This window comes from Neolamprologus brichardi, chromosome 19 (genome assembly GCF_056152115.1).
Source record: "Neolamprologus brichardi isolate AB-2024 chromosome 19, ASM5615211v1, whole genome shotgun sequence".
NCBI lineage: Eukaryota > Metazoa > Chordata > Actinopteri > Cichliformes > Cichlidae > Neolamprologus > Neolamprologus brichardi.
This window is the reverse complement of record NC_142122.1, coordinates 12,351,346-12,423,434: the sequence shown is the minus strand read 5'-3', so window position 1 is coordinate 12,423,434 and position 72,089 is coordinate 12,351,346. Positions and strand designations below refer to the sequence as shown.

General features: G+C 39.8%; 2 protein-coding genes across 5 annotated transcripts in view; both read left to right on the top strand.

Moving 5' to 3' along the window:
- Positions 1-7,919, top strand: part of LOC148097194 (uncharacterized) — an 11,632-nt gene extending 3,713 nt beyond the window's left edge. For both annotated transcript variants that reach the window (XM_087832939.1, XM_087832940.1), the window contains 4 exons: positions 4,775-5,410; positions 6,408-6,738; positions 6,821-6,996; positions 7,093-7,919. In XM_087832939.1, coding sequence (XP_087689065.1) covers positions 4,806-5,410; positions 6,408-6,738; positions 6,821-6,996; positions 7,093-7,324 — 1,344 coding nt within the window. In that variant the 5' untranslated portion in view covers positions 4,775-4,805 and the 3' untranslated portion in view covers positions 7,325-7,919. The remainder of the gene's footprint in view (positions 1-4,774; positions 5,411-6,407; positions 6,739-6,820; positions 6,997-7,092) is intronic.
- A 25,246-nt stretch (positions 7,920-33,165) lies between these two features.
- LOC102798648 (uncharacterized) lies at positions 33,166-49,227 on the top strand. Of its 3 annotated transcripts, none has more exons than XM_006798372.2 (5): positions 33,166-33,336; positions 46,288-46,920; positions 47,551-47,881; positions 47,994-48,169; positions 48,836-49,227. In XM_006798372.2, the coding sequence occupies exons 2-5, from the start codon at positions 46,319-46,321 to the stop codon at positions 49,056-49,058; spliced, it is 1,332 nt and encodes a 443-aa protein (XP_006798435.2). In that variant the 5' UTR covers positions 33,166-33,336; positions 46,288-46,318; the 3' UTR covers positions 49,059-49,227. The 3 variants fall into 3 exon arrangements, with proteins under 3 accessions (XP_006798435.2, XP_035766890.2, XP_006798436.2); XM_035910997.2 differs by having other exon boundaries at positions 33,204-33,355; XM_006798373.2 differs by lacking the exon at positions 33,166-33,336 and adding an exon at positions 35,038-35,295.
- The last annotated feature ends 22,862 nt before the right edge of the window (positions 49,228-72,089 follow it).

Below are 72,089 nucleotides of genomic sequence, written 5' to 3'. Positions count from 1 at the left end.
AAGGTGGAAGTGCGGGCTTACCCTACGGGGGCCCAATCTTCACTTCCCCCCTCACCCCCGAAGCAACCAAAACGTGGGTGAGACTTCCCTAATGTGCTTCCTCCTTGGTGTCGGGGCTTCCCGGGACCTCAACCTTTTTGCAGTGGCTCTGATGTATCCAGGAGGGTCTCTCTGCAATTTTACAGGCTGTGGGTGTAGTCAATAACACTTGATAGGGACCCTCCCAGCGAGGCAAGCTCCAATTTCTCCTCTGGAGCACCCGTATTAGGACCCAATCGCCTGGTTTCAACCTGCAAGAGACTGGAGAAGCGTCGTACGGCAGTTTATTGTTCAAAACAATATCCTTATTTTCTAGTAGTTTTGCCATCCATTCTGCCAGAGTTGTTTCTCTGACAGATTTGTCTAGAGGTTCACTTGTCACTGGTAGTGGAAAAGGCCTACCATGAACAACCTCAAATGGTGTAAGTTTTTGAGAGCCTTGTGTTAATCTCATCCACATTTTTACTAGGCCTATGCATTCAGGCCATGGTCTTCCTGTTTCTTCCATGCATTTTCTGAGTCTCTGTTTTATGGTGCTGTTAGTTCTCTCCACCAACCCTGCACTTTGTGGGTGATAAGCACAATGGTTTCTTATGCTGAATCCTAGTGCTTCAGAGACTTTACTGATCACATCATTGACAAAATGTGTCCCATTATCTGATCTTATCAGAGTAGGGATGCCATGTGTTGGAATAAAAATGGTTACATAGACATTTTGCCACTGAGATTGCATCTGCTTTTTTCACTGGATAAATCTCTGGCCATTTTGAGAATACGTCTATAATCACTAGAGCGTATTTTGAGCCTTGAATTTTACTTAATTCAATGAAGTCCATATGAAAGGTGTGAAATGGATGAGGTGGTGTGGGGAAATGTCCTCTTTTTGGCCTTAGATTTCCCTGTGAGTTGTGTTTTTGACAGATCATACATGTTCTCACAAATTCCTTTACTGAAGTTTCGAAATTTAGAGTGTAAAAGTGTGTATTAATGACCTGGATCATCCCTCCTGATGACACATGGGTAACTCCATGGGTCACTAATGCTGCTGTTTTGTTTAGGGATTTAGGAAGTATTGGTCTTCCTTCACAAGTCATTAAATCATCTTTTAGTTGTGCTCCACACTTTAACCATTTCTTTTGTTCTGTGGTTGGTGCTGCTTTTTGTGTTCATCTTTAAGTACATCAAGTGATATTTGCATGGTGGATGTAGACATTAATGTGTCGACAGTTTAGTGTGCAGCTAACTCAGATGCTTGATCTGCAAAGTTATTGCCTTTAGTTATTTCTGATTTATCTTTCTGATGTGCAGCACATTTGCATAATGCTAACTGTTTTGGCAATATTATTACTTCCAATAGTGTCTTCAGAAGATGTTATTATAGGTTTGCTCTATATCTCAGCAATGTCTCATCTAGGATGACAGGTTTTCAAGCGGGTCAAGTGCCTCTATGCACTTCATTAGTTTAGTTATTTTCTTCGTTATCTTCATCTCATATGTCGTTCTACTGAGTTTGAGCAACCTTAAGCTTGATGCAGATTACTTCTTAACAATTATCCACCTCACATCATAACTGACCAAGGCGCCTCTCCATATTAACATTATGTCATTATTAATGTTATTATCTTTTTTTTATTTTTATATAACAGCAATAGTATATTACAATATTTATTCGTGTATACTACTAATATACAACAACTTAATATAATAATATTTCATTTATATTTTATTATGTATCCATCAAGGGCTGCGGGTGATCTGCAGTTTCACCCTTTCCCAAGCTGGAGACACTTCACTTTTCACACACTTTTCTTGGCTGAACAATGACACAGCCTTAATGTACCTTATGCATCTCTCTATTTTATTTAATATGTTTTTCGTGTGAATTATCGGCTTTCATTCCTGCCTTCCAGGAACAAAAGGTGGAAATGTAGTTTCACTTCCCGTATTTATAGCTTCCTGGTTAATCTGAGGTCACAGGAAGAGACCAGGTGAACAAGGGGGAGAATCCTTGTAATTTACCAAAATAGATTTTAGAGTGTTTATAAAGAAATGAATGTATCGTTGTAATATGTATTGATTACACAGCATAGCTTTTATTGCTTAGAAGGAGTAGCAGTATAGAATTGAGTAGGGAAATATTTACCTTACCTACCTAATGGAATAGTCCAGGGGTGAGATTGTTTGGTTAAGTGGACTACTTAAGCAGAAGAATGCAGGTGTTTGAGGAGAAAGGAGCAGGTCAGTGTAGCTGAATGCATGTGATCTTAATTGCTGTTGATTTAAGTTCAGTTATGTTTATTTGAACTGAGTTAACTATGGAGTTGAGTTTCTTATTTATTTTTGTCAATATTGTTTGGTCACAAAAATGGTAAATAAATCACTCACTACACTGGACAGGATCTGTCTCCTGCCCTTCTTTAGCCACTTAGGTCAAGTTCTACCACAGGGTCTCTTGATTTTGTAAAGGAGCGTCTAGTATGGGTTGTCTACAGAAAACTGAAGGGGGATTCAAAATGGAAGTTAAAGTGAATCTTATTGATATTTGGTGCTGCAAAAGAACTCAATAAGTCAAACAATATCAGGTCATATTCCATTTTCTTAAACTAACTTGTTTAATAGGATTTAAGTTTTTTCTTTCTTTCTTCGAGGACACTATAGCTCTATAATGTTGTGGTTTACATGTTTTGTAAAAAAAAAAAAAAAGTTAACTTTTGTGTAAAAATCTGCCAAATCAATTATGTGATGAACTTGCAAATAAAGAAATGGGTATCTTGATGCATGCTCAATCATCCAGGTAAGTATATCCCAAAAGGTTGATTCTGTTGATCTGGACGTAGTGCTTTCAGTGGGAGAATCGTCACTCATCCAAGTGACTTCTTTAGTCTCAGCTGACTGCAGGTTTCCCCAACCTTATAAACAGTACATTTGCACAATGACTGAAACTAGTCCACTGAATGAACAATAAGCTGTGAGGTCAGTTCCTTGATCATTAATATGCAAATTGTCATGACCATTGATCAACTACCATCAGGGGGTCCTTTTGTCCCTCTGTGGGGGAATACTCCCACTAGGTTTAAATCTGGGACTCCCCACCATCTGACCTTAGAACTGAAGAAGCTTTTCGGATGAGAGGTGAAACGTCTTCAAGCAACTTAAAGAAGTCCAGACGCTTTTCTTTGCAAGCTCCTTTGACGATGTAAATGGAGAGTCCTCTTCACACATTAAGGTCAATTATGGTGTTCCACAGGGTTCGGTGCTAGGACCAATTCTGTTTACATTATACATGCTTCCCCTAGGCAGCATCATTAGAAGACATAGCATGCATTAAACAAATATGTAAAACTGCTTTCTTCAATTTGCGCAACATCTCTAAAATTAGAAATATCCTGTCTCAGAGTGACGCTGAAAAACTAGTTCATGCATTTATTACTTCCAGGCTGGACTACTGCAATTCATTATTATCAGGATGTCCAACAAACTCCCTGAAAAGCCTTCAGTTAATCCAAAATGCTGCAGCAAGAGTACTGACAGGGACTAGAAAGAGAGAGCATATTTCTGCTGTTTTGGCTTCCCTTCATTGGCTTCCTGTTAAATCCAGAATTGAATTCAAAATCCTGCTCCTCACATACAAGGTCTTAAATAATCAGGCCCCATCTTATCTTAATGACCTTGTAGTACCGTATCACCCTATTAGAGCACTTCGCTCTCGCACTGCAGGCCTACTTGTTGTTCCCAGAGTATTTAAAAGTAGAATGGGAGGGAGAGCCTTCAGTTTTCAGGCCCCTCTTCTGTGAAACCAGCTTCCAGTTTGGATTCGGGAGACAGACACTATCTCTACTTTCAAGATTAGGCTTAAAACTTCCTTTTTGCTGAGGCATATAGTTAGGGCTGGACCAGGTGACCCTGAATCCTCCCTTAGTTATGCTGCAATAGACGTAGGCTTCCGGGGATTCCCATGATGCATTGAGTTTTTCCTTTCCAGTCACCTTTCTCACTCACTATGTATTAATAGACTTCTCTGCATTGAATCATATCTGTTATTAATCTCTGTCTCTCTTCCACAGCATGTCTTTTATCCTGTTTTCCTTCTCTCACCCCAACCCGTCGCAGCAGATGGCCGCCCCTCCCTGAGCCTGGTTCTGCCAGAGGTTTCTTCCTGTTAAAAGGGAGTTTTTCCTTCCCACTGTCGCCAAAGTGCTTGCTCATAGGGGGTCATATGATTGTTGGGCTTTTCTCTGCATCTACTGTACAATATAAAGCGCCTTGAGGCGACTTTTGTTGTGGTTTGGCGCTATATAAATAAAATTGAATTGAATTGAATTAACAGGGGTGACGCGATGTCACTGGTATGCATGAATTAATTAAACAGTCCAATAACTCCAGCAGTACTTATCTTGTCCTTTTGGTCTTTATTCCAACATTATTTTAACATAACAGCGCAGCGGTCACAAACTGTGTGCCTTCTTACGGTTAACAACACACCTGATGCTGATTATGTGCATCTACCTTGAATACCTTTACATGAACCAACCATACGAAAACAAAAAAAGGTGACCTTTAGCGGCAATATAAGGTATTAACCCAAAAATGGCTCCTGCAACATCAAAGTGGCTACTTAAATGAAATATAAAGTTTGAAAACAGGTTTGTTGATGTTCCACAAACATCGCAACAAGCAAATTTCTAAGAAATTTTTACATTTCTCTTGTAATTGTGATTCTACACCTTCTCCTCAGGTTGGAAATTAGCTTCATCTGCGCTGGCTGGATGGATGCAGCAAAATCTCTCAAAAAGAAGCTGGCTCTCCCCTTAATTGTTGCATTAATCTTCATTCTTCTATTCAATGTGAATATTTCAAACAACAACAACAAATCCATCCCAAAACCACATGGGCCTCCGGGTGTTTGCTCCTTGGGAGTATCTGAGCAGACCATCACCCCGCTCAAAAATACCAAGCACTTACTGGTGTCAGCATACGTGGACCAGAGAGTGAAGGATTTGGATATACGCATCATCGGCATATTTAAGAGAGACTCCATACAGCCCCTTCACTGTGTTTTTTGCTGCGCAAATGTTTTAAGTAAAACCACTCCAGCAACAATTTTACAACATTCTGATCACTTTGGTTTTCCCTTCACCACTACGGATGTCATGTGTCAGATTCCTCAGAACTGCAACGCTACACGTGTCACTCTCTTGACTACACCAGACAAAGAAAGTGCATCCGACTCTACCTGGCTTCCAATAAGAAACCAAAAGAGCGACAGGCAAAAGGAAGAAAACATGAAGTTTGACTTCACAGTCTGCATCTCAAGTCTGTTTGGCGACTACAACAATGTGCTTCAGTTTGCAGAGACTCTGGAAATGTACAGGTGAGTACAGTAACAGCACTACAAGCTACAGAGTGAAAACTATGCAGCAAAACTTCTGTGTAACGGTTGCTGTTAATTGTAAAGCTCCTGGATTTCTTCAGTGGTGTTTCTACTTCTGTATTCAAGAGCGGAGAATAAGGTTGGCTCGCTGATTTTCAGAGTCTTTGACATTCTCACCAAAGTGAATATTTCCAGTATTAGAAGTTTTGAAATGTGGCAGGTGCTGATAGATATTTAAATGTGCATCTGTACATGTAAGACTGTATAAAAATGATGGAGTTTTCCCCACCCATTTTTTTTTAATTTAATTTTTGTTTTGTTTCTTTTTGTGCTGCCAGCGTTAATCTCGTTAAAATGACGTTAACGCCATACCCACATTAATGGGGCAAATCTCCATTAGCCAGTTAACGCAGCTCACCCCGTGCGTGGGGCTGCACGGTGTCAACGTGTTAGCGTGGTTAGCTTGTTAACACGTTAGCGCTGTCCAGGCTCTCCTGACTAATGGAGAATTGCCCCATTAATGTGGGTATGGCGTTAACGTCATTTTAACGAGATTAACGCTGACAGCACAACTTTCTTTATTTTTGTTTTGGGTTTTTTTTGTTTGTCTTTTTTTTTTATCTAAATGTGGCCACATTTGACTGAGGCCACACAAAACATCCTAACCCCTAAAGTTACCAGTATCTAAACCATCCATAAAGGATGGTTTAGATACTGTATCATGCATCAGGATATAGACTTCCTTATAATGTTGTGTAAATGTTTTCTTTTAGAAGCTGGCCCCTAAACCTAACTGGCCTTTCTGTGGCTTTAAAGTCAAATGTCGTCTCAAACAAAAAATTTCTGCATTTCCAGTTATTTTTTATATGTATACTTCTTAACTCCTCTGTGTGATATGAATGCATTTTTGTAAGCTAAATGCAATAAATAACAAAGGCATGAGTAAACTAATGAAATATAATAAATGTAAGCCTTTAAACCTGTTACTTTGCCCCAGGTTGCTGGGTGTGAACAGAGTGGTGATCTATAACACCAGCTGTGGTCCAGAGCTCGACCGCCTGTTGCAGGATTATAGCCAGGAGGGCTTTGTGGAAATGGTTCCTTGGCCCATTGACAAGCATGTGAATCCATCTCGTGGCTGGCTTCACTCAGAGCACGGAGGAGACGTGCACTACTTTGGCCAGCTGACCACACTTAATGAGTGTATTTACAGATCAATGGAGCATTCCCGCTACGTCCTGTTGAATGACATTGATGAGATTATAATGCCATACAAGCACAAAGATCTGATGTCTTTGATGAACACGCTCCAAAAACAGCATCCAAATGTAACATTTTTTTCTAAGCATTTCTAAATTTATTTTCAAATGTCCTTTCTGCACCTGTCAAACCTAAACTGTTTTTCTACAGACAGGAGTATTTCTCATTGAGAACCACACCTATCCCAAGAAGCCTTTTAATCAAAGTAAATGGGGACCCCTGCCTCAATGGAATGGGGTGCCAGGCTTTGATATTATGGTGCATATCTACAGAGAGGAGCCTAACAGAAATATTTACCATCCACACAAGTTAATAGTTCAGCCAAGGTGGGTTATAATGGGAAAAATGATTGAGTTTTCGGCACTAGCATTCATTTAACCCTGAGGCATTGTGTGATTGTCCATGTATTTATGCACCTACAGAGCAGTGCAGCAGACCTCAGTGCATGATGTGCTTATGATGTCTGCAACAAAGTTCAAGGTTCCACCAGACGTCTGTCGGATCATTCACTCGCCAATCAGTACTCCCACCGATCCACCACTTGATCAGCTTCATGTGGACACCCGATTGTGGGACTTTAAAGACAAACTGCTCCCCAATGTGATCAAGGTGCTGCGGAGAGCAGAACTGCTGAGATCAGAGACGCAAAACTGATAGATAATGGACAGAAACACAAATATTGAAGTTTTAGGAGAAAAAAGCTGGTCTACAAAACACGGACTGACCTACAGGGGTGGCATGTTCCAACCTAAAAGAATGTCTTTCCATCCCAAGTCCACTCTATTTTTGCTTATCACAATGCTGCATATTAAAATTAGCCAGCATTAAAAGTCTGAGTCTGGCTACAGGTAACATTAAATATAAATTCTAAAACTGAATATATTGCATAGCATTACCTCCCTGCACCACTAAAAAATGTTTCAGCCCATAAAGCAAACGGTTTTATTTCTTACTGTCAGTAGCAACCAATGCTTATGATTGTGCCAGAGTACACAATCATAAGCATTTTGAATCAACACAATGGCTATTCTCCGATTTCAACACAGGTGGTTGATTGTTCCACTCTAGAACTGGAATGAAGGCGAGTGTTATTAACCCTCTGGGTTGACCGACAGCCACACCTTCAAATCACATGACCAATTTAAGCTGACATAGCTACAAGCTGCAGTCACGCATCTTCTAGCATCAGGGTCTCTATTTCGGCTTGTTTTGAAAGTCCAGACTTCAAACTATATGCCAGTTTTTACGTTTTATTGATAAGCCACTATCACCGGAGTTATGATAAGAAAAAAAATTAATTAAATTTAAAAAAAGAATAACGTGTTTTGTGTGAAAAGAAACGGTAAAAATGGCATTTGGACAGCGCAAAAAAGGAGAAAAAAAATGCCACCCTTTCCTATTGGTGGAATAGTAGACCATGTCCACTGATAAAAATGATATGACACACGTGGGATTTGGTGATTTAGGAACAGGGAAAATTTGGGGGAGTGGCGGTGGCAAAAGAGAGAGCGATATCGACTAGTTTTAGTTTTTAGCTTTAGTTTTTAGTATTCGTAAATGGTTGTACAAAAAATGGCAGATGCAGCGGTTGCAATTTTAGGTAAATGGTTGTATATAACTTAATTGTTTACAAAGTTTGTACACAGGTTTTCAAAATTTACAATTTATATTTGCATTTCAGGTTATGAAAATAATTCACTAAACGTGTTTGTGGTTTTTACCGTAAACTTTTTCCGTACTCGGTTTTTATCAGGGTTTTGTGTGTGCGTGTGATTTCAGATTTCAGATATTTTATAGATGTATGTTTTATGTCTATTTTAACCACATATAATGCATATTACAGGATGTAAGAACTGGATATGTGTAGGGTGGCCACCCTAAGAAAATTTCTCTAGATCTGCCCCACAACAAAATAGTCATTATGATGTGAGAGCAGTGAGAGTTACTGCTGTAGATGAAACATGAGGCCAGGTGCACCTCCTTTGAACATGAACACTTTAAATAATTTACATAAGTTGTGATAGAAGAGGCCCTGGGGAGCCAAAGGAAGCTACCTTGTTTAATTAAGAACATCTGTTGTCAAACTCATGGTAAACTTCCTCATTATACTAGTCACAGATTGGTTTCTTACGACATTCTTTTCATTCTTATATCACTGTTCTTTGCTTCATGCACTGTACTGACTTATATACATGTTACAGGAATGCTTTCAAACATTGTGAGCTAATCTTATTAGCGTTCTTGCAGAGAGTTACATGAGAAGATTGACCCTAGTCTTAAACATGGTGATATATATATAAAACTAAGCTTAGTATGAAAACTGTGAACTTGTTAAATTAAACACTGGTCTTTTTACTGTGTCAGGAAAAAGGCATGTTATTTTACTGCTGTTTAGACTCTATGACCAAACAAAGCAACACTCCCCACCACAGAAAGTCCACACTGATTGCAGAGTGGAGGTGATTGTGATGCGTTATTTTTGCGTGTCCAGATTAGGCAGGCAGAAGGTGTGTCATTACTTTCACAGATCAGGATAAATAAGATTTTGTCGCCACAATGCAAAAAGTTGAATAACATTTTGTAATCATTTCCTTGTTAGTCGACAGAGAGGGATACTCAAAAACAGAGCAAAAGCATCTAGGGAATTTTGTGGCCACAGTAGTGTGTGTGAGATTGCTGAGAGATGGAGATGCCTTCCAGAGAAAAGCGAGCTTGCTTGTCAAGCATCAGAAACTACAAAGACATAATGAAAACAAATGCATGCAGAGGATAAGCACACACCAGGGAGCACAAGAAAAACAATGGGAACAAGAACATCATGACAGGCACAAGCTTGACTAATGCAGATGCGATAAAAAGGGAGTTGAATGCCACTTCCTGACTGGTTTCATAGCCCCAGACTTTCAAATTGCATTCTTCTTGTACAAACAACAAACTGGGTTAAAATGTTAACATCTTGACATCTTGTTTTTTGTTTTTTGTTTTTTGTTTTTTTGCCTGTCTCGTTTGGATCTTTAGCCATCAGAATTGTTGTCTGAAGGCCAAGAAAGATGCCAAGTGGATCATCATGGCCTTGCCATATTGGTCCATTTGATTGACCTTTATTATAATTATGTATTTATTTTATTTTCGTTTTTTAAAGACGGGACAGACATGACTGGGAGATAGGACAGGGAGAAAGAATGAAAGAAAGAGAGGGAGAGAAAGAAAAATAGAGGGGAGAAGAGATGGTAAGAAAGGGGGAAAGAAAAAAAAGAAAAAGAAACAAAACACCTGGATCACCTGTATGGAGATAAAAAAAAAAAAAAAAACCAGAAGAGAAAACAAACAACAAAGAGCAACATAATAAAAACAACACCATCACAATAAACTAGCTAACAGTAGATAACAGTAGATACTAAATATTACATGTTATTGGGGGGTTTTTTTTGGGTTTTTTTTTTATTTCACCTGTTGAGAATGAAAAAAGAAAACAAGCAGAAGAAAACGAGAGCAATAGAATAAACAACATCACGATGATATATGGGAATATAACAGTAAATACTAAATATTAAACATTATTGTGCAGCACGTAAGATCGACAGCGCACAGTGTGCTTTGAGGTAGGAGCCAAAAAGGGTGCCGTTTGTGTGTGTGAGCACCCGTGTGTACACCTGTGAGCATGAACGCACTTGTTTTTAAAAGGTTCCTTCATGTAATGATCTGATAGAGGGTGTGGGGAGCCACAGCCCCGTCCTCCAGGGCATGAAGCAGGTATGGAGGAGATCAAGACTCCAGACATCCAGAGGCCCTCAGAACACAAGAGACCAAGGAAGACCAACAGAGGGGCAGCCGTGCCACTGTCCCAGAAGGAGCTGAGGAGAGTCCCAGATGAGGGGTCACTCAGCAGCCGCGGAGCAGAAGCCAGGGGGGGTTGCAGTGATGTGCCCGTGAGCTCCGCCGGCAGCCAGCTGTGCCAGAGTGACCGAGCCCCAGGCCGAGAGGCCGAGGGCACCCCACCCCCAAAGTGGCCCGAGCGAGCCCCAGGCTCCAGGCCCCGATAAGCAGCCACCAAGGAGTGAGCCGGTGTGTACCTGGACGCCCATCCCCGGACACAAAGAACCACCAACGCACCAATGTCTGAGGGCGTCTGCCACCGGTAGGGGAAGTGGTGGGGGAAGATAGGCCTCCATACCTTGGAGGACCTGGGATGTCCCCAGAGAGGTGGCATCTGATACCCGACCTGACATATGGACACAGACAAACAGGCACACACAGATACAGACATCCATTCCCACCCTCATGCTCTCATATGCAATTACTCAACACTCACCCAACGTGGAGACAGACATAGAGAGAAACTGTTAGGTTTTGTAATGTTGATTGTCATTTATGCTTAGAAATATCTACTTATATATGCTTAGAGTTTTATAATTAGTTTTAGATTGGTAGAGGTGTTTAATTAATTGTGTAGTGATAGGATGTGTGATCTTTAGCAGGCTGCAAAGGCTTGGTGTGCATTCAGAGTGTTGTGGAATCCACACCTACATCCTGGGAGCATGGGAAGAGGTCGTACCTTGTTTTACTGTTTTATGGTAGGATAAACGTGGCTATATCTGTTTTAGTCTAAGTGCCTTTTGTTTAGATAGACTGCTGGACTTTCCAGACCAGTAGGTTTAGGGAAGTCATTTATGGGGTCATACTCTGACCCCACACACACACACACCACACACAAACACACACACACACACAGTATTCTTTGTTCACATGTATACCTATGTAAGATGTTATATGTTAATGACCTGTCGGATTATAATATTATTTTATGCCATGTTAGACCCCTAATTAAAGATTGTGAATTATTATGTAGTTTTAGTTTGCATTATGCTCCTGAATTAGAAGAAGGTGATAACTATTACATTTGGTAAATTGATTTGCATTACATTAGACTGCTGATTTATTGTGAATGAATGATATTGTTTTATGATGCATTATACTGCTGAGTTATAAGAAATACTGTTCACAGAAAGTCATCGCCTTATTTGTATGATTAGAAGAGAACAGAGCATACTGCCCCATCTCAGCAGGAGCAGATAAACAGGGAGCCAAGGTCGTAGCTTAGGCGCTGTGTGAGAAAGAATGTGAATGTTTAGGCTTTTATGATTAGGTGGGGGCCACTAGAGGCTATAAGAGTTTGATCAAGGCTCCACCATTTTGAGATCTGATGCTGTCTGCTGTATGGTGTCCATCTCCCACGCGTGTGTTCATTAAATCATCGTTTGACTTGACCCGGCCGGACCAGTGTGGTTATTTTGGTTTTCCTCTTGTATCCATCCCCAATATTTGAATCCGTAACAGTTTTGGGGGCTCGTCCTGTGGTATTGGGATGGAAGTTTTGGAGGCTTGGACGGTCCGAGGTGGTCAGACGGGCAGACATTATCCGGCAATCGAACTGAGTGGACAGGCGCCTTTATAAAAGAGGTAGGCACAGGCCTGTTGATTTTATCCGAAGTGTGCTGAATTGGACGATGAAATTAAATGTCTATTCAGTAAAAGTTGCCGGTGAGTGTCTGTTTTGATTTTGATGAAAAATCTCATGAGTTTTGAAACTTGAAATAAGCTTAAAAGTAATAATACTGGGTTAGAGGCCCAAGGTAAAGGAAAATAATACTGAGTTAGAGGCTCAGGTAGTTTGATAGGGAATTGGTCATTTTGTGAGTTAGAGGCTCCATTGGTTTAAAGGATTGCATCTGTGTTGGCCATGTTGAGAGTTAGAGGCTCCATTGTTCATAACGTTGCATCTGCGTCAGTCATACTCTTGTTTTAGAGAGTTGACGGCGGTTTAAAAGTATTATAAATTTTGTGAGAACGGTGGTTAGAGGCCACTAGGAGGCGCAGTGCTCAGAGGTAACGCTTGCCAAGGCCAGGGACGCCTAGGCCTTGTCCTCTTTGAGGGATAGTCAGTTGGTCACTGTGGAGCTTGGGGCACTCCAGAATAACTAGTGGTTGCACCACTTACCGTGTTGAACGGTATCTGCGCTTTTTTGGACACTCTAAATTGAGTTAGGGATTTTAGAGATGAGGCCAGATACAGTTAGAGGCTGATACTGGTTAATTGATTACAAAAAAGTTGGACTTTCTTCGGTTGGACCCGTTATCTTAAATTTGTCAAAATTGTGTAGGCGCTAAAACTTTCAGGCCTGAGAGTGATTGTAAATATAAGACGTCTTTGTAAACATAACATAGAGAGTTGAGTGTGAAACGAGGCTGTGTGTGTGACGACAGCGCGCTGCAGCGCTGCGAGCTATTTTTAGATAGTGTGTGAACATGCAAATGAGGTGGCTGCTGTGAAGCCCACAGAGGACTTCCTGTTTAGCGTGTTATTGAGTTTTATAAGTATGATTTGCAAACAGTGATACATGCCTGTAATTAAAACGCTGATTTTGCTGATTATAATATTACAAATAAAGTTTTAAATCACTACGGTGAATGTTTGATGTTTGGCTGAGTTTTGATATGGGAGAGACGGCTTCGCAGCTGCTGGGGGTAAGTGACCGGAAACTTGCATGCCCATAAAAGGCAACTGCCTGACTGTGTGAACTATGCACCAAGAGAGAGAGAGAGTAAAATCTAGGTAGATGAACTAAATGGATGTTGTAAGAAAAATAGTAAATGAATGTTTTAGTCTCTTAATACAGGTGGATTTCTCTCAACCTGGAGACCTGAGTACAGCAGCAAAAGGATAGATTAATAAAATTGGGACGACAGACAGGCCAAGCTCTGGCTCAAAAATTTTACAGTTTGACCTCTCACTTTGTCCCCACCCGAAAAAGAAGCTTAAAGGACATCTTCTCCTCCAGTTATCGGTTACCATCACTGGAAATTTTCAGGCAAGTTTTTCACTGAATTGTTTTTGGCACCATGTGTCCCTGAATCTCACAAGCAAGCTCTAATTCCTGGCTGAAGACATGGAATGCTGTTATTTAAGGTGGGAAATCAAAATTTGGGAAACAAAATTAAAAACACACACAATTAGAGAAATGCCTTGTTTGAGAAAAAAAGTTAAAATAACCCACCCACAAACGCACATACACGCAATGAAGAAACAGCTTACATTCATGAACACGTGAAGATTTTCCAGCAAGCTTAAAGCAGAAAAACTTAACATAAACCTGTTGTTAAATGATAAAGTTTATCCACTACTAACAAATAAACTCTCTGGGTTGCAGGACAACAACTTGACTTCAAAAAGACAGACACTGGTAAATCACAAACCAGTGATGAAACAACAAATTTAGTGGTTAAAAGAGTCAAATTGTGACATGTTTTCCTGTGATTGATTAATACAAGAGATTATTGAATGAAATAAAAATTCCTTTTTTGAATTATTAAACATGATCTTAAGAATTTTAACGTGTACCTGTGTTGTCCTGTCAACTTGGTGGGTTAGGAGTTGATTATATAGTGAGAAAAAACAAAAAAAGGGGGGAGAAGGCTGACACAGGGCCTGGCCCCTCTCTGAATAACACAGCCAAAACAACATCATTTTCCTGTTCGTCTGTTTTTGTTTTTGTTTTTTCTCTTTATGCTTAATTACAGGCTGCTTTGTCGGCCCGGAAAGCCGAGGCTGACCTGGACTCCTGCTCTCCCCTCTATCATCTTTGCTCTCCCTTCTACCATCTTTGATGTGACCCTGACCAAATGCTACAGCAGCTGGACCCACAACAACAGCCTGAGAATGTCAACAGTGCTGCAGGAAAGAGATCTCATGCAGCGGAGACGGAGAACGTTAAATCCAAGGCCCGTTTCACTACACGGGGGAGATTTCCAGACAGCTTCAGCTGACAGAGCTGTGACGAGACGCCTATTAAGCCCGGATGAAAAGTGAGGCCGAGCAAAAGAATGCTGACCTTAACAACTCTGCATTAAAACTGTGCAGGACAGTGACAGACCAACACGGATAATCGGGCAGCATAAAGGGCGTGCCAGAGACACGAGGAGTAACTGAGGTCAGAAGGCACCTCAGATTGGACAAAAGCAGCAGAAGAACATAAGCTGAAGGCACAGGTGTCGGGGCTCAGCCAGGAGCTGACCTCTGAGAAGAGCCGGACAGCAGGGCTGCAGAAGGCCGTGGAACAAAGCAAGGAAAACATCAATAAACTTCAATCTGACGTGTACGGAAAAGACTCTGAGGTTTCTGTCCTCAGTAAGAGCTCAAGGCATCAGAGCAGAAACTGAGCATGGCTCAGGAGGAGCTGTCTGCTAATCGAACCCATCAGTCAGGCTTAGAGTCCCAGATACAGGACTTTAAATCAGGCCAGAGCTTGCTGGAGCAGGAGGTTGTCAAACCTGACGAGAAGCTCCAACACAAGGAGCAAACCCTGAAGGAGCTACAGAAGCAAAAAGGGTCAAGTTAAGGAGGAGCTGGACAAGGAGAAGATGTAGGACACTGGAGAAAAGGACTGCCTCAATTGGGGCCAGAACCAGTATGGAGAGAACTTTGGGCAGCAGCACCAATGGACCCAAACGGACTGAAAAGGAGGAGAGCAGGACCCCAGAGCACGCTTCAGGCCATGGTTTACCCAGAACACCAGAACAGGAAAGTGATGAACACAAACACACACACAAACACACACATTTACATACACTGACTCAGAAGCAAGAGAAACACACATATGAACACATATGCACTCGTTGATTGACTGAGAAATGACACACACACACGCACACAAATCGAAATGCTGATTCAATTCACTGAGAAGTGATCCACACACACACACATACACACATACATATACATGTTTGTATAATGAAGAGTGATACACACACGCTGATGCAATGAAGAATGCTTTACTAACAAATGCTATGCTGATACGCAAAATGCTGCACACAAACGTCCAAATACAGAATTTGTTACAACAACAAGAAGCCATTGATTGTTAATTGGTTAAATGCATTTCATGTCACCCAGAGGGCATTTGTGTAGATTTAGGGGACAGGGTCTAAAGCAGTTTGGTTATGAAAACAATGTCTGTGAGTGATGTCTGTTTATGGCTCAAGGCCTCGACTGAATTGTTTACTGTGCTTCACACAGCCTGATAAGGAGCAGTGGTACAGAGTGAAAATGATGAATTAACGGTGTGAGCCTTATTTCGGAGCACCACATTTTTGTGATTGAGATTTAATTGAAGGAGGAACACACTAAAAATAAATAAATAAATAAATAAATAAATAATAAAATATAAAAGAAAAAAAAAGAAAAAGGGGGCCAGCCCTTGGATTTACGTAAGCATCCCACGTGTATTTAACACAATTGCCTCAGGCTTTAAAGATTTGTACAAAATTCAACAGGAAATCATAGCTGCCCTGTATTTCCTACATTGTTGGCATGCTGGTGAGTGCTGTTGCTCCACAGTAAGAAGGTCCTGGGTGCAAGTCCACAGTCTGGCTAGTTTGCAGTGGTTTCTCTCTGGGTGTTCTGGTTTCCTGCCACAGTGAAAAGTCATGCAGCTCTTAGACCTAGGTTAATTGATGACTCTAAATTATCTGTGAATGTAAGTGTAAATGGTTGTTTGTTTCTAGGTGATAGACTGGTGACCTGTTCGGGGTGCACCCTGCCTCGTAACCTATCACTTTAGAGTTATTTCCCAGCCCTCGTGCAATTAGGATAAAGATAGGAGGATGGTAGTTGTTGTAGACCCATTCAATTTTTATGGTAACCAGAATTTAGACTTTGTTGAACCGTAGGCAATATGAAGACAACATGTAGTATTTAAGGGACCAAGTAGAATTTGGATAAAAGTTATTGAATAGTGTTGAAATAAAATGACAGAATTGTGAAGAATTAAAATATTCCAGGAGCTCAACTTACTCCATCTGAACATGTTTTAATCGTGTTATATGAACACAAAATGCACAGGTTAACTGAAAATGAAAAGGTTGTGTTGATTTAACTCAGTTGTTTAAGTTTCTACCAAAGCAAAACATTTGTGTGCAACTGGTGTCCACTATTGAATCAAATAAGTCCAACACGTTTTTGTCAGTGCAAAAGAAGTTACGGTACCTGTATGCTTACACAATATTGTCCCTGGACAGAGAAAAACTTTCTGGTGAAGTTTTGGTTGATTTTGGGTTTTGCTTAACACTAGGTTGATTTTATCAGTGAGGTTTGGATTGTTTTCTTTCTCTAAGAGAGAGAAAGATGGTTTTATGTTCGGACATGTTTCCAACGGGCCCCAGTATTTGTTATTATATGAGTATTTTATTGGTTACGTTTGTCTTTGCTTTTGTTACAGTGCACTGAAATAAGAACATCTGAGAGGAGTGATCCACCAGTGGTGATATTTTGGTATTTTGTGAGTTCCTGATTTAACAAATCAGCTCTTTAATCCAGGCCTGAGAGATTGAACTTTAAAGCGCTATAAACATTCTTACTGAAAACAGTTGCAAAGTATTTTTCTCCATGATTATAATGGGCTCTGGAGAAATTCACTTATATGGGACATTGATCACATGAGAAGTCCTGAACCTAAAAGGATTGCAGCGAGTCAATCCAGTCCAAAAAAAAAAAAACAAGGAACTGTTTTTCCTTTAAAATGATGACGTCATCTTGCTGGTGATGGAGCCTCGAATAGGTTCCGCGTGAGACTCCATTATCAGCAATATCTGGTATGAATGTGTGTGAATGTATGCATGTGACTGGACTGTGATGGACTGATGACTAAAAGTTTAAACTGACTTGATACTGAGACAAAAACAGTACCGACTTTAGGATTAGTAAATGTCCACAAACAATTCACCCAGCCTGTAAAAGAAGGGTGGATGTTTTGTCTTGCTTTGTTTTGTTTTTGCAGGAGTAGAAGGAGGACAGAGACTAAAGGGGGAGGCGGTAGCTTCACATGAGTGTGAACTGCAGACTTAACCCTTTGGTTGCTAATTTTGAGTTACTGATGTTTCCATTAAGAAAATTGTGTTTTATTAGCTGTGTTTCGATTAATGCATCACATTATATTGTTGGGAATGTTAAATGCTAAAGTGAAGAGAAGCTTTGATTTCATTCCTGACTGAACATGTTATTATTAACCATAACAGGCACCTGTAAAAAAAAAAAGCCAATTAATTTTGATAGAGAAAAAAGTAAAAAAAAAAAATAAAAAAAAAAACTCTATTGATGTCTATGAATAACAGGGGAATGATAGACTTGTCACATTTAAAATAGAGATATGTAATGACAAACCTTGGTCCACGTCATTTAGGTTCTCCATTGACATAGTCAATAATTTAGAAAAGTAAGATAGAACCGACAGGGGCATGTGCTGAGATGTGGTGCTGCACAAGAACAAGAGCAAAATAAAGAAAAATTATTGTGTTTAGCTTTGATAAATTAAAATTAAAATGTACCATTACACTCAGAGGATCAATATGAAATTGAATATATGCTAATTTTGTATGAAGTACATGACTGATAACTGTTCTGTCCCGAGCTTTTGTTTTTACAGCGCCCACTTGACCACACCAACAGTTTCTCGCCACCAAAAGGGGTACTTGCAAAGAATAGGGAGGAATATCATCAGAAGTGGGAAAGGTAAGCCCCGATGGGGGTGATAACATCATTAATTTCACGTATGGTCAAATTCTTAAAACTTGACCCCAAATATGAAAAATTCTTCAAACATTTAGAGACAGAGTGGAGTTCTAGATAAACATAATGCAGCAAACCACATAAGGATGGACCATTGGAATTAATAAGATGGTGAAAAAACACGCAGGAAAAATGTTGATCATGTTGATTATGTTTATTCCAGTGTGCAGAGATTGGCTAATCTGACCAGGAAATGTTATAAAATGGATTGTCGGAACAGTCAGCGTTAAAGTCACCTTTGACAGTCCAGACTAAGATGGCGTTGGACATCTTCAGGGCGGAAAAGGGTTGGTGTGACCAAAGTGTGGTTTGGCTTGTTGTATGTATATTTCATAATGATACAGCTCTGGATGGACCAGTTACCAGGGCATGGAAGGAGGACAGACTTATTAAAGGAAGAGAAGGAATTTTTTGGGATTGAAGATCCTGTGGGTGAGTGGTTGACTAAAAGCATGCATAAAATAAAAGCTATTTTTTGTTATTGATTGGTAATAGATTGATAATTGGCCACATTCACAGTTGTATTGACTTGTAGTGGACGTAGTCTACTTCATGTTTAAGCACTCTAATTAACAGATTGAAAATAGTGACATTAAAGGAAGAATATGCAGCACCACCCTGTCAGATGCCAGTGCCGGTGGGGCTCAGTGATGAATCAGGTGAGCTTCATGGCTGAATTAAAACATAGATGCCCCTGCTGTGGTCAGTAAGGGATAAAAAGGGTGTGTTTTACTGTTATTTTAGCATCAGCATTATTGTTACATCAGAATCATATAACAAGCATTGCATTGAACATTTATTGAAGCTATTGACATATTAACATTTGTATTACAGTGATTGTTATAACCCCATGTTAATCTTCTATCTACAGGTGTCAAAAGTAGTCAACAAGTTCATGTTGAAGTGAAGTTCATAATAATACAGGTTTTGTTTGTAGACGATTGTGAAGACGCAGGCTCTGGGCGGAGCCAGGAGTTGAACAGATCTAACATGACAATTAAATTGATTTCATTCCCTAACACAGGATAACCAGACTGGAGCAACGACACTGGATAGGAGAAAGTCTGATACTTTTTGAGATATGAGGTCACTAACCTTTTCTTTTAATTTTCTAGCTTCATTGAATGGACACATGTTAGAATTAGAAATGGCTAATTTGTTTATGTCTTTTATTAGAATGAGTGGTTTTAATCATTTTTATACATATCTTGCAAAATGTGCTTATAATGAGTTGGCACTCGGTTTTTTGAAGGTCATAAGCTTCGTTCGGCGATAGTCCGGTCTGATAAAGTGTAGGAAATGCCTTGAGTGCAGCAGGCTAAATGCAAACACACTTACACACACATACACTAAATTAGGATAAGTCCTTGGGACATTCTGAATATTTTAAACAAATTCTGAATCACCAAAAGATCAGTAGACAGCAACATTAGATTGTTAGAGCTGGGAAGAGAGGTGTTTTGGTTTTCTGTCTCTTACAGAGAAAGGAACAGACACCAGACGAGGTCACAGATATACGAGGATCCTTCGCAGCAGAGACAGACACGGTGACTGCGGAAACATCAACTGGGTTCAAGTGTCATGGCATTTTGGGCTCCAGTTAGTCACCTTAAAAGGATGGATCCCATAAACACAGCAATAACCATGAAGGGGTTGACGGAAATCCAGGAACACCACACCAACGACGTTCGAGAGGCTGTTGGTCATAAGGAGAACACCTTTCTGTTCCTTTTCTGGGGAACACAGCGGTGATCCCAGAATACACAGATCATTGTTTGAAATCGGGGCAGAATAATCCCCTGATCTGTGCAACAACTGAAGGGTTGTCTAACCCCTGAGGTTGAAGGAAACAAGAGCAGAGGATCACCCGACTGGAAGACACTGGTGCCTACAGCAATAAAATAAAGGTTAAAAGCTCCTCGGACAGAGGTTCTAGTCTGAGTACGTTTGGAGGGTATAAGGTAGCACCGAAATAAAGCTGTGGGAGAACTGGGGAGTGATGGGAGTATCATCTGTACCTACTGTTGTTGTTGTAATAAAAGTTTTTCTTGCATCTGAACTGCGCAAACACAGAGGTCATCTCACATATGGTTCACCCAACAGGGGGACAAAAGGCCTCAGGAGTAAGGAGGAATGAACCCGGCAACACTGGATTGCAGGGTGTAAGTGAGCTCTTTAAGTCTAAAGAGCTCATCAGGGGGAATTGTCGGATTATAATATTATTTTATGCCATGTTAGACCCCTAATTAAAGATTGTGAATTATTATGTAGTTTTAGTTTGCATTATGCTCCTGAATTAGAAGAAGGTGATAACTATTACATTTGGTAAATTGATTTGCATTACATTAGACTGCTGATTTATTGTGAATGAATGATATTGTTTTATGATGCATTATACTGCTGAGTTATAAGAAATACTGTTCACAGAAAGTCATCGCCTTATTTGTATGATTAGAAGAGAACAGAGCATACTGCCCCATCTCAGCAGGAGCAGATAAACAGGGAGCCAAGGTCGTAGCTTAGGCGCTGTGTGAGAAAGAATGTGAATGTTTAGGCTTTTATGATTAGGTGGGGGCCACTAGAGGCTATAAGAGTTTGATCAAGGCTCCACCATTTTGAGATCTGATGCTGTCTGCTGTATGGTGTCCATCTCCCACGCGTGTGTTCATTAAATCATCGTTTGACTTGACCCGGCCGGACCAGTGTGGTTATTTTGGTTTTCCTCTTGTATCCATCCCCAATATTTGAATCCGTAACAGACCCTATGCATATTCATGTAACCACAATAAAAGGAGTGCTATGGGGAACCTGGCTGAGAGTCTGATGGAGGTCAAGTGGTGGAACGACACTTGGCTCCAGGCAGGTCTCCCTCATGCATGAGTAACATGAAGAACTTTGCCTACTTTGTGTCTTGCTTTGCTGTGTAATTATATTGTCTTCAACGTTCCAGCGAATAGGTTTAAGCTACAAACCTATCATTAATTGGTCCTTTGATGCCGGATCCCTGGAGTCGACATTCACCGAGGGGAGAAGAGACACACTGAAAGACTGACGTCAGCCAGGAAGTTCCTGTGGATTAACTGTCTGTCTTTCCTCCTCGATGAATGACGATCTGCGGGATCCGAGGCTGATATTACACGCTAAGCAACACCAAGTAAGTTCCTAGAGCCCGACTCTATAACCGTGTGGTTGTGCAGTCTCCGCAACTTTGTGAGGCGTTGAGAAGTTCGCTACTTTGTGGAGCGATAAGTGAGTTTTTCGCTGCTTTGTGGAGCGATAACTGAGTTCCTCGCTGCTTTGTGGAGCGAGAGGTGAGTTCTCCGCCGCTTTGTGGGGCGTTGAGAAGTTCCGCGGGGTCCAGACTGTGCTGGACAATAGGCCTATTTTGTGTTGTTGTTGTTGTGTTTGTGTGTGTTTGTGTGAGTGGGTGCGGAGCAGAACACGTGGTCTGTGACACAGGCTCTTGTTGTTATCATGGGTTCCTAAGCAACCAAGAGTGCGTCAGAGTGTGACAGACGTTTATGTTGGACTTCGCTCCTGGCAGCGCAAAGTATTTAGTATTAGTAGTATATTTTTTTTTAAAAAGAGAGCGACGGCTCCTTAGCTGTGCGGGTACACGCGAGCACGGTCGCGCGGGTTTCAGGCGGACCTGAGCCGTGCGGTTAATCGCAGGCTTATAAACAAAAGAGAGCGACGCCTATGCCGTGCGGGTTCACGCAGGCTGGGGAAAGTTAAAGGCCTATTTGTGTTGTTTGTGTACGTCTGTGTCAGTTGTTAAAAGTAATCTGCATTAAGCTTAGGGTTGCTCAAATTCGGTACAATGACATATGAGATGAAGTGATATAGGTAAATATTTTAACTAATTACGCGCATAGAGGCACTTGACCTGTCTGAAAAACTGTCATCCTAATATGAGCCATTGTTGAGATATAAAGCACACCTATGAAAACAACTAATATGCTGAACCCTGTATGAAACATCTAAAAGTACATGATGGAGAAGCTGAATTGAATATGAAAGTGCAAGTCTTTGCCACTGTGGGGCAAAGCACGCAACCACTGTGTGAGGTTGCGTTGTGGTCTCTTCTGAGCTGATGAGCAAGCTACACATTATCAGATCAGGAGCTGGCTGAGAACTCTTCAAAGAGAGGGAAACAGAACTATGATAACTATGATAACTGTGATAACTGGAGTGTACAGCGTTTCCGTGAGTTCAGTTTCTTCTTTCAGATGCGCAGCAGTTTTCCTGCATCTTGACTCATGTGTATAGCGTGTTCATAGCATCAGCATCATGTTTTTGTTTATTTGTTTTGTTGGGTTGAAAAATAATTAAATAAACTTGTGATCATATTTATGGATCACCATGGCACATGCCATTGGCCAAATTATTTATTTGCGCAGATGAAAAAAGTGAGTGTGAATGTGTCTGATGTCACAGTGTTTTTGTGCGCTGTGTAAAAGTAATTGCCTCTGATTGTGAGAACGGTGATTCTGCAGGTCACCAGCTATTGTAAAGAAGAAGAAGAAGAAAAAAAAAAGAGTACAAGAGAGACAAAATTTACATTGTAGATGAAAAATAATCTGTTTTGTGTTGATCAGCCAAGAACAACTACAATCTCATTTTCTGCTTAAAGGACTGTTCACAAAAACAGAGAGAGAGAGATGTGTGTTGATTAAGCAGTGATAATAATAATGAAAATGTTTTAGTTTGTCACTTTCAGGTGAAAAGCAGACCTGAATCAATTTTCCACATGCAGCGGTCGGAAGAAAGTTATAGTTTAACATCATTAGAAACATTCAGGCCAAGTTTCTGGCTGACTTATTTACAGCTTCATGTGTCCCTCAATCTCACAAGCGAGCTCTCACTCCTCCCTGAAGACAAGGAATGCAGCTCCAAAGAGCAATAACATGGCAGATAAAGAGACAGCAGCGAAGTCCTGAGCAAAGACTCCCAGCAAGCAGCAGCAGTGTGGACAAACAGCATCAGAGAAGAAGAGCGAACCCATCATCCTGCCTGATTGGATGAATGGCACTGTGTTTCCAACAAGCTGCAAATTCACTGTGCATGTGAAAAGAACGTTTGAGGAGAACTGAGGAGACTGTTGGAGTTTGACATTTGCCACCTTTGGAGTAAAATGGCAAGAAGAGACAGTGAAACACAGGACAAAGCTGAAGGAGAACTGCCGGCTGTTAGACTGTTGACGTGGGAGAGGACAACAGAGTGAGAGGAGTGGTGAGAACACATAGGAATTTTGTTGTTTAATATGGGAAATCAAAATTTGGGTTAGCAAACCAGGGGGAAAGAAAACTGACTGCTTAAGTTGGAAAATTGTGAAGGAGTCTGAAACACTGCAAAAAAAGAAACATATACAAAATCACACACACAAGCAGAACATGCATTAACCCTACTAACACAAACACAAGAGAGCTCATGAAGATTAGACAACATCTTGAGCATGTGAGTCTGTTTATCATCTTGTCCAAGTCACTTAGTGTGATGTAAAGACCAGTGGACTCATAGCACATTAGTTAAGAAATGATCAAATTATAGCAGAGAAGTGTGTAGGAAAGGCAGCTTTAAGAACATGCCCTGCTGGAGATGCAGCTCCACAGACATTGATTAAACCTGCCTAATAACACAAACACACATGCAATGAAGATCAGCTTGTTATCTCTCATCAGTGTTAAAATAGTGTTAATTTAACAGACACTTGTTATCAAATGCTGAATTTATCCAATGCTGACAACTAACTCTCTAGGTTGCAGGACAACAGTTTAACTTTTGTGGGAAAAAAAGATTCTGGTTTGACCACCCAGTGATCAGACAATAAATTTAGTTGTTAATATAGTAAATTGGGAGATGCTTTCTGCTTGATTGATGCAGCACAAGTAATTTACTGTATGAGGGAAATTCTATTTTTGTGATAACATTTTGAACATGAATTTCTGTTGTCCTGTCATCTTAGTGGGTTAATAGCTGATATGCAAATTAGTTGATCGTTCTTAGATTAAGGAAAGGTGACTGAATTCTAGCACGAGTGAATGGGATGTGTTGGAGCTTGTTGTGTGTTGAGTGGAGACTCTAAAACACTGAGTTTCCTGTTTTGATGTGCGAGTGAATCCTGTACCTAAATACACAATTCTGAATACGTCAGAACAAACTTCTTTTGTGAAGTGCATGACAACATGTCACATGTTTTATGATGAAGGGAAAAAGGAAAACTGAATAAAATGGGTGTGTGTGGCCTAAATGAGTGAGAAGCACAAACCTGGGGATTAAACTCATAGCTAATAACATATTAGGCTTATGTTGTGTGTTGTGCAGCTGATGGTTGGTTTGGAGTGAATCTAGCTGATGATTTTTCTTTTGTTGTGAAGTTGAGCCTGCCAATTAGTATGATGGTATGATAAACCATGCTGATCGTATGATTTACCCTCCTGAGATGAGGAGCTTGTGTCATGACTTAACAAGGCCTTTTTATTTTGTTACTTTCACCGTGCACTGAAAGTTTTGTTTGATAATCTCTGTTTGAGCAGATCTGCACGATTAGAACAGAAAGCGCTATACGACACGTCGTCGAGAAAATTGTTACAAGTGAGCTTCTCCACATTAAAATGGGCTCCGGAGAAAGTCACTTATCTGGGACAATTAGAGAGTAAGTTCCTGCCCAAAAAGGATTCAGCGAGGTAATCCGATCTAAAGTTCTTCTTTTTCTTTTTGAAATGACGTCATTTTGCTGAGAGTGGAAACTAAATGCGACGATAGGTTCCACTATCAGCAAAGAAAGAAAGAATGAATGCATGAATGAATGAGTGAAAGAGAAAAAAAAAACCTGACTGACTGGTAAAAGCTGACAAAAGCTGACAAGACTTGACCACTACTCAAGGTTAACCTCCACCTAGACAGGACAAAGGGGTGGATGAATCTATGTGTGTTTCTTTTTACAGGAGCAGAAAGATGCCAGCAACATTCGAGGTTGCGTGATGATTTAACCTTTTAGGTGCCACTTTCTGTGTCTGTGCATCTACCAGGGGTGTTATTCACTACCTTGTGTTGCTCACAGAGGAAACTGTGAGAAAGAGTGTATACATCTGCGCAGGGCTAACATTTGCATTTTCTTTTCTACAGCATTACAGTTCTTCATGTGATTTGATCATGTGATTTATACCAGGACTGGTTAATGTTTTTCTACTACAGGATTTCTGGGTTTATGTATGAAGAAAACTGTGTTTACAGGTTATGAGTGGTGATGCTGTTACACTGTGTTTTGGGGGAAATGTGAAGGTTACTTTGATGATGTGAATAACATTCTTTCCACAGCTATGGATGGCTAACTTTATGGTCTTTTTATAGCACCTCTGGAACCTGTCGACCTGTGCCTGGTCACCATCTATGTGTGTTGCTAATGTTTGTTTTTCTAAGAGTACATGTAGAGGATTCGGCAGAAGCGGACAAGTGACATAAGAAAAACAAATAAGTTTTTTGAGCTCCTAGTGATACATGAGTGGAGTGACTTTGCTTAAGGGAAGTCACCGATTACATTAATGTTAACTGAGTACATGGGATGATCCATGTCTGAGGCAAATTATGGAAATAATTGTAGTTTATTGATTTGAGAAAACCTGCACATGACACTTGTCTTGCTGATGTTGAATGCTTTATTACTCTTATGATACAATTATTTATAGGTGTGAAGTTTGATTTCACTTCCAGATCTTGTTTTCCAGGCCATGATGGTGTGTATGCAGGCTCCTGGCAGAGCCAGGTGTTAAGCAAACTTAATATGCAAAACACACTAACATCTTTTATTGCAGGGTTACGGAGCTACTCCGGAGGAGATGCCCTGATGTTGCCTGGGACGTGATCTAGCTAACCTTTTTCTTTAAGACAGGAATCTAGGTTTGATGAGTTGACTCATGGGAGTGTCCATGCGTCAAGAGGAGGGGTCCAGGATTAACATGAAACAATGTTTTCTATTATTGTTGCAGTGATTTGTGTGATTAACCGTTCATTTATGAGTATTAAACCTATGCAAGTGGTGCATCCATGTTCAGATGAGGCTTTGATGGCCTATAAGTGAAGTTCACTGAACTAAAGAATGTGGTTTGATGATTGTTGACATGCTCTCCAAATAGAAGTTTTTCCTTCTAGCAAGGAAATACAGGTGCAGCAGCCATCTCCTGAGAAATCTTCAGAGGCCCGGTGAGAAGCAAGAACCATTCCAGGCATAGCTGACAGCCCAGGCAGTGGTTGAGGTCAAAGGTCGAGCTGTTTGGGCCCATCATGAGATGAGCAAGGAACTGAAGCTGCGTTGGAATGAGAGCTGTGCCAAGGGGGCTTTCCAGAGGCCAACAGAGGAGATTGTGGACAACAGATGGGCACCTGAAGGATGAGGGGAGCGTGCCAAGCTCCATCGACAGCGCAGAGGGAGTACAAGGATGGCATCATGATTCTGTGAAGAGCACAGGAACCAGAAGCTATGGTGGTGATGACAGCAGTTTCCTATGAACATCACCTAATGTTGTGTCACTGTACTGTGCATATGATGACACTCTAAAGACTGCTGGGATCTTAACAGCAGTAAGATAATTGGACCCAGCACCCTTTCCACAGAGGGGTTTTTCTGCAGAGCATGAACAATGGAGGAGTCATAAGTATCCCCCTCGCAGGACGAAGGCCTGAAGTGAGGTGATGGGGGTTGATAGAGGCCATAAAACTAGAGTGCTGACAAGGCCTGCAGCTTTCAAGATAACTGAGACCCATGTTGACAAACAACAAAACCAACTGGTATGTTTGAATTTCTATTCTACATACATTTGGACTCTGGTCCTATGGACAGTGATGGAAACAACTGGATGAGACATTCATGACGCCCTGCCGAACTAAAACCACTCTGCACAGATGATGGGTGATCATCGCAGAGCTGGGATGTTTTTGAAAATGTTACTTTCTTATTTTAACTATTAACTTAACAATTCATTTGTTTGCTCGTAGGATGCAGTTTGCCATTGGATGAGATCAATGAGGAATGGGATAACTGCTAATACATTTGTTAAACTGTGTACTTTTACAGTAATTTAGGGTGATTGACATATGCTGAGTATAAAAATGTTTGCATTTACACTGTCAGACATGAGGTGATCATAACTGGGAACTTTTCTAGCATAAAGGTCAAAAAGGGGGGAATGTTAGGTTTTGTAATGTTGATTGTCATTTATGCTTAGAAATATCTACTTATATATGCTTAGAGTTTTATAATTAGTTTTAGATTGGTAGAGGTGTTTAATTAGTTGTGTAGTGATAGGATGTGTGATCTTTAGCAGGCTGCAAAGGCTTGGTGTGCATTCAGAGTGTTCTGGAATCCACACCTACATCCTGGGAGCATGGGAAGAGGTCGTACCTTGTTTTACTGTTTTATGGTAGGATAAACGTGGCTATATCTGTTTTAGTCTAAGTGCCTTTTGTTTAGATAGACTGCTGGACTTTCCAGACCAGTAGGTTTAGGGAAGTCATTTATGGGGTCATACTCTGACCCCACACACACACACACCACACACACACACACCACACACACACACACACACACACACACACAGTATTCTTTGTTCACATGTATACCTATGTAAGATGTTATATGTTAATGACCCTATGCATATTCATGTAACCACAATAAAAGGAGTGCTATGGGGAACCTGGCTGAGAGTCTGATGGAGGTCAAGTGGTGGAACGACACTTGGCTTCAGGCAGGTCTCCCTCATGCATGAGTAACATGAAGAACTTTGCCTACTTTGTGTCTTGCTTTGCTGTGTAATTATATTGTCTTCAACGTTCCAGCGAATAGGTTCAAGCTACAAACCTATCATTAATTGTACACACAATCACACTCCCCAAGCGTACTCTACAAACCGGGTCTAGGTACCCTTGCCCCTGGAGGGGGAAACTGCACCCAGACCCTTTTCCCTGGGGTGGGGAGAAGCAGACCGCCCCGACTCCGCAGCATCAGGGAGGGAGGGACCCCAGTCGGACGGCCAACTTCTCCTCCTAGCCCCCCCCTGCTCCAGCAGGCCGCAGAGAACGGGGGTGTGTGAAGACTCCAAACCTCCCTCCGCCCGCTCATATGTAGTGTTGATGCATGTGTGTTCTAAGGTGCCTTTAAAACCCAGGAGGGCATGGAGCTATCTGCCAGAGAGCAGCAGGTAAGCGCATAGCCCCTCCTGCTAGCCCTCAATATCTACGTGTATTTAAAATTGAGAGGTGGGCAACGACGCCAGGGGTGAGGTGTACACCCTGATGGTCTTTTGGATTCCGTGTAGCGTGCCCACCCCCAAGATCCTATATGTATGTATTATGAGAGTGTGAGTAATGTAGCTCTGCAACTATGAATGCTTTTAAACCATCACCAACATTTTGCTGTTATGTTACAATGTGTTGCATGAAGCTTGATAACACAAGTAGAAGTTTTATTCCCCATGTTGGCGTTTAACTTGCTAGTGCTGGGTTGAACTCCCAGTCACCCTCAGAGTTGCTTTCATTCTCATGGTAGACTCAACAGGGAATCATTTCTCAGTGAATCTGGTGCATGTGATATTATGACTGGACATGATAGTAATTAAGTAAACTTTATTTGTATAGTACAATTTAAGATATAAAATCAGTGCTTCACAACAGCCAACAATTAATTAAAAAAATAATAATAAAAAAAAAAACAAGAGAAATTAATAGAAAGCAGATTTAAAGCATGACAGAGTTGCTGCTGCAGTTGTGTGGAACCTGGTGTGGTTTTCTGTTGCTGTTAGCTCATCTGTTTCAAGGTGTGATGTGTTGTGTGTTCACGTTGAAATGAAAAACTTTCAAAAATACAGATTTACAAATAATGTTGCTAAAGTAAAAGCTTTAATTTTTTAACTCTTTCCTTCACCTGAATTGTTTCCATTAGGAATTTAAGGTGAACTTGTTCAATAAATACAGATACAGTCACACAAGCAGATATTAAAATAACATAATTTTACTGAACTGATAAGAAAATGAGCTGTAGGTAGCGCAAAATCCTGATATGAGGAAAGGAACAGAAAGGATACTGCCCAACAAAAAAATAAAAAACAAATGCGGAAGGGGGAGTGACGGTTGTATAGAAGCACAGGGCTGACTCTTGGCGCAGGTCCAAGAATTAGGAAATGGGCAAAATCACACTGCCAAGGAGGAAATACAAGCGCTGTGTCCCCTATATCCCACAATTCATAGCGCGGCGGTGGGTGTGGATAATTTTGCCGCAAAATACGGCAGAAGGGAGCGGCCGAACTGTCAAAGGTAAGTACTGAATATGACGTCACTTATTCATGTGGGAATGTTTAATAACGAAGAACATTAAAACATTGCTGTTGACCACATGTCGGCAAAGTTATGTGACACTAGTGATGTTTGTACTTTCAGCATTAACTTGGTTTTAAAGCCTCTACTTCTAAATATACATATAGTCGACCTTAATCTTACAGAGAATCTGATGATTTTATGGATAATTAAAGTCAGTCATATATCCACAAACACAACAAGCTGAAAGTCAGTGATATAGATTATATATAATATATATATATATATATATCTCTGTAGGTTTTGTCAACTTGGAGTGAAGACAAACAGAAAAACAGTAAAAGATGCAGACAGTGAAAGTCTGGTTTATTTCATGAACACAATGAAACATTTTACAGTCCACAGAGCAAAGTAGCATACATGATAAATAGATACAGATAACATGGCCTGTGAGAAGTAAAACTCATCGTCTTACCACATGTTATATTCTGTAAACTTAAAATAAACCACTGAAATTAGAGTTTAGTGTTTTAAAGTCATCTATTAAAAAACATGAGTCAACATTACTGAAGTGACACTTTAACAATGCTTCATATCACAGTGTTTATGATGATAAAACATGCTTTCGTGTTGGCAAATGTCTGCGCTGTCACTTGTCATGAAAATGTCCAGAGCCAGGGTTAAACTCTTATGAACAGTGATGATGCGTTCCAAACAAACGATGCTTTCTACATGGCCAAATTGTGTGCTAACTACCTCACACCACTGTGTCTGGGGTCCGACAAAAAAAGTTAAAACAATATACCTTGCGGCAGTTGTGAAGTGACGAGGAAAATACCGTGTGTCTGATGGGGCAATTTTATATAAGTGGACTTTGTTTCAGTTGAACTCTGACGTGCAGAGATAAAGAGCAGGTTGTAAAGAAAAAGGTGGAAACTATACAGGTACAGTTAGGGGTGTGCACCTTTCTATGTGAACGTTAGGGTGTGTGTCCTCGGATGCTCTTGTTAAGGAAACAACCTTTATTGTTTTTTATGACTTGTTTTGCTGACTGTTGGGGACCCACCTGTAACCCCTGTGTCTAATCACTGAGTCTTACTGTTGCAGTATGTTTGTGTGACTAGTAGATAGTTATAGGGGTAGTTGCATTAAAGGAACATTGACTAGTGACTAGGTGTGAATATGTGTTTTTTTTAGAAGAATCACAAGAAAAGTTTATTTCTAAAGGGATAAATGTGTGTCCTCGGATGCTCTAAAAAAGTGTAAACTATGGAGGTACAGTTGGGATGTGTGTGCTGGGATGCTCTTGATAAGGAAGCCTCTTTTATTGTTTTATGACTTGTTTTGCTGACTGTTGGGGCCCTAGTGCAGGTATATTACTATTTACAAGCATATTTACTAACACTATAAGGACAACAACTGACTATTTGTCCATTGTTCCTTTTTGTTTTTCATTGGAAGTTATGCATAGTTAAATGCACTCTTTGTTTGTCTGACATCCATCGTAAAAAAGGGAAAGCCTGTGGTGGTTTATCTGTGGTGTAAAATTGTTCCTGGAATTGTTGTATTTAAATAACCTGCACAGCAGTAAAGGTGGCGGAGGGACTTGATGGAGCCTTCTAAATATGCCAGAAACATGCATATCCAAATGCCTCATTCGTTGCTCTGTGTAAGCTGTCATAAGGAGACACTTGGTACTGCCTAGTGGGGTTTTGTCTTCTCAAAAATTCTCCAGAGGGAATCTTTGTCTAATCACCTTTCCTTGTCAATGATGAGGTATGTTCATTAATTTCAAATAAACTGCAAAATGTGCATGATACGTTACCAAAACGTGTTTTTGCTGTGTAGTTTCAGGTTTCCACTTTTCTAAACAAGAAACACCAGTAAAATGTTTCCTCTTCTTTTAAAACAAAGATCAGACCAAATTAAAAGCCCACCCATTCATAAATTATCCAGCTCAAAATCTATCCTTTTTCAAACTATTAAGAGTTAAGTTTAAATTTGATGGGACTTTCTTTCTCCCCACATGAAGGTTCAAAGGATCTCACATTCTTGACATAATTTGTGTGTCTCCTCCAACCCTTAAATGAAGCAGATAATACAAGAAGTTAGACTTTAACCTTTGAATCCGTGCATAATAAAGAAAGACCGTTAACACCAGAAGCTCCACTGTTAGACAAATCTAAGGGTGCATTTAGTAACAGTCAAGCTGAGGTTAATTATTACACAGGTACATCTGTCCTACAAAATCCGATGCATGCTGTATGTTTTACAACATACTCAGCAGTATTGTATGAAAAATCGAAAACACATCGCTTCATTGTACAGTGGATGACAGATCTGTGTACCATGCAGGCAATTCAAATCATCCTCTTAAGAACTGAGGAAACAAGTATCTTTCAGGTTAAATGTTTTTGTGATGTCCTGCCTCTTTCGAGCTAAAAGAAGCCAACCAAACACACAAGATATCATTGGATAGGACAGGATATCCTGTATTGAGCACATATTAGGTTAGCTAATATTTATAGATGTTAAAGATGATATAAATTAACAGGCTGGGTTTCAGAAGGATATAGCACCAATTCACAATAATAGCTGTCTTGTGGCGTTTTATAGTGTAAAGGCCCTACAATATCAGAAAGAAATCCCAACATTCACACGCCCCCCTATGAGCAAGAACTTGGCAACAATGATAAGGAAATGCTCAAGCCGACGCAGGCTCAGTGAAGGGCAGCCATCCGCTGTGACCAGCTGGGGGTGAGGGGCAAGAGAAGAAAGAGCAGACAGACAAAAGGCAAACTATGGAAAAGTGAGCCAGAGTTTACTCATTACTAATGAGTAGCAGGGCAGGACAGATTTTACTCATTAGTAATGAGTAAACGCATTCGTTTAACATGCTACAATGAGTTAGTGTTTCACAACAGAGTGGTGACAAGAGACCATAAAAGGAAAATTCAAGTGACTACAGATGAAAAAAATCCTGGAGACACAAAATGGGTGGACTCTGCAATAAATAGAATAGAATAGAATGCTATGACAACTATATTGTGTCACTATACAGTTGTGCAGCGCCATATACATATGGATAGTATTAACAGAGGGAAAAGATATATATATATATATATATATATATATATATGTGTGTGTGTGTGTGTGTGTGTGTGTGTGTGTGTGTGTATATATATATATATATATATATATATAAGAATAAAGAATAGAAGTATAGAATAGAATAAATAGAAGATCATAATAATCTGACAATACTATAGTATTGGCCATATTATATTTACATTACCATAGTGAGATGACTTTAGTCTCATGAACAACATTAACTAATTATTATTTACTAGCTAATCTTAAATGACTGTTCAGTACAGAAATGAAGCCCTTGAATTATGTTTTACAGTCCTGTGGTCTCAGCCTCAGATACTCAACTAATCAAAGTGATGTTATGACAAAAATGATTGACCAACAAAATAATTTTCTCCTTCATTTCTGTTAAACAAAGCTGTACGTAGCGTGTCTCGCGGTTAGTATCATGGTTGCTAGGCAACCTGAACAGCGCGACGAAGCATATACCGTATGACAATGACTTGGTCACGCCCAGACAGCAAAATCAAGTGGAAAAAGAACAGCAGAGGAGAAAGCTCCGAGTGCACTTGCAGACACACGGATTCAAACTCTATTTCTCGACTGGTGGGCACAAACGGGGAACATACTGGCCACACTTCAGCCTCGAGTGAGTTACCTGCGGAATGGTGAATATGTGGCTCTAAGCTGATCTTTGAATTAATACAAATATTCTAATTCGAACATCAGCTCAATATTGTTTATCTTCTATTCGGGGAGACTTATATAGCGTTTTCTTGTGTCCTAGCGTTTATACCATACACACATTTGTGACTTCATTGTATTTGCATTGTAATTTCGCCGAGCTATTTTACACCACAGAATAGCATTCTTATTTTATTGTATTTATTTTTTCTCGGGACATTATGTGGTTCACCTATGAATTGCAAGAAACATATTATGGCAGTAACATGAAGTCTACATTCACTGCTGAAGTTCAGGCATCCTTCAGTAAAAGCTGAAGCACGTCCAGGAAAAGTTGAAGTACTGTACAACAGTACAGCCACGGAAATGACTTTACAAAAGTAAAAATCTTGATGAGCTATTTGTTTGCGAGACAATATGCTGACGGTACTTAGTTCAGTTTAAAAACTTTACCAGCCCTGGCCTCATAGTTTTTGCTTTTATTGCACCATAATGGCCCCTTTTAAACCCTGTCAATTCTTACTTGTGTTTTTATTGCTCCACCCTTCAACTTTCCTGCTCCTTTGATGTCGCACCTGACTGCTGTACGTTTCCTCTCCTCTTGTTTCATCTCTCCTGGTTATAAGAAGAATGCCGTCATCATGTCTCAATCAAGCTTCATCGAAATGTATAATGTGTAATTTGATGTGATTATTAGATATTTAAGACATGCACCAACTTAATGTATAAAATTAGCATCTATTATTTAACTTCTTTATGGCATGCTCCGAGTACACAGACATGCATGTATTTGAATAGTGCAACAGATATGAACAGGGAAGGTACACAAAGTACACTCAGTGAAAGGGAAAATTTATTCCGTTTTGAAAAACAAAATGACATCAGTGACACAGTGCACACATCATTTTCTATTGAATCATGGCCTTGTAAAAAAAACGTCAGTGTTTTAAAGGTTACTATAGTAATGAGTGATATCTTTAATGGGAACTCTGCTCTTGTTAGGTTTATGTTTTACATCTGTGGATGTCCTGCTATGACAGTTCAAACTTTCTGCCATGATAAAAGTTTATACCATTATATATAACTGTATACCTGTGCTGAGCATGGCAAGATATCCCATTCACCTCTACTCTGGTCATCTTGGTCTCCAGAAGGCTGATAACTTCTTGATCCTCTAGGAATCTAGTTACCTGGTTCTCACGGCGGTAAGTTGCCATAACTTTTCCACATTTCTCTTAAGATCTAACGCCACAGGGCTAAGGAAGAGGAAACATTGTTGAAATGCATGATGAGTTTGCATAAGCTGAGTTGGCCCTTGTGACACCTGAGTGTCCTAATATGGTTGTCATTGTGCAGAAAGAGCTAGATCAGCTTTAATTCCATTGCTTGTATGTGTGCTGATTAAAATACTAATGTACTTTGTGCAGACAGGAATCAGCCACGACCTTAAAATTTTCCATTATAGCTTTAGAAACCATTAAATGTTCCATTAAAGTGCAAGATTTCACATCTTTTAAATGATCATTTGAGATATGAGCTATTGCAAGTTCCTGTTTTTATAGTTTAGCGAGACACTCACTTCTGCTGCTTCAGCATGATACACATTAGTTTGTGAAAAGTCACACTCTGTATGAGGGCGACTGGAGAGATCGATATCATGCTTAAAACTGTCACGTGGTTAACTAAATTATGTGTAACTTCTGTTGTCAATAAAACAGTTTCTTGGACAGGTGAGTGGCAGCACTGCCCTCCTTGACATCCTTGCAAGTGAAACGTGCACTGGCGTCTGTGTGGTTGCTTACAGTAACAGTTTCTGTTTACCGGCAGGATTGACTTAAACCCAACAACACCCATCCTAGGCGAGTCTTAGTGGCAGCTAGACCCCCGGGGTTCCATGACAAACTGGTGCTGTAGATCTTATAAGGTCAGTGTGATCAGCAACAATGAGCACTAATGGATGTGCTTGTTCAAATGATTGCAATGGAAGATCTTTGAGGTACTTATGTTTTGTCAGAATGAATGCAGGAAAGGTCAGTCAGGTCAAGGCATTTAGCAGTGAGTGCTGCACTAATATCAAAGGTCATTTGAGGAGGCTGCAGGTGACCTATAATAATATAGGGGAGCCACTGATGGTTTGTAGACCTTGGCAGTTTTCATCAAGTTCTTATCTGTGCCTTAGATACTAAGTGGCATGGCAGGGTTAGATAGGAGAATGGTATGCTACAACTCATCATCAATTGCTGCATAAATTTTGAGTCTGACTTGTCTGTAATCTGTATAGGATTTCTGTTGCTTAGCTCAGCAGGCTGGAATCATCCCAAAAGTGGTGCATTGACTGAAGTAGTGATCATCTTTGTTTTAATAGGGACAAAGAACCTTAAATGATTCTGTATTGGGATAAGGAAGGATTTGCGCTGACAAAGTGGTAAATCCCACCCTACCGCAAAATATCCCATATCATAACAGGGCTCGCAAAATTTCAAAATCCCTGGTAGCCCTTCGGGCAGGGACTCTTCAGTCTTTGGTAGCCCAAAATAAATTTAAGTAGCCCGAATAAAAAAGAGAACAATTTTTTTGATTGATGTTAATCAAAAAATTGTTGAAACACAAATTACAACATTGTATAAAAATTACAATCATCAACTCAAATACTTGGTTCTAATTAAACAGAAATTTCTATGAACTTGTAAGAACTGTAGAACATGAATCAGTCTGTGTCAGATCCTGAATTTGAATTTTCCACTGAAGTCACGGGTTTTTGAAGTTTGCAAAGACTGCTAAATTGTGCCAGTGGTAGTTCACCCTTTGCAACATAGTACGCTGTTCTAAGCAGATTTTTCAGGTTTATTTTTAGTATGTTATTTGCAATTGGTGTTTGTTTTTGGAAAGATATTGCAGACTGAGCAATAATGCATTTCTTGCATTTCTCATGGGTTCTAACGGGGGCCTTTCTTAAAATTATTGGTCCCAGTAACAAAGGCGCTTGTCGACTCAGAAATCGAGGGAAAACCAACAACACACCCGGCAGAACATTATGTTATTTACACGGGTGCACATAAGTGGTCCGCATGTGCGCATTCGCTGTCAAAATAAAAGACGCGCACCAGATAAGAAGTTGCAACGCGCGTTTGCGTCCATATAAAAGGCACTGTTTTTGTCCGCTAGAGTGGGATTTTCACGGCACATTCCGCACCACATCTCTGTGCGTTCATCATTTGTTTGAAGCCAGCTCACCTCCTGCAACCACTTTTCCGAGAATACGCACTTCTTTTGTGGTTCGGACTCCTTCTGACATTTCTTTGGAGGTGGAGGAACACCAAAGTAATTGGTTAAAGGAGCTTGCTTCTTCAACATCTTTAAGAGTTCTAAACAAATGTCTGTCCTCCTCCAGAAAATCTTATGTACGCAAACACGCGTTGCAACTTCTTATCTTGTGCGCGTTTTGTATTTTGACAGCGAATGCGCACCTGCAGACCACTTATGTGCAGCCCTGGTTATTTAGCTTGTCATATTGCAGCCACAGAAATTCTTTTGTCCATGAAACCATAAAGCTGCACTTTCTTTTTGCCTTATAGTCTGATTTGTCATAACTTTTCCGTTTTGTGGTAAGCTTTTCTTTGGCTGTCACTTCTTCACCCTGACCTGTCTTATTTGGCTCAGCAGAACTAAAATATATATCCTGCTGCTTTTGCACACGCACTCACATAACGCTCAGCGATTCTCTGCGCGATCAACCTCTCACATGTTTAAGCTTGCTGCGGGAGATTTCGCTTGTCATGTTTGCATAGTAAGGTAACGATTGATAAGACGATGCCAGAGGAATTGGTGCGCAAATTATCGTCACTCACCAATCAGTGCTGTCGTCGCTCTCTATACACAGTTCAGCGATTGCAAAGTGAAAGCAAAAAAAAATTGACATACATTTTTCCTTCCTATGATAGCCCGACGGGCAGGGCAGAGATAGATTTTGGTAGCCCGACTGGAAAAATCGCTAGCCCCGGGACGTCGGGCTAGCGATTTTGCGAGCCCTGCATAACAGTCCCTAGATCGAAGGACCAAAGTTTTTGCAGAAGCCGGAAAGTGATTCCCCTCCAGTCTAATGGAAAGCTCCATAGAACCAGTTGACCCTGAAGTCAAAAGTTAATCCACAGTAAATTTTACTAAAGTAAAAGACTTGCCTGATGCTACATGTTGATTGATGGCATACTTTTCAGGCTCCTGTTGAGTCTGAGAGGAGGCTGTTACTTAGTTCCTTAAACTGAAAACAATCCTTCATGAAGTAGAATGTAAGGGAAGAAGGCTGGAACCCTACTTAAATAATCAACTCTGTATAAATCCTACAAAAGAAAAGGAGGTAAAGAAAACTTGTATGTGTGACCTTTCTTGGCTCTTGACAGAGGCGGTCGCTTATTTTCCTTTCCCCTCTCCCTCTCTTGTCTTTCCTGCTTGGCTTCTCATGTCTTTTAGATTGGTTTTTTTTGGGGGTTTTTTATGATTTTATGGCTTGCCGACGTGATAGATGATGGCAGGGCTGTGAGTACTCAGACTGGTGGCATTTCATATGGTCAGAAAGATTTTGAGATCAGTTCTTCAGCAACAACATTTCAACAACAATGGATTAAATACAGTTCTGTGTGAAGTTGAAGCAATTGTAATTGATCGACCCATAACAAAGCTGTCTGATGATCCAAAAGACCTAGAGTCATTTACTCCAAATCACATCCTCCTGATACATGAATACCTGCCTTTGTTACACAAGAGACAAAAAGATAACCAAAAGAGGAAAAATCTAAAACCTGGATATATAGTTGTTTTAATGGGTTCTTCTGTCCCCCGAGATTCTTGGCCCCTTAGACGTGTTCGTGAAACCATTCATAATAAAAATGGACTTTAAAAACAAAGACCAACATTCTTGAAATCCCTGTAACTAAACTTTGTCTTTTACATTAGACTGTAGTTTAAAAGTGTATTTAAGTGCTTTTATTTTATTTTATTTTTTTTGTGTGTGTCTAAAATGGAAGTACTTTATTTTTAATTTGGCTCCTTATTTGCTTTATAATTAGAATTGTCATGTCTGACAGCCATTGCACTTAGGGCCTGGTGTGTAGGAGCCATTTTTGTGTTTTGCTTATTACCTTATGTGTGCCACTAGGTGTCACTTTTTGTATTTGTAAATGATTGTATGGAAGGTAGAACATTTAATTAGGGTCAGGTGTTGCTGGTTGGAAGGACCAAACAGTTTGTGACTGCGGTGATTTATGTTGGATGATGTTGGATCTTACGATCAACTGTGAAATATCAAATGCAATCAATGGTGATTGCTTAGACTGCTTAAACTGACAAGGTAAATACAGCTGGAGTTATTGACTGGACTTTCTTGTCAACTTCACCAGTCATACACCTCAGTGGCTTCAAGCGTAGGCTTAGCCTCTACACCTGTTATATGGTTGTATTTGTATTTGACTCTCACATTAAGGGGTTTCGGGGTGAAAAGGTTAATGTTCATCCTCAATCTCCGTTCTGCAAATTTGTTTGTATTATCATAACCATAGCTCTGTAGCTAGCCATTCTATGCCAACTAGCCCAACTTCATAAAGCATACAAACATTGGTGCTGTTTAATTTACTGTTTTTGGAAATCCGTCAGTCAGAACATGGCATTTCATCTTTAGATGGAAACTGGCGAACCAACTTCCTGCTAACTTCAAACTCTCTTTCATGCATGCCTGGATGTTAATGTTACTGTAACAGCTGGGAGGCAGCCACACTGATCATTTTATTGAAGATGAAATAATTTGGGCCACTTTTAACTCAGTGATACCACAGTGTTTGTTTTGGCTATGGGAATCAAAGAACAGTGGACCCAGGAATGGCTAATGACATTGTTTTTATGCTTGCTGTGCAACCTGTGTCATGGGTGTCGCTAGAGCTGGGCGATATAAGATTTTTTCATATCACAATATGCTTTTTTCATTTCAGGCAATAACGACATATATATCACGATATAAGCCAAATAACTATATATGTAAGATTTAAATGTGCTGTTGCTCACAAGTAAAATGTAAAATAGTCAGCAGCTTGTTTTGATTTAAATATTTATTTCCCATAATAAGTTCAACATGGCAGATGTACTTAAAATGAGCTTCAGTTTAGACAAAATAAAGGCAAATATTACAAACTACACAAAAGGTAGCCGCTAAAGCATTTAAGTTTCAAAATAGAACAAACAAAACAGACTACTAAATTGTCAGTTCCACTTAGAAACAAAATATTAATTCTAAAAATAAATCTTAGTTAATTTTACAGAAGAAGAGACAAAATTGACTAACTTATTGCTTTGGAAGCGCTGTCTGAGAGAAATGTTTATGTCCAGGGAGTTGGTAACGAGGATCCATTACCTTAATTAGCTGCTTGAATCCTTCATTTTCGACCGTGTTTATTGGTAGCATGTCTTTAGCAAGACAGTAAGCTATGGCATTCGTTTTGTTGCTATGTCTTTTAGCTTTTTTGTCATATGGTAAGACGCTGGAGAAAGCTGACTCAATTGACTGTTGCTGCTTCACAGGGATTCCCCTGGTTGTTTTCGATGAGGAATTAGCACTTTCAGTCAGAGATTGAGCGTGCTCTAGTGGGTGGCACTGCTTCAGGTGATAAAAAAGGTTTGTTGTATTTCCAGACTTTGTGGGAACATGCTTTCGGCACAATTTACAGTGCGCGTTACTCTGTTTTTTGTGAGACTTCAAATAGCCGAAATACCTCCACACTACGGAACTTCTCTGGCCTTTCCTTTCGACAATCTCTCCGGCATTGGAACCGTCATCTGTGTTCTCTTCGGTAACCTGGTCACCCAAGCTCTCGGTTGATTTTTCTCTAGTCGGCACACTCATTTCTTCCATTACCCGGCCGCACGGCGGCTGGCTGCATCCCAAACAAATACACATGTGCGGCTTGGCACTTGAGCTGTACGTAACAAGTTACGTGACGTGATGCTGCGGCTGTGATTGGTTCGGCTCTGTGCTACTTAATTTGTATTGGCTATTCATCTTTTTTATAAGAGAGGAAGATAGAGAGAGATGAGGTCTATCGCAATAGTTTCATTTTTCTATCGAGAAAAAGTTATTTCGCAATACATATCGTTATCGTTCTATCGCCCAGCTCTAGGTGTCGCTCACTGATTTTGATATCACATCATGAGGCATTCGTCACAATATTTGCGGCCGATTGTGTGGCTCTCGATTTCTCGTAACTTGGCGGGTTGTGTCACAGCTGGGTTGAAGACACAAATGTTTGAGTGTGTCAGTTTTAATGATATTCCAGTACAGAAACTCAGAGACATACAGTTATACAGAGGACGATGTTGCAGCTGTTTAAAAATTGGAGATTTTGTTAAAAACACTTTGGAAAAACTATTTGTTTCTGGTTTTGATTTCTTCTCTTCCTACATCGGCACATTTGTGGCCAGCACCTATCATTCAGGAGAATACTGCAGCAGGTTACCACACCTTAATAGTGGCATTAATATAAGTGACTGCATGATGATGTTGTGGCAGTAAGCGGAGTTATCAATGCGGAGGGTATGCTGGTGCACTGGAACTCCCAGAGAGCAGCCATTTGGCTTTTCTACGTTTAAAACCCGCCAACCAGCCAAATGGCTGGTAAGCTTTTAGCTAATATCCTGAACTGAACTGTGAACTGCTGCTTTTGTTATGTAAATAAGGTGGTGCTGAGTCGTTAGGGTTAGGGGTTAGGGTTAGCCTAACCCTAGGGTTAGGGTTAGCCTAACCCTAACCCACAAGGAAACTTGTGTTTCTGTTTGCCATCTTAGGGAGAAATCAACACACATGGGTGTATTTCCTTTGTTGCTGAGATATATTGATAAAAACAGTACAAAAAAAACAAACAAAAAACCACATGTGTATCTGTAGCAGTGAACACATCGCACAGTGGCATGATTGATCTTGCATTTGTGTTTGACCTAACACATGGCTCTTTTTCCAGGGCTAGGTGTGGAGGGTTGTGTCCAAAGCAACTGTTCTTTTCTTGCCTTCTTCCCAGCCATATGAGAGTGAGCCAACTCTCTTGCAAATGTACTTCCCTTGCCAAGATATGGGAAGACATTGCAAATGTACTTGGATTTTAGGTCGCAAGCCACCCAAAACTTGATCCCAAACTTGTCAGGTTTACTTGCTATATACTGCAGGGTTAGGGTTATACTGTGGGTTTCACAGGTTTGCTGAGCAGCAGCCTAGTAAACCCCGCAAGAGGACAATTTCATTGACCTCAACAGGAAAGGAAGTTCACAGCTTTTAGCAGCTCCCCACCCCCACACACTAACAAAGAGGCAGTTGGCAGTTAGCCACCCAAAACTTGATCCCAAACTTGTCAGGTTTACTTGCTATATACTGCAGGGTTAGGGTTATACTGTGGGTTTCACAGGTTTGCTGAGCAGCAGCCTAGTAAACCCCGCAAGAGGACAATTTCATTGACCTCAACAGGAAAGGAAGTTCACAGCTTTTAGCAGCTCCCCACCCCCACACACTAACAAAGAGGCAGTTGGTAGTTAGAAATCAGCAATCATTCACACACCCCCACTCCCCCACTCCTCAAGTAACAACCTAATTTACATATGAATTGATGCTAAAAGACTAGCCAGTTTAGCTTCCACTTGGCTGACTTGGGCTTAGAAAAGCCTGGGACTTCCAGTGGTAAGAGGCAAATTTTTAAAAAAATGTTAAAATATAATACATCACATGCCCACGTGGGGGTTTTGAAACAAATTTAACACTGCCAGCTTTGCACAGATCCACAAATGTAAGCTACATTCATGTCTGTGTTTTTCCGTCATATTCCCGTGGGCAGCTCATCACCTCTCTACCAGAAAATGTACACTACCAGTCAAAAGTTTGGACAAACCTTCTCATTAATGGTTTTTCTTTATTTTTACTATTTTCGAAATTGCAGATACATGCTGAAGACATGAAATATATAAAGCAAGATTTATGGAATTATGCATTATAGGAAAAATTGATAACTTTAAATATCTCTTATACAGTCCCATTCAAAAGATTAAAACGTCTTGAAAAATGGCAAAAAAAAAATCTTATTTTGCATGGATCTTAACAAGGTTCCAAGTAGAGCTTCAACATGCAACGAGAAGAAATGGGAGTGAGACAAAACATTTTTTGATGCAATTAAAACAATTAAACTGAAACAGGCGGTTTTACAGCTGATCAAAAGTTTAGGACCACACCTCCAAAAAAGCCCCCCCTCCTAAACTGAAGTCGAAGTTCCAAACATGAAGTCAGTAATGAGTAGTTCCACGATTATTTTTGATCACTTCGAAAATTTGTTGCTGCATGCTTGATTGCAAGCCTTTCCTTGAGGTGAATGAGAACATTTCTCCAAGTGGTGAAGATGCCTGGAACTTTTGTCCATTTTTGTAAACTTCCCTTGTCATCCATCCCCAAGGTTCTCAACTGGATTTAGATCAGGGGAACACGCGGGATGGTTCTGAAGAGTGATGTAATTCTCCTGGAAGTAGTCCCTTGTTCTGCGGGCATTGTGTACTGTAGCGTTGTCCTGTTGAAAAACCCAGTTGTTACCACAAAGACGAGGGCTCTCAGTAATGATGGATCCTCTCTGCAACATCTGGACATAGCCAGCGGCCGTTTGACGCCCCTGCAACTCCTGAAGCTCCATTAGGGAGTTGCCTTGCAACTCTGCAGTTCTGTCCATTTGATTTCCACCTACACACAAGAACAGTTAATGTGATTAAATGAACAGATGAGACAGTTGTTGATGACAAACAATAGTATAAAATGATTAGGAGAGGCTAAATCAGTGCACTAATATACTCAGTTTAGGTGTGCTTGATCCCCCGTCTGAACTGTCTTAATGGTCATCATCTCATATGTTCTTCAAAGGTTGTTGGTTTTCCATCATTCCCATCAGCAGTTCATCCAACTGCTCCGTGTCCTTATTTGCAGGTCTTCCACCAGTCTTAAACCTCTCTTTTCTGGCTTCTGCAACAGTCGTTTTTCACTTTTTTTTAATATATATTTTTAAGATAAGATAACGCTTTATTGTCATTGCACAGTCATACCTAGTACAATAGTACAAACGAAATTGGAAATTGTCCCACGTCAGCACTATGCACAACTGAACACAACACAGTAACTTAAAGTGTTTTTTTTTTTTAAAGTGCAAAAAAGGTATGTGCAAAAGAAAAATGAATGACTTAATAAATATATAAATGAATGGGTGAATGTTCATTGCACATGATGGCCAATCAGGTCAGCTGTTAGCATTGCTTAGGGCTATTGCCCTGTTGTAAAAGCTGTCCTTGAGTCTGTTTGTCCATGTACCAGTACCCTGAATCTCCTGCCAGACAGCAGCAGCTTAAACACCCGACCTGGGTGTGTGCAATCCTGTAGGATGCTGTGTGCCCTCTTGAGACAGTGAGTGCTGGACAGGTCCTTCAGGGAGGGAAGAGGATGTCCAATGATTTTTTGGGCCATATTAATCACCCTCTGTCGTGCCATGGTGCAGCTGGACAACCATATACACCACTAGTTGTAGGTGTATTAAATGTTATTAAACATTTTTTAATTGCATGGATCAAACAGAAAGGAAAAATGCATGGACATACTTTTTATTTTTAATGTACTGCTTACAGCATTGATAGAGGGAAAAGTAATTCACTTTAGCAGAAAGCCAAGAACAGGGTGGTTTTGCTTAATATTTCAATTTTCTTTCAATTTCAGATGTAGTTCTATATTGCCAAATGAAAAAGAAACAGCACATCCACACATATAGAAACATAGTGGTGGTAGTGGTGTTAGTAGTTTTCTGCAAATGAGCACCAAGTATTTCTATAGAATTTAAATAATTATTTATTTATTTATTTTTGACTGAATAGACTGTACAAGTATTAGTTGTAATGTTGTGGTTCTTTCTTTTTGTTTCTAGTTGCACATTTTTAAGCAAATGCCACCACAAGAGCTCATTCATTTCAGTTTAAATTTTTTTTCTAATGCCAAATCACAACTAAAGTCACCTCAAGGCACTCGAGTTTTGGACAAAATTTGATTTTTTGCCAAACATTTCTAGACAGCCACCCTTCCATTGAGACCATTTTTGTTGAGGCTTCACTGAACAGTAGATCGATCAGCTGGAGGATTAGATGCATCTCAGCTCCTGTGCCAGGTCTTTGCTGGATTCTTTTTTTTGTTTGTTTATTTGTTTGTTTTTTAATAGATACTGTTCATCTGCTCTAGATAGTTTTTTTTTGTTTTTTTTGTTTTTTTTTTCTTAGGCCTGCCACTTCTTCTTTTGCCCTCCACTTGTCCAGTTTCCTCATATTGTTAAGGATACACTGCACAGCATGCTGAGATATGGCAAGGTTTTGGTTAATATTTCTTCAGGAATTACCTTGTTGGTGTAGATTCAGCTGCATCAGGCTGCATGTAACAAGGTGCTTAAACATAAAATTTATGATTGGTTTGCTAAGTTGTCTGTAGACACAACACTGGCTGATTCTTGATTTAAATGCCTTTTCATGTTTGAATGATTGACAGGTCAGTATCTATAATGGGAACTCTTAAGTGTATCTATTACTATTATCTGTGGATGTAATGCAGCAAGAGTACTGACAGGGACTAGAAAGAGAGAGCATATTTCTCCTGTTTTGGCTTCCCTTCATTGGCTTCCTGTTAAATCCAGAATTTAATTCAAAATCCTGCTCCTCACATACAAGGTCTTAAATAATCAGGCCCCATCTTATCTTAATGACCTTGTAGTACCATATCACCCTATTAGAGCACTTCGCTCCCGCTCTGCAGGCCTACTTGTTGTTCCTAGAGTATTTAAAAGTAGAATGGGAGGGAGAGCCTTCAGTTTTCAGGCCCCTCTTCTGTGGAACCAGCTTCCAGTTTGGATTCGGGAGACAGACACTATCTCTACTTTTAAGATTAGGCTTAAAACTTCCTTTTTGCTAAAGCATATAGTTAGGGCTGGACCAGGTGACCCTGAATCCTCCCTTAGTTATGCTGCAATAGATGTAGGCTGCCGGGGGATTCCCATGATGCATTGAGTTTTTCCTTTCCAGTCACCTTTCTCGCTCACTATGTATTAACAGACCTCTCTGTATTGAATCATATCTGTTATTAACCTCTGTCTCTCTTCCACAGCATGTCTTTTATCCTGTCTTCCTTCTCTCACCCCAACCGGTCGCAGCAGATGGCCGCCCCTCCCTGAGCCTGGTTCTGCCGGAGGTTTCTTCCTGTTAAAAGGGAGTTTTTCCTTCCCACTGTCGCCAAAGTGCTTGCTCATAGGGGGTCATATGATTGTTGGGTTTTTCTCTGTATCTATGAAGCGCCTTGAGGCGACTTTTGTTGTGATTTGGCGCTATATAAATAAAATTGAATTGAATTGAATTGAAATGTCCAGCTATGACTAGCCAAAATTTCCATAGATAGTGTCCTTCATTAATTTCTACCAAGGCAGATTAAGGGCAGATCTCACCCCAGTTATCCTATCATATTTAACTCTTAATTGTATTTAGCAGCTTATCACAGTAGTCCTTGAAGGACAGCACACAGGTTTTCTCTTTTCTAAACTTCAAAGGGTCTAAGCAAAAGCCCCTGGCCAGAGAACATCATTAGGTCTAACCTTTGTAATAAATTGATATTTTTAATTGTTGTTCCTTGTTTGTGTAATCTGAGACTACGCAGCAAGAAGACACTGGGTTGAAGTAATGTGAACATTTGGTAGTTCTAGATTTTTTTTTTCTTTTAAGATTTAAAGCTGCTAAACCACCTTTCTTTCCCTGCAGTTTCTTCTGCAGTTTTGGAGGTTTTTCATCAGAGTTCAAATTTTGCTAGTTTTGAAACTAACCACAATTCTGTGTTCTGGTACAGGTTGGGAACTGGTTTCATCTCCACTGGCTGGATGGAGATGTTAAAGCGTTTTAAAAAGAAGTTGGTTCTTGTCTTCATCACTGCACTCTTCCTCTTTTTGGTCCTCACTGTGAAAACGCCCAGCACATACAAATCAATCCCAAAACCATCTGGGCCGCCAAGTGCTTGCTCCATGAGGATATCCAAGCAGACCATCACGCCGCTTAACAATACCAAGCACTTACTGGTGTCAGCCTACATGGACCAAAGAGTGAAGGATTTTGATATACGCATCATTGGCATATTTAGGAGAGACTCCATCCAACCCCTTCACTGCTTTTTCTGCTGTGCTGGTTATTTGAGTAAAACCACTCCAGCAACAATTTTACAGCATCCAGATAACTTTGGTTTTCCCTTTGTCACTACGGATGTCATGTGTCAGATTCCTCAGAACTGCAATGCGACACATGTCACTCTCTTGACTACACCAGAGAAAGAGAGTCCATCTACTGATCAATGGCTCCCAATAAGAAACAAAGACACTGTTGGACAGAAGGAAGAAAACATGCAGTTTGACTTCACAGTCTGCATCTCTAACCTCTTTGGTGACTACAACAATGTGCTTCAGTTTGCACAGACTCTGGAGATGTACAAGTGAGTACTGCAACACCACCACAAGCTACAAAGTCAAAAATGTGCACTGGCAGCTGATCCTGACACAGCATGAACCCTGACAAGCTCTGCAATGGCTCCGCTTCAATTCAGTGTCTCTAGATTGTATCAGATTGTAAAGTTGTGCCTGTTGCTCCTGTTGCTGCCAGAGTTTTGTTTTTTTTTTAAAAAAGTGTAGTTGGACAGTGTCTTACCACTCAGACGTCTATCACTTGGTGTTAAACATTTACGGTAGCACAGTTTAAAATTCTGCAGGAGCTGTACGTCTTTTCAGACACTGTAGGAAAATGGATTTTTAGCCCTGTAAACTGAATTTCCAGCTGTTCAGAACCAGTTGAGAATAGACAGTGTCCTTCCTACTTAAGAAACACCACACCACTTAATGATTGTAATATTATTTTTTATCTGTGTATTTTAACAGTCACATAGCTGCAAGCTATTGTGACAGGTACAGGCTAACACAGTATAAATAGTATAACACAGTATAAATATTATACTAAGGATAGAGAAATGACCAACTGTTTGCTATATAAACCACAATTGTTTTTAGTAATCTGTTTTGTTTGCTGACAACGATGCTGACAAGCAATAATTTGCCTTATTTTGTCCCAGGTTGCTGGGTGTGAACAGAGTGGTGATCTATAACACCAGCTGTGGTCCAGAGCTCAATCGCCTGTTGCAGAGTTACAGTGACGAGGGCTTTGTGGAAATGGTTCCTTGGCCCATTGACAAGCATCTGAAGCCATCTCGTGGCTGGCTTCACTCAGAGCATGGAGGGGATTTGCATTACTATGGCCAACTGACCACACTTAATGAGTGCATTTACAGATCAATGGAGCGTTCTCGCTACGTCCTGTTGAATGACATTGATGAGATTATAATGCCATACCAGCACGATGACCTGATGTCTTTGATGAACACGCTCCGAAATCAGCATCCAAATGTAGGCTGTTCTTGTAATGAATTTGAAAAAATAACACCATTACATTTCATCAAAAATTCAGTATCCTGTACAATAAGAAGTTATATTTGACTTGTTTTTATCTGATTTGAAGGCAGGAGTGTTCCTTATTGAGAATCATATTTTCCCAAAGAAACACTTTGAGCCAAGTGGACGGTTTCACCTGCCTCAGTGGAACGGGGTGCCAGGAATTAATATTCTGGAGCACATCTACAGGGAGGACCCCGCCAGAAACATATACCATCCACACAAGATGATAGTTCGGCCAAGGTAAGCTGAATTTGTCAGACAGAAGATTTACTCTATTTAGGATACAGGTCTTTGGTTTACTTAATAATACATTTGACTGCTACTAAAAAAATAACTACAACTAAATAAAACAGTACCTTAGTTATTGAACTTCTCCAAAACCATGATAAACATACAAGAAACATCAAAAGACCGTTTGCTACAATAAGTCTCAAGTACAAAACATATTTAAGAATGGTTTGTTTTATTTTGCTGCCATCTAATTTGATTAACACTTGAACTTTCAGATTTGATATGTGTCATATTGCTCATACAGAGCTAACAAAACACACAAAATGGAAACATGAACCCAGCAAACAGAAACTTAAAGAAACGTTCCTTACGAGTTTCCTAAAGGTCACAGTTTAGACAACGTCTGAATAACTTGAGGGTTATTTTTGCCAATCTTTCCTTAACAATCTCTTAAGTTCAAGTTATTCTGTGAAACTTTCCAAATGGAATGTTCTCTGAAAGTTATTGCCAAAAAACCCAGAACAACCTCCACGGAGCATTCACTATCCCCCAAGGCTGATTTGTGAAACCTTCAGAGAACCTTCAGGGCACTCCTAAAGAACAGGATCTTCAGTAATCAATGCATTTTAAAACCTTAACTCTAAACATTTAACTGTCTTGTGTTTTGTGTCACAGAATGGTGGAGTGGACTTCAGTCCATGAAGTGATCAAGAATTTTGGAGAATGCTACAAGGTTCCACTAGATGTTTGTCGGATCATTCATGTCCGTGTGGCTCTACAGGGATCATTAACCCTGGAGCAGCTTAATGTGGATAAACGACTGTGGGACTTTCAGGAAAAACTCATTCCCAACGTGGACAAAGTGTTGAAGAGGGTGGGGATGCTGAACTTGACATAGAACTAATGGATAAGATGTACAGGCACTACGATGGACACTTGTTAAACACAGTGAATCAGATCGTGAATGTGCACCTTTGAATCGGGGGCATTTGTGAATTCATTGTGTCATTGTTTTCTGAAAACATATTTTGCACCTGGTGCCAGTAAAATCCCTACATTTCAGTGAATACTGCTTAATTGCCATCATTGAATAATTACAAGCTTTTTGAAGGACACAGTGGTTCTAATACTGTGTGACATGAGTATGACAATTTGAATACTCCTTAATATAAATCTGTTGACTTGAAGGACTGCAAATATTTTAACTGTCCTGGTTGAAGAGAGTAAAAACATTTACTAAATCCACAATATAACATACCATAGGATTTCTCCAGTGGTCAGCTTCGAAGAACCAGAGATGGCGAAAGTGGGTTTTTTTTTTCATCTGGGGTGGCTGTAGCTCAGGAGGTAGAGCAGGTCACCTACTAATTGTAAGGTTGGTGGTTTGATCCCGATTGAATCACAGTAATATGTCATATATCCTTTGGCATGGCACTAACCCCAAGTGTGTCTGTGACGCATACACTGGATTATGAATGTTAGATAGAAAGAGCTTTGGGAAAAAGGTACTTTTGTTTATGAGGGAAGCTGTGTAAAGAGCTTTGAGTGCTCAGAGTAGTAGCAGCTGCATAAGAACTGCTGAATCTACCTTGTTTTTCGATCAGATTTGGACTTTTCAAAATAAAGCTTAAATACTTTTTTGAGAATAAAGGCAACATCTCAATATAAAGAGACGAGGCCCTGCCTCTCAAGGTCTTGTATATTGTGAAGTTTGAAGATGATCCTGTGGGATTATGATATTATTTTATGCCATGTTAGACCCATAATTAAAGATTGTGAATTATTATGTAGTTTCAGTTTGCATTATTCTCCTGAACTAGAATAAGGTGATAATTATTACATTTGGTAAACTGATTTGCATTACATTAGACTGTTGATTTATTGTGAATGAATGATATTGTTTTATGATGCATTATACTGCTGAGTTATAAGAAATACTGTTCACAGAAAGTCATCGTCTCATTTGTCTGATTAGAAGAGAACAGAGCATACTGCCCCATTTCATCAGGAGCAGATAAACAGGGAGCCAAGGTCGTAGCTTAGGCGCTGTGTGAGAAAGAATGTTTAGGCTCTGATGATTAGGTGGGGGCCAATAGAGGCTATAAGAGTTTGATCAAGGCTCCACCATTTTGAGATCTGATGCTGTCTGTGTATGGTGTCCATCTCCCACGCGTGTGTTCATTAAATCATCGTTTGACTTGACCCGGCCGGACCAGTGTTGTTATTTTGGTTTTCCTCCTGTATCCATTCCCAATATTTGAATCCGTAACAGTTTTGGGGGCTCGTCCTGTGGTATTGGGATGGAAGTTTTGGAGGCTTGGACGGTCCGAGGTGGTCAGACGGGCAGACATTATCCGGCAATCGAACTGAGTGGACAGGCGCCTTTAAAAAAGAGGTAGGCACAGGCCTGTTGATTTGATCCGAAGTGTGCTGAATTGGACGATGAAATTAAATGTCTATTCAGTAAAAGTTGCCGGTGAGTGTCTGTTTTGATTTTGATGAAAAATCTCATGAGTTTTGAAACTTGAAATAAGCTTAAAGGTAAAAATACTGAGTTAGAGTCTCAGGTAAAGGTAAAAATACTGAGTTAGAGTCTCAGGTAAAGGTAAAAATACTGAGTTAGAGTCTCAGGTAAAGGTAAAAATACTGAGTTAGAGTCTCAGGTAAAGGTAATAATACTGAGTTAGAGTCTCAGGTAGATGGATAGGGAATTGGTCAGTTTGGGAGTTAGAGTCTCCATTGGTCTAAAGATTGCATCTGTGTTGGTCATGTTGCGAGTTAGAGTCTCCATTGTCCATAACGTTGCATCTGCCTCAGTCATACTCTTGTTTTTGGGTGTTGTCTGTTGTTTAAAAGTATTATAAATTTTGTTAGAACGGTGGTTAGAGTCCACTAAGAGGCGCATAGCCCGGAGGTTACGCTCCCTCCTGGCCGCGGACGCGCGACCTTGACCTGTCGGCGAACAGGGTTAGTTCAGTTGGCTTGACTGTGGGGTACAGGGCATCCTGGAACAAGCTAGGAGTTAGAGTCTCCTTATCTGCGCTTTTTTGGGCACTGTAAATTGACTTAGGGATTTTAGAGATGAGGCCAGATACAGTTAAAGTCTGATACTGGTTAATTGATTACAAAAAAGTTGGACTTTCTTCGGTTGGACCCGTTATCTTAAATTTGTCAAAATTGTGTAGGCGCTAAAACTTTCAGGCCTGAGAGTGATTGTAAATATAAGACGTCTTTGTAAAATAATAGAGAGTTGAGTGTGAAACGAGGCTGTGTGTGACGACAGTGCGCTGCGAGCTATTTTTAGATAGTGTGTGAACATGCAAATGAGGTGGCTGCTGTGAAGCCCACAGAGGACTTCCTGTTTAGCGTGTTATTGAGTTTTATAAGTATAATTTGCAAATAATGATACATGCCTGTAATTAAAACGCTGATTTTGCTGATTATAATATTACAAATAAAGTTTTGAATGACTACGGTGAATGTTTAATGTTTGGCTGAGTTTTGATATAGGAGAGACGGCTTCGCAGCTGCTGGGGGTAAGTGACCGGAAACTTGCATGCCCATAAAAGGCAGCTGCCTGACTGTGTGAACTATGCACCAAGAGAGAGAGTAAAATCTAGGTGGATGAATTAAATGGATGTTGTAAGAAAAATAGTAAATGAATGTTTTAGTCTCTTAATACAGGTGGATTTCTCTCAACCAGGAGACCTGAGTACAGCAGCAAAAGGATAGATTAATAAAATTGGGACGACACACATGCCAAGCTCTGGCTCAAAAATTTTACAGGTTGACCTATCACTTTGTCCCCACCCGAAAAAGAAGCTTAAAGGACATCTTCTCCTCCAGTTATCGGTTACCATCACTGGAAATTTTCAGGCAAGTTTTTCACTGAATTGTTTTTGGCACCATGTGTCCCTGAATCTCACAAGCAAGCTCTAATTCCTGGCTGAAGACATGGAATGCTGTTATTTAAGGTGGGAAATCAAAATTTGGGAAACAAGATTAAAAACATACACAATTAGAGAAATGCCTTGTTTGAGAAAAAAGTTAAAATATCCCACCCACAAACGCACATACACGCAATGAAGAAACAGCTTACATTCATGAACACGTGAAGATTTTCCAGCAAGTTTAAAGCAGCGAAACTTAACATACACCTGATGTTAAATGATAAAGTCTATCCACTACTAACAATTAAAGTCTCTGGGTTGCAGGACAACAACTTGACTTCAAAATGACAGACACTGGTAAATCACAAACCAGTGATGAAATAATACATTTAGTGGTTAAAAGAGTCGAATTGTGACATGTTTTTTTTTTTTTCTGATTGAATAATACAAGAGATTACTGAATGAAATAAAATTCCTTTTTTGAATTATTAAACATGATCTTAAGAATTTTAACGTGTACCTGTGTTGTCCTGTCAACTTGGTGGGTTATGAGTTGATTATATAGTGAGAAAAAACAAAAAAAAGGGGGGGAGAAGGCTGACACAGGGCCTGGCCCCTCTCTGAATAACATAGCCAAAACAACATTATTTTCAAACAACATCATTTTCCTGTTCGTCTGTTTTTGTTTTGTTTTTGTTTTTTCTCTTTATGCTTAATTACAGGCTGCTTTGTCGGCCCGGAAAGCCGAGGCTGACCTGGACTCCTGCTCTCCCCTCTACCATCTTTGCTCTCCCTTCTACCATCTTTGATGTGACCCTGACCAAATGCTACAGCAGCTGGACTCACAACAACAGCCTGAGAATGTCAACAGTGCTGCAGGAAAGAGATCTCATGCAGCGGAGACGGAGAACGTTAAATCCAAGGCCCGTTTCACTACACGGGGGAGATTTCCAGACAGCTTCAGCTGACAGAGCTGTGACGAGACGCCTATTAAGCCCGGATGAAAAGTGAGGCCGAGCAAAAGAATGCTGACCTTAACAACTCTGCATTAAAACTGTGCAGGACAGTGATGGACCAACACGGAGGATCGGGCAGCAAAAAGGGCGTGCCAGAGACACGAGGAGTAACTGAGGTCAGAAGGCACCTCAGATTGGACAAAAGCAGCAGAAGAACATAAGCTGAAGGCACAGGTGTCGGGGCTCGGTCAGGAGCTGACCTCTGAGAAGAGCCGAACAGCAGAGCTGCAGAAGGCCGTGGAGCAAAGCAAGGAAAACATCAATAAACTTCAATCTGACGTGTACGGAAAAGACTCGTGAGGTTTCTGCCCTCAGTGAGAGCTCAAGACATCAGAGCAGAAACTGAGCATGGCTCAGGAGGAGCTGGCTGCTAATCGAACCCATCAGTCAGGCTTAGAGTCCCAGATACAGGACTTGAAATCAGCCCGGAGCTTGCTGGAGCAGGAGGTTGTCAAACCTGACGAGAAGCTCCAACAGCAGGAGCAAACCCTGAAGGACCTACAGAAGCAAAAAGGGTCAAGTTAAGGAGGAGCTGGACAAGGAGAAGATGCAGGACACTGGAGAAAAGGACTGCCTCAATTGGGGCCAGAACCAGTATGGAGAGAACTTTGGGCAGCAGCACCAATGGACCCAAACGGACTGAAAAGGAGGAGAGCAGGACCCCAGAGCACGCTTCAGGCCATGGTTTACCCAGAACACCAGAACAGGAAAGTGATGAACACAAACACACACACAAACACACACATTTACATACACTGACTCAGAATCAAGAGAAACACACATATGAACACATATGCACTTGTTGATTGACTGAGAAATGACACACACGCACGCACACAAATCAAAATGCTGATTCAATTCACGGAGAAGTGATCCACACACACATACACATGTTTGTGCAATGAAGAGTGATACACACACGCTGCTGCAATGAAGAATGCTTTACTAACAAATGCTATGCTGATACGCAAAATGCTGCACACAAACGTCCAAATACAGAATTTGTTACAACAACAAGAAGCCATTGATTGTTTAATTGGTTAAATGCATTTCATGACACCCAGAGGGCATTTGTGCAGATTTAGGGGACAGGGTCTAGAGCAGTTTGGTTATGAAAACAATGTCTGTGAGTGATGTCTGTTTATGGCTCAAGGCCTCAACTGAATTGTTTACTGTGCTTCACACAGCCTGATAAGGAGCAGTGGTACAGAGTGAAAATGATGAATTAACAGTGTGAGCCTTATTTCGGAGAGTCACATGTTTGTGATTGAGATTTAATTGAAGGAGGAACACACTAAAAATAAAAAATAAAATAAAATAAAAATAATAACAATAATAAAATATAAAATAAAGAGAAGAAAAGGGGGCCAGCCCTCGGATTTACGTAAGCATCCTACATGTATTTAACACAATTGCCTCAGGCTTTAAAGATCTGTACAAAATTCAACAGGAAATCATAGCTTTCCTGTATTTCCTACATTGTTGGCATGCTGGTGAGTGCTGTTGCTCCACAGTAAGAAGGTCCTGGGTGCAGGTCCACAGTCTGGCTAGTTTGCAGTGGTTTCTCTCTGGGTATTCTGGTTTCCTGCCACAGTGAAAAGTCATGCAGCTGTTAGAGCTAGGTTAATTGATGATTCTAAATTATCCGTGAATGTAAGTGTAAATGGTTGTTTGTTTTTAGGTGATAGACTGGTGACCGGTTCGGGGTGCACCCTGCCTCGTAACCTATCACTTTAGAGTTATTTCCCAGCCCTCGTGCAATTAGGATAAAGATAGGAGGATGGTAGTTGTTGTAGACCCATTCAATTTTTATGGTAATCAGAATTTAGACTTTGTTGAACCGTAGGCAATATGAAGACAACATGTAGTATTTAAGGGACCAAGTAGAATTTGGATAAAAGTTAGTGAATAGTGTTGAAAAAATGACAGAATTGTGAAGGATTAAAATATTCCAGGAGCTTAACTTACTCCATCTGAACATGTCTTAATCGTGTAATATGAACTCAAAATGCACAGGTTTACTGAATATGAAAAGGTTGTGTTGATTTAACTCAGTTGTTTAAGTTTCTACCAAAGCAAAACATTTGTGTGCAACTAGTGTCCACTATTGAATCAAATAAGTCCAACACGTTTTTGTCAGTGCAAAAAGAAGTTACGGTACCTGTATGCTTACACAATATTGTCCCGGGACGGAGAAAAACTTTCTGGTGAAGTTTTGGTTGATTTTGGGTTTTGCTTAACACTAGGTTGATTTTATCAGTGAGGTTTGGATTGTTTTCTTTCTCTAAGAGAGAGAAAGATGGTTTTATGCTTGGACATGTTTCCAACGGGCCCCAGTATTTGTTATTATATGAGTATTTTATTGGTTACGTTTGTCTTTGCTTTTGTTACAGTGCACTGAAATAAGAACATCTGAGAGGAGTGATCCACCGGTGGTGATATTTTGGTATTTTGTGAGTTCCTGATTTAACAAATCAGCTCTTTAATCCAGGCCTGAGAGATTGAACTTTAAAGCGCTATAAAACATGATTACTAGAAACAGTTGCAAAGTATTTTTCTCCATAATTATAATGGGCTCTGGAGAAATTCACTTATATGGGACATTGATCACATGAGAAGTCCTGAGCCTAAAAGGATTGCAGCGAGTCAATCCAGTCCAAAAAAACAAGGAACTGTTTTCCTTTAGAATGATGACGTCATCTTGCTGGTGATGGAGCCTCGAATAGGTTGCGTGTGAGACTCCATTATCAGCAATATCTGGTATGAATGTGTGTGAATGTATGCATGTGACTGGACTGTGATGGACTGACGACTAAATGTTTAAACTGACTTGACACTGAGACAAAAACGGTACCGACTTTAGGATTAGTACATGTCTACAAACAATTCACCCAGCTTGTAAAAGAAGGGTGGATGTTTTGTCTCGCTTTGTTTTGTTTTTGCAGGAGTAGGAGGACAGAGACTAGGGGGGGAGGCTGTAGTTTCACATGAGTGTGAACTGCAGACTTAACCCTTTGGTTGCTAATTTTGAGTTACTGATGTTTCCATCAAGAAAATTGTGTTTTATTAGCTGTGTTTCGATTAATGTATCACTTTATATTGTTGGGAATGTTAAATGCTAAAGTGAAGAGAAGCTTTGATTTCACTCATGACTGAACATGTTATTACTAACCATAGCCGGCCACTGTAAAAAGTCAATCAATTTTGATAGAAAAAGCAAGAAAAAACTCTATTGATACCTACACAGCAAATCCAGCATGTCTAAATTAACACTGTCAGATTTGATTTCAACACTTTTAAAGTGTCTATATGGGTGGACACCAGAGAGTGTTAATTTGACTCTTTTTGGAGAGTTGGTACGTTAACTCTGATTTAGTGTTAAACACCAAATCTCTCTGGAGTTGATAATTTGGCACTTGGTGTTAAGAGTTTATATATTAAATCTCAAAGAGTATTTTAGTTTAACTACGTAGGAGTTATCTTCTAATTAATTCTAAAAAGCGGGAATTTTACTGTTCTGAACTTCTAGAAATTTCTTTTGGAAATAAACATTTACTAAAAAGACGCAATGGTTTTTGAAAAACATTTATTCTGAACTGTGCACCACAATTTCAAAACATTTTCTGAAAGATGTAACAGTGTACATGTTCTCACTTTCATTGGAATTTCGTTTGTTAGGGGGTCTGACATGGGTGAGCTGGTGGATGCGGATAGCAGCATTCTCATCACTTGTTTCAGTGGATACAAAATACAGTATGTATGTCCTTAGTTCATCACTTTGTGGAACTTCGGCGCACTTCTGCTCTCCCCCATATTCGATCTTCAAAAGGATATCCTATGTGGAGATTGAATAAAAATTAGTTGACACTAATTAATGGCACAAATCAATTGCAGCACAGTTAAAAAAAAAAAAAAAAAAAGGAATCCTTTTTGAGCCATTACTTGTGTAAAGTATTTTCCCAAAAGACAAGGACACAGGCAACAGGTAATACTGAACTAAATGTAAAACCTGAACCTTTTTCATTTTTACCTAAAACCGTGTGCACAAAACTCTGGAGGGATCTAAATGCTAACGTAGAACTCAGTCGGGACTTGGGACATCTGCTACTGCTGTTTGCTCGGTTTTTTTTTATGGGAGATCGTTTTCAGGCTTCAAGTAGCACCATTATATCAACATTTCACATTCTAGACATTGTTTTAAGTGTATTTGACCAAGAAATTTGACTGAAAATTCACATGCAAGCTTTTTTTCAAGGCTGTGGTATTTGCCCGCAAACAATACCTTTCAGCTAGCTAAAACAGAATATTATGCTATCAGCGAGCAACATGGCTAATGCCTTTCACACAGCTTTGTCTCAACTCCAAAGAGCCACAGAAGTAAAAGCTAATAACAATAATTGAAACAATCTTTGAAAACATGACTTACCAAGCATGGCAAACAACTCAAATATGTAGAGCAAAATGTTTTGAAACGGCTTCACTTCAGCTTCGATTGGAGCCGTGCTGGGGGCGGAGTCTGTGAATTTACTCTATTGGTGTCATAGCCCCTGTAGGAGTTCAGAGTTAAGAGGTCAAGCGTTAATGTTTCCATTGTAACACCTCCAGATTTGAAATAGAAACACTCATTTTTAACACTCGATTTTAACTACTATCATTTTACACCTGAGAGTTAAATGAAAAGAATGTGACTCTACTTAGAGTGAAATTAACTGTAAGACTACTAACACCAAAACATTTAACACTTTTGAATTTGCTGTGTATGAATAACAGGGGAATGATAGACTTGTCACATTCAAAATAGAGATATGTAATGACAAACTTTGGTCAACGTCATTTAGGTTCTCCATTGAAATAGTCAATAATTTAGAAAAGTAAGATAGAACCGACAGGGGCATGTGGTGCTGCACAAGAACAAGAGCAAAATAAAGAAAAATTATTGTGTTTAGCTTTGATAAATTAAAATTAAAATGTACCATTACACTCAGAGGATCAATATGAAATTCAATATATGCTAATTTTGTATGAAGTACATGACTGATAACTGTTCTGTCCTGAGCTTTTGTTTTTACAGCGCCCACTTGACCACACCAACAGTTTCTCGCCACCAAAAGCGGGAACTTGCAAAGAATAGGGAGGAATATCATCAGAAGTGGGAAAGGTAAGCCCCGATGGGGGTGATAATGTAACACACCCAAAGAAAGATTTTAGGTCTGACCAACCGTCTCAGTCGTGGGCAAAACGATGACAGTCAATAAAATTCTAAAAGATAATTTAGTGACAAAAAATATCAAGAGAAAAGATAAAACAGTCCAGTGTCCCATTCATGAATCAAATAAAAACACACAGTCCCAAGGCCAGAGCCAGCTATGCCACACGGCCAGTTGCACTCCACATGTTGCCTTTAACAGGGGTAGAAGTTGTCCTTGGAGACCCACTACCCTGCAAGCATATAGCCAGTGATCACTCCAGCCTCTGCAACTCTGCTGCCTTTAGGCTGTGGCATATAATAGGCCCTGGCCTGAACAGAGAGACAAAATGACACCTTCAGTATAAAATTCATAGCGCAAAACCCATCCATCCCAAACATATCAGATTATCCCATTACATACATGCACAGAGAGACAAAATGACACAGCAGTGTTTGTAGTGTGGGCTATAAGTAGACCAGTGTATCAGTGCAATCAAGTACACCTGCCTCTAATTAGTCCAACCCCATTCCAGCCATTGGCTCACCAAAATGTGACACACACACAAAAAAAAAAAAAACCACTCCCAACCCAGTGCAACTTCACACAATAATATGGAGCTGAATTAACACGGGCACACTAGTCTACCATGTTACAATAACACCATTAATTTCACGTATGGTCAAATTCTTAAAACTTGACCCCAAACATGAAAAATTGTGGAGTTCTAGATAAACATAATGCAACAAACCACATAAGGATGGAGCATTGGAATTAATAAGATGGTGAAAAAACACGCAGGAAAAATGTTGATCATGTTGATTATGTTTATTCTAGTGTGCAGGGATTGGCTAATCTGACCAGGAAATGTTATAAATGGATTGTCGGAACAATCAGCGTTAAAATCACCTTTGACAGTCCAGACTAAGATGGCGTTGGACATCTTCAGGGCGGAAAAGGGTTGGTGTGACCAAGGTGTGGTTTGGCTTGTTGTATGTATATTTCATAATGATACAGCTCTGGATGGACCAGTTACCAGGGCATGGAAGGAGGACAGACTTATTAAATGAGGAGAAGGAATTTTCTGGGATTGGAGATCCTGTGGGTGAGTGGTTGACTAAAAGCATGCATAAAATAAAAGCTATTTTTTGTTATTGATTGGTAATAGATTGATAATTGGCCACATTCACAGTTGTATTGACTTGTAGTGGATGTAGTCTACTTCATGTTTAAGCACTCTAATTAACAGATTGAAAATAGTGACATTAAAGGAAGAATATGCAGCACCACCCTGTCAGATGCCAGTGCCGGTGGGGCTCAGTGATGAATCAGGTGAGCTTAATGGCTGAATTAAAACATAGATGCCCCTGCTGTGGTCAGTAAGGGATAAAAAGGGTGTGTTTTACTGTTATTTTAGCATCAGCATTATTGCTGCATCAGAATCATATAACAAGCATTGCATTGAACATTTATTGAAGCTATTGACATATTAACATTTGTATTACAGTGATTGTTATAACCCCATGTTAATCTTCTATCTATAGGTGTCAAAAGTAGTCAACAAGTTCATGTTGAAGTGAAGTTCATAATAATACAGGTTTTGTTTGTAGACGATTGTGAAGACGCAGGCTCTGGGCGGAGCCAGGTGTTGAACAGATCTAACATGACAATTAAATTCATTTCATTCCCTAACACAGAATAACAAGATTGGACCAACGACACTGGATAGGAGAAAGTCTGATACTTTCTAAGATATGAGCTCACTAACCTTGTTTTTTAATTTTCTAGCTTAATTGAATGGACACATGTTAGAATTAGAAATGGCTAATTTGTTTTTTATGTCTTTTATTAGAATGAGTGGTTTTAATCATTTTTATATATATCTTGCAAATGTGCTTATAATGAGTTGGCACTCGGTCTTTTGAAGGTCATAAGCTTCGTTCGGCGATAGTCCGGACTGATAAAGTGTAAGAAATGCCTTGAGTGCAGCGGGTTACATGCAAACACGCTTACACACACATACACTAAATTACGATAAGTCCTTGAGACATTCTGAATATTTTAAACAAATTCTGAATCACCAAAAGATCAGTAGACAGCAACATTAGATTGTTAGAGCTAGGAAGAGAGGTGTTTTGGTTTTCTGTCTCTTACAGAGAAAGGAACAGACACCAGACGAGGTCACAGATATACGAGGATCCTTGGCAGCAGAGACAGTTACGGTGACTGCGGAAACATCAACTGGGTTCAAGTGTCATGGCATTTTGGGCTCCAGTTAGTCACCTAAAAAGGATGGATCAAATAAACACAGCGATAACCACGAAGGGGTTGACGGAAATCCAGGAACACCACACCAACGACGTTCGAGAGGCTGTTGGTCACAAGGAGAACACCTTTCTGTTCCTTTTCCTGGGGAACACAGCTGTGATCCCAGAATACACAGATCATTGTTTGAAATAGGGGCAGAATAATCCCCTGATCTGTGCAACGACTGAAGGGTTGTCTAACCCCTGAGGTTGAAGGAAGCAAGAGCAGAGGAGACCCGACTGGAAGACACTGGTGCCTACAGCAATAAAATAAAGGTTAAAAGCTCCTCGGACAGAGGTTCTAGTCCGAGTACGTTTGGAGGGTATAAGGTAGCACCGAAATAAAGCTGTGGGAGAACTGGGGAGTGATGGGAGTATCATCTGTACCTACTGTTGTTGTTGTAATAAAAGTTTTTCTTGCATCTGAACTGCGTAAACACAGAGGTCATCTCACATATGGTTCACCCAACAGGGGGACAAAAGGCCTGAGGAGTAAGGAGAAATGAACCCGGCAACACTGGATTGCAGGGTGTAAGTGAGCTCTTTATGTCTAAAGAGCTCATCAGGGGGAATTGTGGGATTATGATATTATTTTATGCCATGTTAGACCCATAATTAAAGATTGTGAATTATTATGTAGTTTCAGTTTGCATTATTCTCCTGAACTAGAATAAGGTGATAATTATTACATTTGGTAAACTGATTTGCATTACATTAGACTGTTGATTTATTGTGAATGAATGATATTGTTTTATGATGCATTATACTGCTGAGTTATAAGAAATACTGTTCACAGAAAGTCATCGTCTCATTTGTCTGATTAGAAGAGAACAGAGCATACTGCCCCATTTCATCAGGAGCAGATAAACAGGGAGCCAAGGTCGTAGCTTAGGCGCTGTGTGAGAAAGAATGTTTAGGCTCTGATGATTAGGTGGGGGCCAATAGAGGCTATAAGAGTTTGATCAAGGCTCCACCATTTTGAGATCTGATGCTGTCTGTGTATGGTGTCCATCTCCCACGCGTGTGTTCATTAAATCATCGTTTGACTTGACCCGGCCGGACCAGTGTTGTTATTTTGGTTTTCCTCCTGTATCCATTCCCAATATTTGAATCCGTAACAATCCACAAAAAATGTGGGTAATATAAAGTTCTTATCATTATTAACATTTGGTGTGACCTTGAGCCAATTTTAACCAAAATTAATGTCTCGCGCTGTTATTGGTATTTACCATCACAGACAATTTGAAAATGATATCTTAGACTTGTATTAGCATTCCAAGCTTTACATTGACTACGTATTTTACATTTAATAACTATCTGAGAACTTGGAGTAGCCAACAGCAGATGATCCTTTAAGTAAATTGGCATCCCACCAAACTGAACTGCTGACATGATGATGGCACTAGTTAGAGGATCACCAAAGCATATGTCCAGCTTTGGGTTTTTTTTTCATTAAGCGTTTTTGGTAACTCATGTGATCTTCTGTGATTTCACATACATCAGTATAGATCATATAGCATATAATGACCGTTTTGGCCACCTGGTATTCTCTGGGAATCCAACCTTCTTGTCGTTATGTGTATTATTTAAATATTTTTGTAATTTTTTTACCAGCCACCGTGAATCATGAAGGTCCAGGGAATTTCTTGACTCTTACAGCTGGGTATGTTTTAAGTCAAACTGCTGTGCTAATATTGTACTTTTCTCTGAGGAAATTCTTGATATTTTTATTATTAAGGGTATGTTTTTTGTGTCTTTGGGGGGAGCAGGTTTAAGTTATAATGGCAATAATTGTTACTGTCCTTTTGAAGTCTGCAGCTTGGATGATGCCTACAGTTTAAAGGTCATGATCCGAATGTTGCTTGTTAAATGTAAAAGTTTGATTAAATTATGATATTATAAATGTTTTTGTTTTGTTTCACTTCCTCAGGTATAACTTCCTAGCATGAGATTGGACCCATTGCCTTCAGATTTACCTTCATTCTTTTGAGGCATTAATTACGGTTAAACTGGATCCATGTGGTTATTTGGTGTTGGGTTGAGAGGTTTTGCGGTTTGTGAAGTGTGTTATCCTGTTGAAAGCAACCATCAGAAGGTGATTTTGATCATAAAGTGATAGACATGGTGAGCAACAATGATCAGGGTGGTGTTTAAACAGTTTGCAGTTTGTAGAAAGTGGTTCCAAGAGTGCCAAGAAAGTGTTACTCACACCATTACACCACTAGCAGCAGTGTTGGAGAGTAACTGAATGTACCAGCGTTATGTATTTAACCTCCTAGGACCCGGTGCCCACATATGTGGACATCACATTTTGGGTTGTCTAGAACAAAATACAAAATTTTGCTCTACAAGGGCCAGATAAACACTTACATGGATATTATGGTGCCACTGTTCTATCAAAATCAGTAAAAATAAAAAGCCATTTTGCAGATCTCTAGCATTAGAAGCCAAAAAATGTGTATCATATAGGTGTTATTTTGGTCCTTTACACGTCACACATAGTTGCGATAAAAACAACTCCTTCCTTGTTATTTAGTTCTGCTTTTTCTGTCTGGTTTCCTGTATTTTATTAATATGCCTCTGTTGCTAAGTCGACCTGTCACCCTCTGACCTAGTTCTCTCTCACAGCTGGCCTTGCTTTATACAGGCCTTTATTATTAAAATACATAAAACAATATAATCAGAAAAAAGCACTAAGAATATATATTTATTCCGTAACATTGGGCACAGGTTTAGCTCTAATGGATGAGCGTGCACTCATATGGCCCATGGCCGAGAGTGGCCGACCAGAGTTTTCAGTATAACCCGCGGGACCCTTTTTTTAAAAAAAAATTTTATTACTATTAATGAGGGCTATTCACCACCGAGCTAATGTTGTTAGCTGGCGTTAGTTCATAGACTGCAGACTGTTAGGCCATTTCTCCATGCTCAAGTGCTTCCTGAGAAAGCAATGACATCACTGCTCGAGAGTTTTTACTGCCATCCCCTCTTAATTTAACTGTGATTAATATTTGCAATGGAAATTACACATGACATAAAAATACACATTATGTAGTAGATTTCTTTATGAAAGAAAAACATACTCTTAAAAAAAGATTATCAAGCGCTTTGGCAAAATTTGTTTTTACGTATCATCTGTTTCATAATATCTAATAAGCTACAGTTAAGCACAATCACTACATGACAGAAACACAAGCTTAACCCTTTGATGTCCTCACCAAGAAAAAAGTCAATGGGAATTTTTTTTTTTTTGCATTTCTTATTGATTTGGGTTGGTAATTACCACAATTAATTTTTTTTTTTCAATAGACCCTGTAGTTTTTAAAATATTGATCTGTACCAAACGGTTGAGATGTCCGTTTATGGTAAAATGTCATGCAAATACAAGTACATTAGATATTGCAGTTGAAGAAAATCAAATAAAGGGCCAAATTATAATTAAATTAAAAACAAAAACTATCCCGGGCATTGGATACAGTTTATTTATAGTAGCATGCCAGTGAACATTCAGTTGATGGAATGAAAACAGCAAAGTATTATATCAAACAACAAAATACATAGTTTTTTCATCTGCAAATGTGAAAAATGTGCTGTGTGTGTTCAAATGCTACTGTGCAAAATCAGTTTTGTTTTTAAAAAAATAAAATAGAAAAAGTGCAAATCAAGCACATCTGCATGTGGTTTTGGTTGTTGGGGTCTTAGTATGTAGCATTTATTCTGTGGTCTTGGAGAGCTGGATCATGGTTGTCCAACTCTAGATGCTGGCTTGTTAACTTGGTTCAGACACAGCCAGGTGAAAACCTTTTGAGAGCCATCGGTTTCTGGTCCAGTAGGGCACAGGCCCTCTTGTAGACCAGGTATTCAAGTCAAGGATGTACCTGAAAAGTGGAATATGCCATCTCCTTAACTTGTAACTTGGGATGAGTGATGGGCATGGAATGGTGATCTTTGCATTGGACTCTTTGCTCCACCGTTTGACCGATGAAAGAAGCATGAACAGACAGGCATTGTTTAGGAGGTTGACACATTTCTTGTCTAACCATTTCAATGCAATCAGACCTTCATCAGACCTGTAATAACAGGCTCCATGGCCCTTCTTCATCAGGTCTTTGTCTGCCATCAGGGGAGCTCCACCGGTGCAGTTTGGTTATACAGTACCAATGCACCTGACACCCAAGGAGGTGTGCAAGTTCTCGACCAAGCAGAAACCTTTGAAGAGCTGGGGTTCTTTTATGGGTTTGCATAGTGTTTTTTACAACTTTGCCCCCTTAGAGGGAGCTTCTGTTCCTTTTCACTCAGGGGAGCATTGAAGAATGTGGACCTCCCTTGATACAGCAGCAAGTCATGGATGATGCCAGATGAACTTGCTTGGCAGAACAATTTAAAGCCACACTCATCTGGTTTGTTGGCAAGCCCTTGTGGCTTCATATGAAACCACAATCTCAAACACACTGTGGTTGAAGGTGGGTAGTATCATGAGTATCATGTCACAGGACAATGTGATTTTTAGCCATATAATTGTTTAGTGTCCATATAGTACTTGTTCAGTATGAAATTATAATTTTGAAAACTTAGTAATATTAATTTACCAGCTACTGTAATTCGGTTAAAAGGTAATCAGTTGTGATATTTGTGATTTCCACATGTTATTCTTGATTTTTACAATATTTACTAAAATTAATTCAGAAAGTTACAAAAATGAATTACTAAGGAAATTATTTCAGCATATTCTTGCTGTGCTAACACTTAATGTGATTTATCAATAGCAAGGGATAAACAAAATGGGTCAAGTGGTCTGATTTTATGGCAAATAATTAATTTTAATAACATTTAGGTTATGTTAGCATTAGCACCATAAAGGGACAAATCAACCGTTTGGTTGACCACTTTTTAAAAAAATTATTCAACAATTAATTTCACTTTTTTAATGCTGTCAAGTGACATACATCTGTTTAGTAAGTCCTCTAGCACTGTCATATATCAGAAAATTCTATCTTCCTACCTTAGTTTAATCAAAAACACTCAAAATATGTTGGATGTCTTTTGGTTTCTGACTTCCTGGTTGGGAGAGGTATAAGAAGAGCCAACAGCTTCCATTCACAGTGCCTTCTGGTGGATTTTTTGGGCATTACAGATGTAAACCAATTGGTAGAAAAGACTCAACAACATAGGTCAATTTAAGTGAAAACCTCAGTTAGATATAGGGCCTGAAAATGTGCTCTACCAAATGGTTGACCGGAACGCTAAAGGGATTTAATCTTAATAAAAAATAGTACACGTGTATGCCTTCCTGTGCAAACAACCACACACATGCACTCCCATACTCTCACTGAGTATGCCAGTTGCTGTACTACTGGCCTGCTGTTCAATCAGTTAATGTTCATTAAAGTATATCTGGAAAGCGCTCTCTGTGCCCCACTCTCTGACTGGAATCATGGTCCTGAGGGAGCTATCACAACGGTATCCCAGAGATAACTCTAACCGCAATAGTATATTCACGTAGTTGTAAAAAGCATGACAATATATTAAGTAATCCAAAGTATTCAGAATACGTTACCCTCATTGAGTAACTTGACAGAATACTTTACAAAATAGATTTTGGGGTATGTATTTGGTAATACATGGGCAGTATGGGGGCACGGTGGTTAGCACTGTTGCCTCATAGTAAGAAGGTCCTGAGTTCAATTACTTTTTTTGTTTTTTTTGCTTTTTTGCCTGTCCCGTTCGGTACTTTAGCAATCAGAATTGTTGTCTGAAGGCCAGGAAAGATGCAAAGGGAAAATATGGCAATGCCATATTGGTCCAGTTTATTGATCAATATTTTTATTGTTTGTTGAGTTTAATTCCACCATCAGGCCAGGGTCTTATTGTGTGGAGTTTGCATCATGTTCTCCTTGTGTTTGCGTGCGTTCTCCCTGGGTACTCCGGCTTCCTCCTACAGTCCAAAGACATGTACTTAGTGGGGTTAGAGTAACTGGAAACAGTAAATTACCCATAGGTATGAATGCATGAGTGAAATTGGTTCTCTGTCTCTGTGTTAGCCCTGTGACAGACTGGCAGCCTGCCCAGGGTGTACCCTGCCTCTTGTGCTAAAACAGCTGGGATAGGCTCCAGCGCCCACTGCAATCCTGAAGAGATAAGTGGAAGTGAATGGATGGATGGTATTCTATAATCTGTAGTGGAGTACATTTTTAAATTTACCTTTCCAACACTGAACAACAGCCTGAAGAGCTGTAATGCTCAATTCTAACCCTACTATCCAAATGTCACAGCAAAAATCGAGACTCTCCAAACCGGCAATGTTGTTTTTTTCAGATTTTCTTGTCTAATTTTGATGAGTTTGTGCTAATCTTAGCCTCAGTGTCCTATTCTTAGCTGACAGGAGTGGCACCCATGATTTTCTCCTGCTGTAGTTCCTGTGTTTCAAGGTTTGATGTGTTGTGAGTCCAGAGCTCCTTTTCTATGTGCTCAAATTGTTGTCATAAATATTTTGTACTTGTAAATCAGTTTTGTACTTGCAAATCAGGATTTGTAGTGTAAAAATAATGTGTGTATGTAAAAAAGATTTGTGTGTGGACTTAGCCAAAAAAAATACGTGTGAAACTCTGCACTCAAGTTTCAAGTTACAAGTACAAATTTTTCTTCCTTTCATCTGATTTGCCAATGTCATGTCAATCACAAATTTAACTATCCAATCAGAGAATAGATGGGTTTGGCTGTAGGAGGGCCGCTTCTTTGAACTGCAGGTCCTTGAAGGGAATAAATGCCCTTTTACATGCCTTTTACCCGTGGGTATAGTTACAAAGGATTCTTTATGAATTAGTATACATGTTTTTATTGAACATTTGAAGAACCAGCAAAAAATACAGAAACTCTTGTAGAGGAGATAAAGTCAGAGATAGAAACAACAAGGAGCAGGTGCATCTAGTACAGGTAGAGCTGCCGCAAAAAACCCACAGAGCTCAGCAGCCTGCAGTTAAAAAAAATAGGGACAAAATTCATACTTGTAACTTGAAACTTGAGTGCAGAGTTTCACACGTATTTTTTGGCTAAGTCCACACACAAATCTTTTTTTATGCACACACAAATTCTTTTTACACATACAAATCCTGATTTACAAATACAAAACTGATTTACAAGTACAAAATATTTATGACCACAATGTGAGCCCATCCTTTTCTGCATCCTTTGGTTGTAACGCTGGTTGAGTTGCTGTTTCCTTCCTATCAGCTCAAAGCAGTCTGGCCATTCTCCTCTAATCCCTGCCATCATTTAGGCTTTTTTGTGCAGCTCACTGGTATTATCTCTCTTCCAGACCTTTTTCTGTAAGCACTAGAGAGGATTGTGTGGGGAAATCCAAGTATATAAGCGTTTTCTGAAATACAGATTGGCACCAACAACCATGACAGGTTCATTAAAATCACCTTTGATCACCATTCAAACACTCAGTTTTGTCTTCAGGGAGTTGTCTTGACCATGTCAATGAGCTGTTGCCATGTATTATACCCTATCAGCAAAGTTTTACTTTATTATCCTTCTTTATTGCATATTTTGAAATAGATTTTTATGTTTTTTAATCTAACAAACTGTGATCATTACTTTTGCTGTAACCATAAATCTTTATTTTTATTTTTCCTCTTTGTTTTTGTGAGCAAATCAGGTGCGTTGCAAAAGGTTAATTTTCTAGGACAAGGGAAGAATGGATGAAAATGTATTCCTCTGGTTGTCCAGTTCTACCCTATAACCTATAACTACAGCAAAAGATTATTTTAGGTTTAGATCTATTTAAACCAAATGATTACTTTTGTTTTCCACCAGTAACATTTAATGTTTAAGTGTGTATAACAAAGACAAAAGATAATTACGATTCATGTAGGAGCTATGTATATTTTCAAACACTATAGGAAAATATTCTGGTAGCGCTTTCTATTACAGATCAGTAAAAAAGAAGTTATAGTAGGGAAACAAGGGGGAAATAAGAACGTAATAATGTGGTAATTTCTAAGTTATAACTATGCATTTACCACAGTAACAACCACTTAATATCCATATCAACAGAAATCACCTCGAAGAAAAGGCTGCCAGTAGGTGGCAGGCTGCTCCCTACCAAATGTGCACTTTCTGTTTTATCCCTGAATAAAATCAGAGGAAGTGGGGGACCGACTGCTAGCTTTAGCCACCGTTTGCTACCTGGCCCCTAGAGCCAAAGCACGTACAAATTCCAAAACACTTACAAAGTTTGCTTCCTTTTTGGCTTGCCTCATAGAGCCATGGTTGCATAAACCAATGAATTATAACAATAGATTTGGAATCAACCCATATTCTAGCTACTGCTGTAGAACTGCAAGGTAAGTAAAACATTTTTTTATTCCTTTAGTCATATTTAGGAGCATGTCTCTTGTAGTTATTAACTTATGCCACATACTGTCAACTTACACCACTAACAGAGTAGCTAACCGTAGGTTAGTTGGTAATACTTAGAGTAGTCATAAAAACTAAAGTTGGATAAAAGTAAGGTTGTCGTGAAATAAGCTGACCATTATTGTAAATATGAATAGATGTGGTCAGTTGTACTTCTAAAAAAATACATACATTCGCCCAAAAATTGAGCACTCCAGTTTTAAACAGTTTAGGTGAGTGGGTTCGAGGTTTGGTATTCTCGTAATATAGCTATCCACCCCCAGTATATTATGTGGTGGTTTATTTTTTAATGATAGACATTAAATATTCCAATATGTTATTTTGTGCATAAAAGAAAAAAGATTAATCTATTATATAACTTTGTACACAAATTATAATGGTGCATTTTTTTTTCAATAGAAAAGTCTGTATCTGGTAAATAGTTGCTGAAAGAACAACAAATTTCATCATGCTTGCTTTAACATTGTTTTTCTTCCAAAACGTCAAATTTTTCAGCATGCAAGTGGTGCTATTCGCTGCAGGACAGGATATTTGGATGATTAGGGGTCAATCAATGATGAAGGCAGTGCAGGACACTGGTGACCAACCCTGAATTAACAAGCAGGGGAACATGAATGGCATCTTATTTTTGTGTAGTGGACATTTTAAAAATGTGCTCCAATTATTATGTATTGTCATCCATGTATAAAATATGCTGTGAAAAAGGGTCCTCTACACGCCTATGCAAATTTAATGTGTAAATTTCTGTGTATTATTCTGAGTCAGAAAAACAGGATCTCACCATCGGCATATGGTAAATGGCCTGCATTTGTATAGCGCTTTACTTAGTCCCTAAGGACCCCAAAGCGCTTTACACTACATTCAGTCATTCACCCACACATTGGCAATGGCATGCTACGTTGTAGCATGTCATTGCCCTGGGGCACACTGACAGAGGCGAGGCTACCGGACACTGGCGCCACCGGGCCCTCTGACCACCACCAGTAGGCAAATATGGGGTTAGTATCTTGCCCAAGGATATTTGGGGGATCAAACCACCGATCTTCTGATTAGTGGCTGACCTGCTCTGCCACCTGAGCTACAGCCACGCATAATCCCAGCACACATTCCCCCATTACCAATATCATCCGTGCACCATGATCAGCCACACATTAGCATCCTGAATTTGTATTTTCTGAGAAATATGTTCAGAGCCTGCAAATCTGTGAGCAGTCTCTTGTGTCTCGCTTGTGCTGTGTGTCCACACACTTGTGTTATTTCTAGAGTACGGCTGAAAAATCTGGTAGAGCAGCCACATGGATCATTTTATTACAGATGAAAGAACTTAGACAGTTTTTCAACTCTCAGTGTTGCCACAGGAATCTTATGGACCTACAGTGGAGTTTGTGACCAGACATGGCATATGATGTTGTCTTTATATGTAAAAAGTGCAACTTGACCTGGAGAACTCTGCAAATGAATTAAAATCTGCATGGACTGTTGGTCCTGTGCACAAATGGAAAATAAAAATCTTGAATGACATTAATTATATTGCCATACCAGCAAAAGAACCTGAGGTCTTTGGTGAACATGCTCCAAAAACAGCATCCAAATGAAGCCTGTTCTTGTAATGAATGTAGTTTGTTGTTAAATTTTCAAGGAATATTTCATGTTGTTGTGCTTGTTTTGTTTGTTTGATTTTAAAACTCATAATGCCGATGATGATTACCGTAATTGTCGGGCTATAAGCCGCTACTTTTTGCACAAGCTTTGAACCCTGCGGCTTTTAGTCGGGTGCGGCTTTTCTATGGATTGTCCATGATTTTTGTCATATCGTAAGACGATTTGTTTTGTTAGTTCCGCTCTTGTACGGCACTACGTTGCCTGGCGGAAGGGCATGTGATCAGACACACAGTATCGGGATTCAAGAGTGGTATGTTGGTCACATATCCATCCGCCAGGCAACATAGTGCCATACAAGTAGCACGAAAAACAAACTTCAAAGTAGCGTTATGCGTTCAGCGGGAGGCATGGAGTTATGCTCAACTCCACCGGTGGAATCTGACAGCGTGGAAAAGTGTGAAAACATCCATGATCACCAACGGATTTTGAAGGGCTGGACTGCTGCATGATGGAGAGGAGGACACCGCCACGGCCCTTCTGAGGGTGTTCGACTCTGACACTGACAAGGAGGATTTGTTTGGTTTTGAAAGTGACAACAAAGGAGAGAAGCGGAGAGTGGATGATGTAGCCATCCTGAGCCTGTTCGTATCAGACACTGGAGAAGAGGACTTTGGTGGTTTTAGTGCGCAGGAAGATGGTGGTGAATGACTGACTTTTCTTCTTGTTAAAGCCGTGTCACTGCACCTGAGCCTAAAAGGTAGTCCGAATCTATTTTTCTGGTGTGCTGTAGGTTATTGTTATGTACTACATTTGTTACTCATTTATGAAGCACAGTACATGTTTCGTACTTGTAATTACCGCTACTTGTACATATACCTAAAGAGTTATGCAAATATGTACCCATAACTTGTTTTTCAAAATATTAATAAAAGGGGTGTGTCTCTAAACAGCCATCTCTTTCCTGACAATTCCCTTTGTGCATATTCTCTTACATATGATAAGTCAACATTGAAACACCTGCGGCTTTTAGTCAGGTGCGGCTAATGTATGTACAAAACAGGATTTTCCCCTGATTTTAGCTTGTGCGGCTAATATTCAGGTGCGCTTTGTAGTCCGGGAAATACGGTACTGTCCTTTTGTATTCTGGAGCCTGGAGAAATGTGCACATATGCTATTGAACTGAGAACTGAAATAGTGAAATAAACCAGTAGTATAATTTTAGTTCTTATTGTTTGTTACTTTAAATAACAAGAATAATTAAATAAGTAATAAGCAGTGTTGGGACTAACGCGTTATTAAGTAACGCGTTACAGTAACTACGTTACTATTGTGGTAACGAGCACGGTAACAAGTTATTATGCCAAAACCAGGAACTCGTTAGTCGTTACTAGGATTTAGATAGGGTCGTTACTCGTTACTTCGTGTGGTGGCTATCGCGGAGCTTCCACAGATTCTGTAACATTAGCAAGTGGTGGAGGGAAAGGGGACGTAGAAGGAAAAGAGACCCG

Excerpts from the sequence above, each read along its gene's own strand:
- LOC102798648 (XM_006798372.2), top strand. The coding sequence starts at position 46,319 with ATGGAGATGTTAAAGCGTTTTAAAAAGAAGTTGGTTCTTGTCTTCATC. Across the intron at positions 47,882-47,993 it reads TCCGAAATCAGCATCCAAAT|GCAGGAGTGTTCCTTATTGA; the intron begins GTAGGCTGTTCT and ends TCTGATTTGAAG. Across the intron at positions 48,170-48,835 it reads AAGATGATAGTTCGGCCAAG|AATGGTGGAGTGGACTTCAG; the intron begins GTAAGCTGAATT and ends TTTGTGTCACAG.